General features: G+C 33.4%; 1 protein-coding gene across 1 annotated transcript; it reads left to right on the forward strand.

The window, feature by feature from the left end:
- Nucleotides 1-5,452: 5,452 nt before the first annotated feature.
- LOC128553896 (nephrin-like) lies at nucleotides 5,453-51,180 on the forward strand. Its single transcript, XM_053535097.1, has 6 exons — nucleotides 5,453-5,690; nucleotides 10,195-10,326; nucleotides 10,863-11,120; nucleotides 49,974-50,243; nucleotides 50,436-50,741; nucleotides 51,137-51,180. The coding sequence occupies exons 1-6, from the start codon at nucleotides 5,453-5,455 to the stop codon at nucleotides 51,178-51,180; spliced, it is 1,248 nt and encodes a 415-aa protein (XP_053391072.1).
- The last annotated feature ends 14,826 nt before the right edge of the window (nucleotides 51,181-66,006 follow it).

Below are 66,006 nucleotides of genomic sequence, written 5' to 3' on the forward strand. Positions count from 1 at the left end.
GATCTTTTACCTTTTCCTTGTAAAGCTTAGTACGCTCCTCATCCAACTTAGCTGCTTCGTCTTCATTTTTGCCGTCTTCAATAAACTGATTATAAAACTTGTTGAATATGTCCTTTGATTCTGTTTGAGCAACATGCAAAATATGAAGAAATCCATTATTTTCATTTGTATCTTCTTCCATCTTGCCATAGCTATTTTCTACATTTTGTTTTTTTTTACGCTTTGGGGTTCGCTTTTTTCTGGACACCATAAGCGCTTAACGTTTCTTTGCACATCATTGGTTGAATCAAATAGTAAACCATAAGCGTCACAAGCTTGTCCGTTTTCATCCATCGTGTCTCCTAATTCTTTACTTTCGTCGATGTGAACAGTTTAAACTTCAAGCTTGCAATGATTCATTTCAAATGCAATGACGTCTTTAATAGGAGTTTGGTAGGCTTTATATGCGGGATTGGTTGACTGTTTCGTGTTCTAACATCTGATTGGTCGTCTTAGTTTGGTTTTCAGTTTGAGTGTGTCAATCCATGTCAAATCAAACTTTAATCTGTTTTCTAAAGTGAACGGTTTCAAATCAACGAGAAGGTATCCATATGATGTTTTTGTGGCTTTCTCAAACATTCTCATAAAACGTTCGTTGTTCTAAGGATACATTTGTCGGGCAATTGTCATCACCAATTCCGGTCAACCGGGTTTTGAACAGTACTAGATAATGATAAATTTTTCGTTTCTCAGTTTTCTGTTTGAGAGTTCTTAGCTAAATGTTCTTGCTGAATGTATTTGTATCCTTTCTCCATTTCTCAAACTCAAACTCCAATTTTTTCGTTTGTTTCCAAACATGTTCTGGTTGATGGAAATCATTGATAACGATCTGTGGTGGGACCCTTCGGTAAAGAAATTGGTAATACGTTTATCCTTTCCAGTACAGTAAACAAGTAATCTAGAATGAGCAAATTGTTGTGCCTTGTCATCATCTTCTAAATCGGACGGGATTCCTTGAACAAATTCCTGGTTGTACTGTCCTCTTAATTAAAAAATACAGTAGCTGACATCTCTTGTATAGCCGAACTGTCCTCTGTATCGGATCAAGTATTCAAGATCAGTGCTGTTGCAAAAGCTTTTCTACAAATGTTTTTTCCCACACGCTGAAATATACACGGGTTATGAGAGAACATATCCAATGAAATTATGTCATGTCAGTTTGAGTTTGAAATGCATGTCTATGCTTTAAAGGTAAAATCAGTGATAGTCACCTTTGGGACCTGTTATCATCATCGAAAAGGGATGCTGGAAAACCATCGGATTTACATTATGCCCCGTAGCATCTGTCGATGAAGTTAGAAATCATTTCACCTTTAGCGGTGGTGGTGGATACGCTTCACTGCCAGTGGTGGTGTTAGATACACCTTACTGCACGGTGGTGGTGGTGGTGGTTGATACTGATGAGTGACTTTTTGTCCATGTATCTGTCGTAAATGTCTCAACATTAGATCTCTCCACGAAACACGAAGATTCCTGCTTACAGTCTGGATTCTGTGTTGAAAATATGGTATTCCTTCGACGGCTGGCAAAAGAATGGAATTTACTACTTTATCCTTTGTGTTTTATGCCTTTTAAAAAGATCTTTCTCTCCAAACTCGTCTAAGCTAATTAGAATGCTTCTATAAAGGCCAGTCAAAACAACTCTGTAGTCTAGACAAAGACAAATAGACCAATGAAATCTATGCCAATTTGACCAATCAGGTATAAATTAATGTAACCAATAAGATTATTATTTTAATAACCTTTCACGCATGCATATAAAACCACTCCACAACGTAACCCTTTCTTTCTTCAACATGAAGTTTTGTTGCCTGGACTTTGGTCACAAATTAGACAAAAGGAGCGAACTACTAAAATATCAGCGCTCTGCCAATCAAGGAAGAATAATCTAGATAGGCATGTTAACAAACATCGAAACGAAAACATTTTTCATTGCTCCAAATGCGGATGTGCATTTAGTCGGGTCGACAATCTGTTCGGACATTTGCGAGACATACATCAAGTTGACGGAGGTCGTAAGCGGGCAAGCATACCAACTCCAGAAGAAACGATAATGAAAAAAATGTTTAGGACAAAATCATCGACATACAAGGACGCATTCAATAATATGGAACATGTGGATTTACAAGACATTTTAACTACGTTAAAGACATTGTTTTCTTCCATATTTAATAAGGTCACAAAAGGGAGCAAGTCAAATGATCTCGTTCGAAATGGATTACCCTATAGTTATTCCATTTGGACCTGTAACAACCTTAACTGCTGATGGTTTTCTTCAGGAAGTGGAACGTTTTTTTTACATATAATGAGGATTCAAGTGGCGGTGCTCAAAAACGGTGCGTGAACAATGACAGATTTTGCTTGAAATGAAATATATCATTCGGATTAAAAACTCTGACAGTATATGCTGTGCAAGAGCCATAGTAACATCAAAGGCCAGAATTGATAAACATAAAAGGTGGGAGAGCATTAGAAAAGGTTACGAATCGCATGGTGACATAGCTTTTCATAAAGCTGCCAGTGTGAAGGAAGGCCATTGTGGAACAGAAAATATAAAAAACAATTTCAAACAGTACTAGAGGGAGACCAACTACACATCCTCTCTAAAGAAAATTTAGATGCGATGATTTACAATGGACCAGAAGCGGAAAACAAAACATATTTATATTATCAAAATCCGATGAGAAAGCTAACCATGGGTGAACTCTATCAGAGGACACTTGATAAGAAGAAATACTTAGTGGAAAATGGCTATACGTATGTAATAATATGGGAGTCAGAATTGGACCAGCAGTTAATCGGAGATACTGTAAAGACGGAATTTATTAAAAACTGTCATATTACAACACCTTTTCAGCCGAGACAGGCGTTCTTCGGAGGACATACAGAAACATTTACACTATACAAAAATGCTTCATCGGTAGAGAATCCAGTACTACGATGTCACGTGTCTTTATCCTTTCATTAACAAAACCGGAGAAGTACCATTGGGTCATCCTACACTCATCACAAAAAACAAAAAAAAAAGCCTTGAAAACTACGAAGGCCTGTTAATTACAAAGTCATCACACCATGTCAGCTGTTTCACCCTGTTCTACTATGCAGAGTCAACGGCAAGTTGTTATTTCTTCTGTGTAATTCGTGCGCGGACGTTAAGATTGAAGATACGTGTACTCATACAGTGAAAAACGATCTTTTGTGGGCACTTGGGGGACATATGAACTAAAGAAAACCATCGAAAAAGGTTATCAAATCGCGAACATCTATGTAGTCTGGCACTTTGCTATGAAAGGAGAAGTCGTTACTGAGTATGTAAATACCTTCTTGAAACTGAAGCAGGAAGCTAGCGGTTTGTCATCGTGGTGTACAACAAAAGAACTAAACTACAAGTATATTACATAATATAACGAAAAGGAGGGTATCTGACTTGATTATGAAAACATACGAAAAAATCCCGGCCTGAGGGCCTGAGCAAAGCTGATGCTGAATTCGTTTAAGGGCAAGTTTGGAAAACGTCAACGTTCAAACGTCGATGATCCTGACGTATATTTCGATAAATTGATCAGTGAAAAAGATGAAGTCATCTGGATTAAATATGTATCAGACGACTTAGTTGAAATGAGATGAAAATATAAAGACGATTTTGTGGACACTAGCGCAAAAACAGTTGTCATTATAGCTGCATACACGACTGCCCACATCCGTCTAAAACTGTACGGACACAGATTCAGTTATATTTGCCATAAAGGAGGGTGAATGGGTTACTCTCTTAGGTGATTATCTCGGCGATCTTACTGATGTGGCGTCAGGAAACGCGATAATAACGTTCAATACTGGAGGTCTGCAACAATATGCATTTCGCTTGAAAGAGCCGGATGAATCTGGAAAACAAACACATTGTAAAATCAGAGGAATCACACTCAGTTACAGAAAGGTATAAACTATCAATTTTGATGTAATGAAGACAATGGTACTTGGTAGTTCCAAAGAATCAATTACAGTTAAGGATCCTTTCAAAATTAGTAGAAACAGAGATAGTACGAAACTTGTAACTACATCACGAAACAAAGATTACAGACAAGTGTTTGACAAGCGAGTCTTCCGTGAAAACTATATATCTTATCCATATGGATTTTAACTGATATAAAGACAATATTGCTTGTACTGAACATTTGCAAAATAGATTGTTTCCCTGATGAATGAACACTGTGTTTATTGATAGTTATCAAAGTCGAGCGGATTAAGAGTAATTGTAAAGGAAAGATTTAATGTTATGCAAGTAAACATTATGAAGTATATTGAACTTCTTTCTATGTAAATAGTTTTCATATATATTGTACATTAAAATGTTATGGCTGTGTATCGTAGTACTAATAAAAAGAATAGAAATTGTATGCTGTTCCTTATTGATCTGTTTCATAATTGATCAACTAACAGAACCCTTACAGTTAGCGTTATGTTTACATGGACCTTGCATCAACACGTAGCGTAGAATTGTTTTACGGTATTGATACCGTCACGCTCTGTATGTACTGAACGTTTCCTCCTCTGAAAATTCCCTCCTCCGAGACCAAGATGACGGCTTTATATAGGACATATAGGGAAAATGATGACGCCACAATCCCTGAAGATAGGCACATGACTACTGATTTACTTGTTTTTCGCTAAAATACAAACAATTATCTGTGAAAATTTGATGAACAAAATGTGCTCGTGAAAAGTGGGGTAGGGGAGTTAAGACAATACAGAGAAAACGAAGTCGGAAACCCCCGTATTTTTAGCTCATTTTCAGTAAAATAAATCTATATGATAATTTAGTTTTTAAAAACAATGTATTGAAAATGATTTAAACACTCCGCTCGAAAACAATAATTCTGGCATGAATTTTGCATAAAGTAAGAACTTCTTCGGCGAAAAGTAAAATTACATATTTGCATCACCGTGTAGGTTGTAATAGGCCTGTTATGTCAAATGAAAAAATAACTTTTTAAATTGAATGTACGCCCAGAAACTAAATTTTTCGCCGTAAAGAAGGCAACGTAAAAACTATTTCGGGCTAGGCTAAAACGTGTTTTTTCGACGCCATTTGCGTAGAAAGTATTAATTTGACCTTTTCAATAATTGTAAATCGCGTGAAGATCAGCTTTTGCTATTATCTAAATACGTTATCAAGGATGCAACTTGTTTTTAAAACTCATACATATTACACCTTCTTTACCTTAAGCACAATTAATTTGACCGACTTTCTTAAGTACCGTATAATAGACTTTTTTATTAACTATAACAAAAGCAGACTTTTTAAAAATGAATGAGATAAATAGAGCTACAAACTGGTCTTTTGTAAGTTCAAATTCCATCAAGAAGGAGAATGTATCTCATCCATGTATGTGGCAATAAGACCAAATACTAAATCATGGTACGATTCTGTAATACGCCGTGTATTCAGGCAAAAAGATTGCAAAGACGTATTAAATCAGACAATAGTACGTTTTATGACACGTTATTGTCTAATGTGTATTTATTGCAATCTATTGGTCAGATTTTTATATTCGGAGACTTTAATAGTCGAATAGGCAACTTGGACGATCATATATCTGGTATTCATGTTATTCCAGATAGGGATATCATAGATTTTGATATAAATGCTTATGGTGAGATTTTTATTGATTTTTTAATAAATGCTAGTATGTGTGTCCTAAATGGACGAAATATTGTCAACAATGATTTTACATCTGTGTCCACAAAGGATACCACACGATAGCATTGATAATTTTGTAGATTTTTCTGTATCATTGACCTCAGATGTTATTAATAGATGTGATAATATTGCAGGACTTGCTACGATATCTATATCTGATTATTCGCTAATGTCTTTGAATTTGTTATGTTATAGTTCAAACCATACATCTACCAACTTAAGAACTACTGATTCAGATTCTTTTGTCAAATTTGATAAAGATTGTTTTAACAGTTTTTTTTTTTTTGAACAGCAATGAATTTTTATTTGATGTAAATAGAACAATAAATACTTTAGAACAAGGTTTTAGAACCAAACAGGATATTGATCAAGCATATGCTAGTTTGTGTGATATTTTGAAATCAGCTATGTATACTAATATACCACACAAAACTATATTAATTGGAGCTGAGTTTTGTTCAAGAAAACGTAGACCAGGTAAACCATGGTGGAATGAACAGTTGACAACATTGTTGGATAACTTATCACAAACTGAAAAGCGTTGGCTTCATTGTAACAGTAGAAGTTATAAAGTGTGTTTTAAATTAGAGTTTGTTAAAAGTCGCAAACAATTTGATACTGAGGTACAAAAGGCAAAGCGTCGTCATTGGTATAACCTTCAAAAGGATTTGTTGGATGAATGCAATGTTGACCAATCTCGGTTTTGGAAGTCGATTGGAAAAAATGGTATTGGTCAAACTAATAAGAAGGATATTCCAAACGAGGTTATATGAGATGACGGATCTCTGTCCTCGGATGTTAATGATGTTTTATTTAAATGGAAATCGGAGTTTAGTTCTCTGTTTAACAATCCCAACTTAGATTGTAATAGAGATTATAGTTTTTTGGGAGTCGGTAGATATACTCCAAATGTTGCAGTCTCGGGTGAAATGGGATGAGTGCTTCCAGAAATCCGGCAATGGAAGTCCATTTCTTTGTATTGGGCACGACTATCAACCATGCATGATCATAGAATAAATAAACGTGTTGCACTATGGGCTAAATCTTTAGCATGTAGGTCGTGTAAAAACTGGTATTTTGTTGTCACAAACATGTTTAATACAAAAGGTTTACAGCAATATATTGATATCTAGTCTGCAATACCGAAACAAACTTTGTTAAATAAAATTGTCAATGTAATCTATGACAAATTTAAGGTAGATCGGTTTCAGTCTCTGAATAGTGTCACTGGTCCTTCTGGTCGAGGCAGGAATAAGTTGCGTACTTATCGCCTTTTTAAAGACGATTTTAGTACGGAATTTTATTGCCAACTTATTATGTCGCCGTATCATCGTGCTGCATTTAGTAAATTTCGATGTGGTGTCGCACCTTTCCGTATCGAAACCAGACGTTATGAAGTTCTGGAAGTACGTGACCGGAAATATCCCTTTTGTGACAATATTGAAGATGAGAGTCATGCCATGCTTGATTGTTATCTGTATGATGATTTAAGACAGTCATTATTTGATAAGGCTGTAAGTGTAAATTATGACTTTCTTTCTATGTCTAAAATAGATCAATTAGTATTTCTATTCACAACCCCATTGATGATTAGAAATTGTGCCAAAACCTGCTACAGTATTTTAAGACGACGTCTTTTATATATTTGTAAGTAATGCCTTTTCCTCTCTTTTAGCTATGTATTCATTTTATATATTCTAAGACGTTGTTGCTAATCAGTTCATCTACGATCTGATCGGGGTGATATTTGATTTTCTAAACAGTTTCTTAAATGCGCAGTAGTGCTTATTTTGAAATTCAGTGTTTTATCCAAATTGTTTTAACTTTGTTTTACTGATAGATTAGCAACTGCTCCTTAGGTTTAATCTGTAATATAAATTTGTAATATATCACATTATTATGAACGATGGTTTTACCTATGAGATATGTGAAATGAGAGAAATATAAAAGTCTCTAATATTTCTAAATCAGAATGGTTACATACGTATGCTTGACATGTACATATTTCTGTTTTGTTTATTATTGTATTGTATGTAATTGAGACTATAATAAAGAATAAATATATTATATAATACTGATTGACATTGAATGCTAATAACTCCATGTGTTGTAAAATGGTATTTAGTTTGTAAGTGTAATTTCCTATCAATTAATACCCTCTCGAAACTGGTAAAGTAATTGCTTATATTTGGACAAAAGCCCGATGTCTTAGCCGTTCGCCAACTGCTAAAAAGACAATTATAGGATTCAGTGTACGTTTTATTTCACTGGTACAACCAGTAAGTAAGTTCATACTCTAAAAATCACGTCAGAGAAATTTGGGAAGTTTTGACCGATTAAAACGTTTGCAGCATGAGATTATATTTTTTCTTTACACGGAAAAAGCGAATACGCCGATAATCCGGAGTTTGCTGATTATTATGTTATTGTCACAAAACTGTTCCAGTTCACGTAATGTAAACGGTGCACTTAAACTGCCTAGCTATAGCTATTGCTGTTATAGGAATGTGGTAGAGTGTTTATTTAGGTGTGAGAGGTCCTGGGTTCGAGTCCCGATTAAAGTATAGCTATTTACATTCTGCTGCATGTTTTTGCTGTTAAAGGAATTTTCCAGATGTTCTATATTTTTGGCACACAGTATCTTGGATCATCATTTTGAAATCCAGAAAATAGTTAAATGTTAAATCAAATGCACTGAATTAGAAAATATTCGCTGTATTATGTCCCTTTGATGTTTCTGCTCTCTGTGTTCAAGAAGAGTTACATTTCCTTGATCACAAATTTTTCTTTTACATGAAAATATTAAATACTCATAACTCTACGCTTCTGGTCAAAATATTGTCAATATATCTATTTTTGAGAAATATATGGACATTTGTCTTCATCTCAAAGCTTTTTAACTTCATACCTATGATTTGAAAAACTTAGGTACTATCTCTACATAAACCTAGAGTGTTTTGTGATATACACTTGTAAAGATTACACGCCCAAAACGGTAATCATTCATTCGAGGACAATAGGAATCAACCACAATCGATACGGTGTGAATAAATTGACAGCAGATAAAAAAATCGTGAGATAAAGATAACGGGTCATTATATTAAGCGAGGTTTATTATATCAAAGTTTATTTCTGCGTCAAAAATTCTGCTGATAATTTAAATGTGCGGAATTTATTTGTTCGTGACAGCCTCGACCAGTAGATTTAGCAGAAATAACACCTTGCAGAATTAAATCGCTATACGGTAATATAATTCTCCCACAGTTCAGCAATACATATATGTATTATCGGAAATATGAAATTTGTACAATTAAAGTACAATATAATACTTGGACTTAATCCGCTTTTTTAACATTCATTTCTAGTTCACTCGGCAGAATTAGCACAATTAATTACCTGTTACAACGGCAGATATTATGCCTGAAAATTGGTGATTCGTACGACGTATTATTTTTTCGTAACTCGGAAATCGGGAGTTCGCTATTATTATCGCACTCAAAGTGTCTGAATTTCCAACTTTTCGACCCACTGAAATATCTACTAATACAGACACACACGCATGCACACATGCAGGCATACACGAACGCACGCACGCACGCTCGCTCGTTCTGACGCACGCACGCATGCACGTGTGCACATTTTAGAGGCTAATTAGATTTACATTTGTCTGTAAATCCGCAGTCCTACCGTCAGAGTGTGCATATTTCAAACATTACTTGTCTCAGAGCCATTGAAATTAGTCCAGCATGTACATATAGGGCCTACGATGTCCAATGCATCTCAAAATGTATTTGATATTCAGCTAGGAAACATTATAGAATTGTAAAGCTGAGCATTGGATTTCCTAAGCCGACACATAGCTATGGTCCTTGACTTAGTAAAGCTCTGCATAAATGGTTTAAAAAATTGCATTGCATATATATATATCTCTCAAAAGTATGTGACCTAGAGCCATGAAACCATATAGGAATATTATTCAGCATATGAAGTGTTGTACACCTGTGGTTTTGTTTTGTATTGCACTCTGGACATTCACATAGTGAAAAATATGCGTTTAGAATCTGCCATTTTGAGTCACATGTATCTCAAAAAGTACTTGATATATAGGTGTAGTGTGACGGAAAGAAGGAGCATCAGTATCCTACAGATTCATATCGAGTTTTGTATTTTTGACAAGTCTAGAAACTCAACACTCCTGAAAACATCAGTAAGTTTAATCTACATTAGAGACACTGCAGAATATAATAATTAGAATCATTGTCCCTATTTCCCTATGTTTCTCTTTCAGCTTCATTTATCTTGTTATATAACTGTATAACGACAGAAAATGGGAGGAATATTGTGTCCTATGGGTACATGTCTGCTTTTTGGTAAACCCTAATTACCAAACCTTACCACATACATCACTTATATGTTTATGTAGAAGCTAATACAGTGTACGCATTTTTCTCTTTCAGTAAAGCCCAGTGACCCAGTCATTCAAACATTACCTGTATCTGTTGGAGGCACTGTAGAGGTCAGCTGTACAACAACTGGTTGTAGACCTGCTGCAAATATTTCCTGGTTATACCAGGGATCAACAGCTACAGGTGAAACAACTTCCACACTTGATGCTACTACAGAAACATAATCAGTGGTGTCATTATTCCGAAAACAGATGACTGCTGCAGATAATGGACATATTGTAAATTGTATAGTTACACACCCAACCTTGATCAGTCCGTCAGAGAAAACTGCATCAGATAATCTTAATGTTTACTGTAAGTTGATTTTTGTTTTGTGTTATTTGAAAAAAAAAGTTGATCAAACCTGTTTCTGTTAATAATATACCTGATAAAAGTAGATAAAATTTTATCTTTATTATTCGAAAATTCGTGTACTCGTGTTTAATTATGTTGCTGTTTTATCATGTATAGCCACCTATCTAAACTGCCTTTGTATGACTATTTAGTTCATTCAAAGTGATTTTAAAGCTTTAATTATCGGAATATATACACAGGATAAATGTAACAGAAAGGACAAATTTAAGAATAAAGTTTATAAGTATAACGTTTACTAGTTTAAACAGTTTCAGTTAGACCCTCAACTACACGTATTACTGGCAACAAAGAAATAATTGCTACAGGACAAACAGCATTAACATTGACGTGTACAACAGGATCCTCTAACCCTGCCTCTGATATTAGATGGAAAAATGGTTCTGTAACATTATCTAGTAATCGTCCATACATGGAAACTACTGGAAACAGTAATGGATTGGTGAGATCACAGCAACTGATACTGCACCCAACACGGTATATGGACGGTGATGGCATTTCGTGCGAAGTGTCAAATGCAGAGTCACAGTCTGATGTTGTGGATACTATTACACTCAGTTTGAAATGTAAGTTCTTCTAACTATATCAGTGACTTAATATTATTTATGAATTTCGTGTTTAAGACACACGGCCAAATTAAACAAGCATTTATGAAAACAGGGATTTTCAACTGGAAATGTTCACAAGTACGAGACTGGCCACAATTCTTAAAAAGTTCATAAGATGGCTATGTTAATATTAATAATATTATTGTTAATATTTCTTTTTTCATATTCAGTCTTGTACTTACAAAAGGGTCATAATCTTTCATTAACAGACAATCTTCCATACCTTCCGGTGTCAATACATAACACTTGGATATGTTACTGGGATAATATAGTTTTACAGTAATTTCCGGCTCATATTCTGCTTTAAACAATATAAAAGTAAGTAATTTATTGTCGCCTCGTTTACTAACTCCAGTAAGGCAGTTCACAACAATTTTTGACACTTGCAGTGTAACGTCAAATATATCTTCTATTGACCTTAAATAGTAAATAACTCTAATAACCAATGCCTAATCTCACTCTGACCGTAATAATACAGAAATATTTATGATTTATTCTCTCTCTAGGCATCTTACACAATCTATACCAGTAACTGGATATTACATCCATTTGTCTCATGCCCCTTGCCGGCGGGGGGATAGAAAATGCCGGCTGTGTCTCCATGCAGAGGGGTACGACTCCCCCGAAAATGAAGCCACCTGTTTGCCGTGGGTGGCGACCCGTAAGTCGGAAAGGAGGGTCCTGGATGTTGAGGTGCCCCATAGCATCCCGGGGAGATGATGCGTGCTTGTTTGCATGTGTGCATCCTCTTTCCGGGATGTGGATGCCAATACACATCTTTGGCCTCTAATTCGGTGTAGACGTTTCGGTGGTCGTATTGGCCCGATACTATCAATCGGCTAATCATGCCAAGCCCTAGGAAATCTAACTTTATTTACGGTTACATCTTAATGTTTTTCACGTTAAACTGCATCTTTATGTTTTCTTTTCTACATTGCACAATTTCTGTTGTTTTCATGTCAAATTGACGTTACACTTCATCGAATGTTCTTTCCTTCTTATGTCATATTCTACGGAGTTCAGCAAACTTCATAGTATGTTCAAACAAATTTATTGAACACCTTATTGCAATATACAGTATAATTTCTATTTCCTAGATGACGGTGGCTTAGGGTCAATTGGTTGGGTAAAGTAGCAATCCCTCTAACCCCCTTATTGCATTTATGCCGTACTGCTGGTGATAATAACAAGATTGCAAAAGACCTGGCTGAGTTTATCACAGTGAGTACAGTATCCCTAACATGTATGAGCTGGATATCCGCTTTTTTTACATGTTCCCTTGTTGGACTCCGCGGCCGGTGGGGCTGCGAGTGATGAATCTGAATCATTTAAATATAGAAAATATAAATAGAAATAAACGACCGCTTGCGGAAACAGACTCTGAAGGCAAGGAAAGTGAGAATATTTCTAACCGACCATTTGGCACAAACATTGTTTTCCCTAGATTTCTACTGATTCAGTTCAACGACGAAACATTCAAAATGACAAGTATATCTTCTTTTGGATTTGCGAAAACACTCCAGAGTGTCGCTAGTGGTCCAAAGTCAGTAAAGAAGCTGTGTACAGGGGACCTGCCCGTGGAGGCTGAAAAAAACAGCACACGCACAGAATCTACTTGGCATGTCACTGCTTCTAGACGTATCAAAATAACAAAATTAGGCAAAGAAATCCATAAAAAACATTATCATTCTAACATTTGCCATTCCATTTCTCCCTTCTGTCATTAACATCGGCTATCTGCGTACCAAAGCTACAACTTACATTCCCTATTCTCTTCAATGTTATGATAGTTTTAAGTTTTGCCACAATGAAAACACTTGTTAAACTGATCACATTTGCCCAAAGTGCTGCTAAAATGGCTATTCTCATAAACATGACATCCGCAGTTATCCATTGTGTTGTGTGAGTTGCAGCTAGCAGCATTCAGCAAAGTTTCGAGACAGCAAGACATGGACGATCGAAAAGGAAGTTCTCCATGTCAAATTCACACAGGGCATTAGATTTCCTGAAGCTAGACAAATTGCCAGAGCTAAATTCATCACTAACATCGACAAATTCTTCAATAACAAAATCTAACTTAAACAAATCAACACAATGTATTGATGCCTCTACGCAAACAGATTCTGTGCTTGTCCCAGATGTTCAAAACGAAAAGCCTAAAGTTGCAGCAAAACCTGGTCAGATTCCACAAGATCAAAAGACAGCTGCTAAACCAACGCCGTCGTCACAATAAAACGTTTTATCAAACTCCAATCAACTTGGGGTGAGTCAAACACCAAGACAAAAAAAATTGACTTGAAAACTAATGGGATTTGAAAGGGATCAGATAATCCCATACAAACCCATAAGCAGTTCCCTCTTGATTTGAACCGGTTGACGGGAGAAGATGATGACGATCTGCCATTGTCTGCTTTGTCCAGTTTAACAAGCACAAGGGAGGTGAAGATCAAAAGGTTTCCACATCTTGAGTCAAGGCAGCACAAATATATCGTTTAAATTTCCAGTCGACCAATTTTTGTTTACCATTTGAAACAAATATTACAATGTAAATGGCAAGTAAAATTATACAGTGGAATTGCCGTGGACTTAAAGCAAATTATAATGAAATTCTCCTTCTCTTATCAAAATATAATCCTTCACTTATGTGCCTTAGTGAAACATTTTTAAAGGAAACGGACAAAATAGCTTTCAAAAATTATTTAGTGTATAACTTCATTAATGCTAACACTGACAGAGCTTCTGGTGGTACATCCATTATTATTATTAATGCATGTCCGCAAAGACAAATTGTTCTAAATAAAAATTATTCAATCAGCTGCAATTTAAACTCAATCTTGAAGATCTTGACAATCTTATGAAACAATTACCACAACCATTTTTTGCTTACGGGGGATTTGATTTTAATGGTCATCATAAATTTTATGGCTGTTCTGACAGCAACACTAGAGGTCAAAAAATTGAAACATTCATTGAAAGAAATGCCCTCTGTTTATTAAATGATACATCAATAACGTATCTTCATCCTGCAACAGGTAACTTTTCTACACTTGATTTGACAATTTGTCAACCGAATATTTTTCTTGATTTTGAATGGAACGTACTAGATGACTTGCATGGCAGTGACCATTTTCCAATTATTATTTCAAATACGTCTAATCTGCCTTCAGGCCACCCTTTATATTTTTAATTTAATAAAGCTGATTGGAAGCAACTTCAAACATTATGTAAAATGATTTGACTTTGGAGAATTGTCAAGAAATGATAAACATAAAAGTAAGCCATGGTAAAACAATGATTGTAAGATCGCTGTTCGAAAACGTAGGACTGTCATTAAACAATTCAATATACGCCCACAAAAAACAATTTACAATCAGTTAAGATTCAGAGAGCAAAAGCTCGCAGGAATATAAAGCAAGGAAATTAAATATCGTGGCATTCATACGTTTCAAAACTTAATTGTAGGTCATCGGTTAAAAAGTCTGGGAAATGATTCGTAAAATAAGTGGAAAAAGAACAACTTTAATTGTTTTCAATCTAACAAAATCAGACCAGTCTATTGCATCTACCAAGGAGGACATTGCCAATACACTTGGTGAAAATACACTTGGTGAAAGCCCGCCCGCTTAGCTCAGTAGGTAGAGCGTTGGTCTACGGATCGCGAGGTCGCGAGTTCGATAGTCGGGCGAGTTTGTACTGGTACAGAATCCGGGAACATTGATTAGGTTAACCGCCCGCCGTTATTTGACTGAAGTACTGTTGAAAAACGGCGTAAAACCCAAATCAAACAAGCAAAACAAAAAACACTTGGTCAAACTTTTTCGAACAACTCTTCATCAAACAATTATGATAAAATGTTTCAAAACATTAAATCGACTAAAGAAAGTAAACCTTTGAGTTTTGATTCAAATAATGATGAAGATTATAATTAACCTTTTTCGCTCACAGAATTACTTGATTCTTTAGACAAGTGTCATGATACTGCAGCTGGTCAAGACCAAATTCATTATCAACTTTTAAAACATTTACCACAAGAATCATTAGACCTCCTCCGTGGAATTTACAATATCACATGGAAAACTGGCAATTTTTTTCAGATTCCTGGAGAAAAACTATAGTTATCCTAATACAAAAACCCGGGAAAGATAGCACGAACCCCAGTAATTATAGACCAATTGTCCTTACTAGATGTTTATGTAAAACTCTAGAACGTATGATCAATTCTAGGCTAGTTTGTTATCTTGAATCTCAAGGCCTAATTATTTACTTTCAAAGCGGTTTCTCCAAACAGCGCAGCACAACTGATCATCTTGTTCGACTTGGAAAATATATTCGTGATGCATTTGTTAAAAAAGAGCATCTAGTGTCTGTCGTTTTCGATTTAGATTTAGAAAAAGCTTATGACACTATCTGGAAATATGGTATTATCTTAACGACTTAGGTTTAAAAGGTCGTCTTTAAACATTTATATCACATTTTTTATCTGATCGCAGTTTTAAAGTACGCGTTGGTGTTACCCTTTCTGACTCTTTAAAGCAAGAACAGGGAGTTCCACAATTCTATTTCTAGTTCTATTTTATCTGTTACACTTTTTGAACATCAAAATTAATAATATTGTGAAATGTTTGTTACCAGGTACATATTGTTCATTATAATTATTAATACGTTGATTATTTTCTGATATGTTATCGTTCAAAAATATGCGTGTGAACGCCAACTACAACAGTGTTTGAATAAAGTTCAAACTAGGGCCATTGCAAATGGTTTTAAATTTTCCGAAACAAAAACTCAGTGTGTCCATTTTGTCAATTACAGAAACATTATTGTTACCCTGAGCTTTTTCTAAATGGTATAAGGTATAAAAAAAACCCGTTGTTGACGAAGCAAATTTCTTGGTGTTATTTTTGATAAAAACTTTCTTTTTTACTAGATATAAAATACCTGAATCCCAAATGTTTGAAATCATTGAGTCTTTTAAAGGTAATTTCAAATACTGATTGGGGAGCAAATCGCAAGGCTTCAAACAGATTTTATTAGATCCAAGCTAGATTATATTTGTGTTGTTTATGGTTCAGTCAGGAAATCGTATTTACAACTGTTGGATACTATCTATATTCAAGGTCTTCGTATTGATCTTGGTGCATTTAGAACATCGCCTGTTGAATGTTCGTATGTTGACGCAAACGAGACGTGAAACGAATGTCGTTGCAATATGCTCTGAGGGTAGCTGCAAACAAATCCAATCCTGCTCATAAAATTATATTTAAACCCAAGTACCATGATCCGTATGACAGAAAACCAAAGCAAATTAAACCTTTTGGATTTCGCATCAACATTTCTACGAAGGAAACTGAATTCGATGATATAAAAGAAAATTTAGTTCTAAATACATCACCATGGACACTTAATTCTCCAACAGTTCTAAAAACCGCCTTGAAAAAAATCTGAAACAAACCCTGAAATATTTAAGTCCAAATATAACGAAATTTAGTCGACTTACAAAAATCAATTTCCAATTTATACAGCTGGTTCAAAAGATGATTCAAAGGTTGGATGTGCCACCATTAGCCACCTACATCAAATTACGTTTGCCAAATAACGCTACAATTTTTTCAGCCGAGGCAAAAGCTATTGATTTGACCCTTAATTTTATTCCAGAATATAATGAAGAAAAGTTTATCATTTTTTCCGACTAATTTTCAGTATTACAATCAGTTCACAACCGAAATACGGAAAATCCTCTCATTCAAAGTATTCTTCTCAGGGTTCATGAACTATCTTTTAAGAAGTCCATCGAATTCTTATTAGATTCATCACATCATATAACATTGGATTCCTTGTCATGTTTGTCTTTATGGAAATGAGGATACCGCAGCAAAGAAATCACTTTCATTACAACAATCTAAATTGAAATTACCATATACTGATTTTAGGCCAGATATCAACAAATACATTTTAACTAAATGGCAGTCTTCATGGAACAATGTTTCGTTCAATAAACATCGTGAAAATAAACCTACTTAAGTTGAATGGCGCAAAGGAAACAGATCTGTTTCCAGGGAGGAAGTTGTTCTTTCTCGTTATCGAATAGGTCATACTCAGTTGACCCATTCGTATCTTCTGAACAATGAATATCAACCTGAATGAGTACCATGTCAAACACACATAAAAATATTTTAATCGTCTGTGTAGATTTCGATCCCTAGCGCAATTCATACTAAAATGTTGAATCGTTAAACGAGTTGTTTGAAGAAAATTCCTGTCGACAAAATTTTACAAATTTTGAAACAGAATAAGCATATATCATAAAATCTGAGCCTTATTTGATTTTTATTCACAACTTTTACACTTTTTTATATTTGCAACTGATATGTAACTATATGTATATACTTTTAGCTTTAATAGTTTTATATATGCTTTACGATTAACATAATCCATTTAACTTTTTCTCGGCGATATATGATCTTTTTGTGTCGACTCGCCGTAATACCCAACTCATTCATTCATTCATTCATTCCATTTGTCTCACTGATGTGGGCTTACATCCCATTTATTTCCGCGGACTCTTTAGCAGATTGCGCGCAAACTTTGATACTCAAAGAAAGAGACACATAGCTCTCTGTTAAACAGATTCCATACATGAGAATGAATGGATGCCCAGATTGCCGTATTCAAGGGAACAAAACTCTCCAATTACCATAGTTTGCAAGCATGTCAGCTTGATTGAATACTCATCGCTTCTAAACTCAACGATTGTATAATTTACGCTCCACCTTCTTCAGGGGCTACCTTTCTGGCATTCGTATATAACTTTCTAGTTTGGTTAAATCATATTTTATTTGCTCTTTACATATTTACAATAACAGAACATATACACAACATAAAAAAGTAGAGCAAAAAGGGTTGGGCAACAAGTTCTTACAACATTAATGAATGCCCTCCCATAACAAAAAGCATATAAAGGTCGATCGGCTGACAAATAGCCGTAAAGGAGCAAAATACAATGTAACTGAGCAATATTTAAGTTTTGGTTGTTTAAAGACCTTATAAGAAAGAAGGAAATAGCTCGAACAGATTGAAAAAGTTGATACTAGCTTCCACAAGGATTAAGAACAAGTTTTAGAGTCACGAGGGATGTAATTAAGGACAATTAATGATACACACACAAATCACTATTCAAAACAACTAGTATGTTTTATATAATTTTGAACTTCGCTAAATAGTTCTTCATTTGCTACTGGTAACAGCACATGTTTCCCTAATAACAAACAGTCCAAGTTCAAAGGATAAAATTGTCGTGTCAACCCAAATAAATGTGTGCGTTGTTCGTTAAATGTTGGAAATTGGAAAAAGTATTGCTCAGCATCTTCGCATACGGCTCCAAAGTGTCATGTTGAATTATCACGAAGATGGTTTAGGAAAAGGTCATTTTTTAAGTTAATGCAACTGTTTCTTATTCTTGCATTATATATTGAATAACGTCTTTCACCAACAAGATAACAGAGAGTTTGAGATTTCAAACTTCGCCTTCCCCTTCAACGTCTCTTGCGAAGTTAACGTATAAAGCTGAGTTCGATTAAAATTCCTTGACATCTCAAACTTCTTTACTTCTTTTAATACGCACATTCAATTTATCCGTAATTATGGTCGTTTTTTTGTTTTTGTTTTTTTTTCGTGCATTTTGATATCAATTGTCCGAAAGGGTAGGACTTTTACAAGAGGTTTTAAAAATGAAAATTAAATAAAAACATTTCAATTAATATAATCATCGCATGGATATTAGTGCGATTACGTTAAAAAAATAACCAAAAAAAAAAGCGAAACAATGTGAACAATGTAAATCCGAACATTTAGGTTTTATATGAAACGATGTCAGTATACAATGCACGATTGTAAATCATACATGAGAGGAAATAAATGTGATAATCATATCAACGTATTCTATCGTTGATGGTGTTCTTGAAAGATAATACAGTTAATATTTTTTTTAACAAAAGCAAGAGACACCAACTATTGCAAATGCATTTCTCGACATACTTTGAACACAAAAGGCATGACCATAAAATATAAAGGACAGATTCATCCGTCATGCTGTTGACTAGTATTTCATAGTTTTTCTTAAAGGTTAATTTTACTTTGAATTGGTACTTTTTACTTTGAATGCCTTAAAAGACGCTTTGATTACATGAGCCAATTTACACAAATTATGAATACATTTAACAAGCGATTTGAAACAAATGTAAGATACTTTCGTGATATCATACATTTTGGCATCATGACACACTGTACGACTCTGTATAATGTCAAACTCTCAGACAGCACACTATAATCGTCCGAAGTCACCAATTGTCTAGCAAAACAGTCAAGAAATGTTAGGTGGCGACAAAAATTGTCGCACAAAATAACATGTGGGCATATACACGTATTTGTTTGAATACACTATTTTATAAGTAAAGCATGTACAGATCAAGGAATTGATCATGTCATGTCATGTGCCTCCATCCAGATTTTAGTCTTTGATGCAGAGTATGTGGACAGAGTAGATGCAAAAAGACTGAAGTTTTGACTTTCGTGATATCACATCTCCGGACGTTCAAAACTTCCCTTTGTCAGGATACTGGTTATATGACCAAGGGAAGTACCTACGCCTTTAGTATCTTGCACAATGAAATGGGTCCTAACTCAATGTGACTATGTCTTAGACTAGCTGACAAACGAAATAGAATGTCCTTTGTTGAAACGTAGAGCTGGTTAGACCAGATATCTCATATATAGAATTTTCCTCTGGCTACCTTGCCTAAATGATTCGTGTTCCAATGATTCGTAAATGATTTCTGTTATGAGCTAGACAATTTCAGGGATCAGGCAAATCACTAAATGTTTCAAACTAGCAATCTTCAATTAAAACTGATTAGCTCAAACTCCTATAGGCTGGAGACTCTATACTTGACTGGGCTTTGTGTTGCAGTTCCCGTCAGACAATGTCTTTAATCAACAACATACGAGTCTTACCGCATAGATGCTCGGCCTCTGTCCTCTCAACTCTATATGAATACCTTTACTCCTGGATGCTCAGCGCCTATATGCTATCATATGTAGCATTCAACTACCATATAGGTATATCCTCGATGCCTTGGCTGTACTTCGCCGGTAATGCTGAACCGTCTATAAGCTGGAACTCTCTTACTATCTCAGTAGATTACCAAACTCTGGGTCTCTGTCTCAGCTTCCCGATGCTCAGCCTATATATGCTATCGTATATAGTATTCAACTACCCTTAAGGTAAAACTCCTGGCTCTATAGCTCGAAACCTGGTTGAAATTCTGCAACTCATCTTTAGTCTACGAACTTCCAAAGTCTTCTTTTTAATAATTTATCCGCCCCGACAGGGTAACTGCAATAGTCTCCTTATCAAGGTACTGGGATAAATTATTAGTTGAATCCTCGATGTTTCTTCTTCAACCGCTGGATAGCGAATGAGCTCTCTGTCATCCATCTACCTATTTAAACCCTAGCAGACGTGCTATTTTTGTGCCCCCCATGAGTGGTGGGGGCATATAGATTTGGTCTTGTCCGTCCGTCCGAAGTTCGTGACGCGCCTAGCTCGAAAAGTATTCGATATAAATTGATGAAACCTTGCATGAGTCTTTATCATGATATGAACATGCACACCTCCTATTTTTCATTTGGCTCCGCCCCCTATTTTCAGAGTTATGGCCCCTGAAATAGTCAAAAATGCACATTTTCACGTTGTGACATGCCTAGCTCAAAAAGTATTTGGTGTAGATTCATGAAATCTTGCATGAGTCTTAATCATGATATGATCTTGCGCACCTCTTATTTTTCATTTGGCTTGTCACCTATTTTTAAAGTTATGGCCCCTGAAATAGTCAAAAATGCACATTTGCACCTTGTGACACGTCTAGCTCAAAAAGTATTTGTTACAGAGTCATGAAACCTTGCAAGAGTCTTAATCATGATATGAACTTGCGCACCTTCTATTTTTCAGCTGGCTCGGCCCCATGTTTTCAGAGATATGGCCCCTGAAATAGTCAAAAATGCACATTTTCACCTTGTGACATGCCTAGCTCAAAAAGTATTTGATGTAGATTCATGAAATCTTGCATGAGTCTTAATCATGATATGAACATGCGCACCTCCTATTTTTCATCTGGCTCCGCCCCTTATTTTCAGAGTTATGGCCCCTGAAATAGTCCAAAATGCACATTTTCACCTTGTGACACGTCTAGCTCAAAAAGTATTTGATATAGATTCATGAAACCTTGCATGAGTCTTAATCATGATATGAACTTGCGCACCTCCAATTTTTTATAGAAGGCCCCTGAAATAATCAAAAATGCACATTTTCACCTTGTGACACGTCTAGCTCAAAAAGTATTTGATATAGATTGATAAAACCTTGCATGAATCTCAATCATGATATGAATTTGCGTACCTCCTATTTTTCATTTGGTCCGCCCCCTATTGTTAGAGTTATGGCCCTTGAAATAGTGAAAAATGTACAATTTCACCTTGTGACGCACCTAGCTCAAAAAGTATTTAACATAAATTGTTGAAAACTTGCATAAGTCTTTATCATGATATAAACTTGCACACCTCTAATTTTTTGGCTGGCTCCATCCCCTTTTTTAAAGTTATGGCCCCTGAAATAGTACGAAAATGCACTTTTTCACCTAATTATGTGCCTAGCTCAAGAAGTATTAGATGTAAATTCAGGAAACCTTGCTGGAGTCTGTATCGTGATGTGACCTTGCACACTTGGAATTCTTCTTGAGAATCCTAGCTCTTAGTACAGAGTTATGGCCCTTGAAATAGCCAAAATAGTGTATTTTTTGTTTGTGATGCTCATAGCTCTAAAAGTATAGGGCCTAGAATAATGAATCCTTTGCATAAAATGTTTGTTGAGGCTATACCCCATTAAGACTGCAAACATTTAAATTATTGCCCCTTATTTGTGACAAATGTTCCAGTGTGGGACACACCCTGTGTCCTAGAAACATTCTAGTTAGAACTTGTTTCTGATTGGTCCAAATTTAAACATAACGTTTTGCAACGAATACTTGCTCTATCAAATATCTGGTTCCCTTTAACTTTTGTATATGACATAATGTGCGAAGCTGGGACCCAGCAGGGACCCAGCTATCCATATAATGAACCCAAATCAGCCACAAATGACCCAAATTCTATTAACTACAGCAATTCAACAAAAAATATAGCAATGACAACATGAAAAGGGAGTCAAACACTATCTGTGCTTATGTGTTACGTTATCAATATATTAAATATTCAAATTATTTTGACACCCTTCTTACGACAAAAAGGCCCATCTTGTATAATCGATACCGCCTGGGGACACAAATATGCCGTAGAAGTTAAAGTTTGAACAAAATCCCAAATCATTAGCCATACAAAACTTCATTATTCCCATACTTGTTGATAGTGTTTCGCATTAAATTTAGTTAAATATACATATGAATAATCGAAAAACTTAATAAGCAGAAATCCTGAAATTAAGCTTTTTGTTTCACATAGTAATAGAGAGAAGTCTTAGGCTTACTTGATATTACATGGAAAACTTTAGTAGCAACGTCTGATATGAATAAAATGCACGCATATCGGTGACGTTTTACCCCAAATATATATGAGAGACGTTCGAAGGCGAAGGTTGAAATCTCAAACTCTCTAATAAGAAGGAACCGACGATAGTTGATTTTTTTTCTTTAATCTACTTTTGAAAATGCTTAGCGATGATGAATTCCGAATTTCAAGTTCTAAATGTTCCATAAGGAAATTGAAGCTGGGTTTTCTAAGCAATAATAATATAATCTTCACTATAACGTAGATTGTACGGTACATTTTCTGTAACAATTTTTGGAAAAATTCTATTTAAGCAATCTGGTAATAGGACATTGTGTCCTTTAAAAAATGTGGTTAGGTTTTGAAAGCGACACCCATCCTATTTCAAGACGAAGTTCATTAAGGGAAACTAATTTGGTTAAACCAGTGACTAATCTAGCAGCTTCATATTGAAGTCTTTCTAGTGAAAGTTTTTCATATTCAGTGCAGCCATCCCAAACGACAGATCAGGTGTATGTTCTAAAATAGGTTTCATATAAGACAATTAAATTTGGTTTAATGAAACTCTTTTTTAACTTAAATTTAAGTGCCCTCAATAAACCAAGTACCTTAGAAGCTGATGCAGAAATATTAGTTATGTGTCTATGCCATTTGCAATCCTGACTTAAAGTTAATCAAATGTGTTGATGATGCTGGACGTAATCTAATTTTATGTCATTAAAACGTAATTCTGGTTTTCTAAAGGACACTAAGGAAAAGAACATGACTTCAGATTTTTGGGGGATTTTACTGAACTAACCACTGTTTCGCCCACTCATTTATCTGCCTCAGGTCGTTATTTAACGTACTTTCAATATATTTGATGTTGCTTGAAGTAACAGCAAGGGAGCTATCGTAAGCAAAAAGTCGCGTAACACTTAAAAGATTTTCCGCGATATCATTAACATAGATTAAGAAAAGTGAAGGGCAGAACTGAGCCTTGCGGAACCCCAGCTTTTATAAACTTTGAATGTGAGGAACTAGAAATGATAAAACTGTTTGATTTCTTATTGTTAAAAAATCAGATAACCAGGACCATAATTTTCCTTAAATACAATATTGTTTAATTTTAAAAAGACGTATGTGACACACTCTATCAAACGTTTTTGATATATCACAGAAGATCGTGCAAGTTAGGATTTTGTTATCTTGTCCGTATGGTACTTGGTTGTACATGTCTATAAGTTGATATACCGTCGTTGATCTGTGTATAATTATATATATTCAACACGTTCCATCACTTTACCCACGCAACTTATCAGGAAAATAGGTCTGTCATTTTAAAAAGTGGCATTACATTATAAGATTTCCATATGTCTCGATAAATACCTTCATTTAAGGATCTGCTGAATAACTAACATACAGGTTTACATACTGTTTTGCTGTTTCCTTTAATATTTAATAGATACAGATGACTTATTTCATCTGGACCGTTGGCTTTATTTGTGTTAAAGAGACTGTAGAATATCCGACATTTCTACTTCGGTTATAATAATATTTTCTATATAGATATATTTTTCCTTACATTAAGAGGAAGGGTCCATCCTGAATCATCATTATTTGATATTGAAACTAAACAATCATTTAAACAATTTGTTATTTCTAAATCTGAAAAAAAAACAACATAATTATCATTTTCACATTTTAACGGCGGTTTGCTTTCACATTTATCACTATTATTTGTATCAACATTTTTACCATTATCCAACATTGCCTCGGTTTATATTGAGATCACAAATATTTGATTCTAAATTGTTGCAAAATAATTCATTTGCATGTTTCTGAAGGTTATTTACTTTGTTGGGAAGTTTTTGAAAAATGTTTCAATCAGATGCACGTTTAGTACGAATATATTTTGAGTTTTGGAGGTTATTTCGCAAATAACGACGTATCTCACTCTCATACCAGGGCCGATCTTTTGGTCGAATTGTAACAAAATATGTAGGCATACATTTAGCAGGATTTAAAAAAGTCGAAGTAAACGTTGAACTGGCATTATGTAAAGAACCTAGTAATAGAAAAGACTATTCAGTATTAGTTATACGTTCGTTTTAAATATGCAAGCTTATAGTTCCAAACCCTACGTTTATATGGTGCTGAACATTTTAGTAAAAGTTCAATATGGACGTATGTTCCAAAATTATCACTTATATCATTAACATTTGGATATACGCCTGAATTGAAACTTAAGATTTCATCCCAGAGTGTTTTTGGATCAATAACAGTAGGCGAAGAGTTTGAGACGCGAGTAGGTATTTTTATGATGTTGTACATCATTATTAGTCATCAATACATGCTTAAGTTTATTATTACTATAGTTTAATTGATCTTCATTGATGTCTCCTAATAGTATGTTTTTTCGTCGATCTTTCAAATGCCTTTTCTAAAAATTATTCTTATTTGTTCCCAAATTCTGCAGGACTATTTGGAGGACGATAAACTGTCCCTACTAAGTATTGACTACTCCTGTCCTTAAAAGCTATCCATAGTGACTCGGGTAGATAACTTTCAAGTAAATTCAACCCAACAGATATTAATTTTGATGAAACATAAGCAATATACCCACCAGAATGTGCAGCATTATCTTTTCTGTACATTTCGTATCCTTGAATAGTAAACGATTCAACTGTAATAATATTACTAAAATGAGTCTCAGTGAAACATAAGTGTGACAAGGATGGACGTACCGGCGACAATATTAAACTATCAGAAAAAATCAACACCCTTTATAATATTTACAAATTTATTTACATAAAATGATTATTAACAATGAATAAATGATAAATAGAAAAAAACTGATAAGAAAGAAAAACAAAGAAGTCAGAACCTCGGGTATTGTACGTCCGGGTTATGACATCACCAGGTAAATTCGTCTGGCGGAAGAAGCTAAAATATATAACATATGGTAAGCGCCATAGCAAAACAAATAAGTCAGGGCATAAAACTGCTCCTTTGGGTACACCTTACCTCCGTAGGCTTCCATAAATAATACGTGCTACTTATACAAAATATATGTACTACTAAGTTCATACGTCACGTGATTAAAATACGTCACTTATTACTTTCATTATTTCTAAAATTACTTACTTAAAAGTCTAAAGTTAAAGTATGAAAAAGATATGAAAAGTTTATGATAAAAAAATATAGATACGGAAATGATAAACTGCAGCTATTATTTACAACTACAAAATAACAAAATGCAATGCAATTCACACGTTATACCAAATGTTTTTACAATATGATGTCTAAGGGCCATACAAAAAAAGGGACAAAATATGAAATTTTCTATAGATTTGGGGCACCCCTTTTCTTATTAAATTTAATAAACTTACATACATGTAAAAACCCTTGCCATATAGATTTATCCCTTAACAGTCCCAATCCCGTAGGGGCGTTTCATAACAAAAAAATTTTTACAAAATTTTTTTTAAAAAAGGAGTCCCTTACAATTACCCATGTTACACAAATTTCGTACAAACCCTTCCCGCTTATAAAAACAAACATTTTAGACTCCTAAATCAAAAATTTTCCCAAAAGTTAAAAATTTTAAAAAACCCTCCTAAAAAAACCGGGAAACTGCCAAAATCACAACCGAAAAAAAGTGTTAAAAAATTTCTTTAAAAATAAACAAAAATTTACCAAAAAAAAAATCGTTTTTCAAAAATCATAAAAAAAACAAAATAAATTTCTTACCTCGATCGACCCAAAAATTTCTAGTAAAAAAAAACATTTTGACAAAAGAACCCCGTCTAATGTCAAAATTGGGTGTGGGGCTAGCATTTTCAAGCCCGGGTCTTTTTTGTGGGGAAATTTGCCCCGCCAAAAAAAAAAATTTTAAAGGGGACTCACGACTAACGTGTGCTATGAATATTTTTTTTTTTTCACGGGGTTCACGATATAGCCGGAAAATCTGCCTACTTTGGCGGGGTTTTAAAATTGACAATTTGAGGCCCGTTATAGGGGGTATTGGGGTTTAAACCCTAAATTTACAAAAAGTTTATAAAAAATCAACTTTTTTTATTACTGAACCAATTTTTAAAAATTTAACATAGAAATTTAAGTTATAAAATTTTCAGAAAAACCCCGGAGGTTTTTTAATACGAAAAATCGGACATTTACCTCAATAACTAAAAAATTTACAAAAAGTTTATAAAATCCCTTTGAAATTGCACTACGTTTACAAAAAGGGCCCCGTATGTCATTTTGTGACACACGCCCCCCCTTTTTAAAAAAAAAAATTTAAATAATTTTCTTACAAAAAAAACAAAATGACAACTAAAAAATACAAAAAAAAAAAAAAAAAAAAAAATACACTTTTCCTTTACGTACACCCTATAATATATCACCCTTCCCAAACACCTACCAATAATCTGTCCCCTAAATTTTTCCTAACCAGAATTGTTCTAAATACTGACCTTTTAGGGCGGGTAATGCCAATGCCCATCGCATAAAAACCCGAAATTGCAAAAGTTTCCCCTTTGTTTAAATAATGGGGCGGCTGATGAACTGTTTCTAAACAAAGTTTTTAAACCGAACAAATACCGGTGAAACTTAGCTCCCTGCCCATACAATCGCTAAACGCCCCCTTTCTCTATCCTGAGAAATTTTTGGGTTTTCCCTGGAAAGAAATTTTCCCCTACTAGCATACCTACAGGAAAATTTCTCCCCATCATTTTCCCTGAAGCAATACTGACCCCAAAACCCCAACATCGAAGCCTACCTCAAAAAAAGTTTTGATCTAAACCCTGGCAATTTAAAAAAAGGGCGGCCCCTTTAAAACTACCCTTTCAAAGCCCTGAAAACCCTTTTTCCTTGCCCTTTAACCCCCAACTCTACAATTTTTGGGCTGCCCCTTTTTTTCGTAAAATCTGTGAGTGGAACTGAAATGACGGCAAAATTGGGAAAAAACTTTCGGAAAAAATCCACAACACCTAAAAAAGAACCCCTTTCTCGGCATTCTGTATGGCCTGTATCTTTTTTTGGAACGGGTTAAAGGGGGTCGGGACCACTCCAAATCATGTCCCTTAAAAAACATTTTTTAACTTCGAAAACCTAAAAAACACTTTGGGTTTTGGGCGGGTTAACTTAGCCTTCTTATTTGGGTTAACAACCAGAAAGTGCTACTAACATTTTTCTGGCCATGGGGATTGTATACACCAGGTTTATATCTATGAAGCTATCTGAGTGCCCAAACCCCTTTCAAACCTTCCCCCTTCAGTCGGCAAAACGCTGCAGGGGGCCGTTAACAACCCAAGGGCAACTTATGGGGGAATTTGGAAAAAAACCCTTTTTTCCGGGGGTTTTTCAAACCCAACCCAGGTTTTTTGCCCTTTCAAAAAAGGGGAACCTCCCCAGAAACCTTTGCTCAAGTCTATTTTAGAAAAATATCTGTACATAAAATAATTTTGAAAACATCTCCTCCAGGGTTTGGCATAGGTTCAGCATCAAAAACCGCAGTTTGTTGACAAAACCCCTAATACGGGTTTATTTTTATTCCTTATGAGGACAATAGGGGGGGAAAAGGGATTTTTGATGGTTGGGTAACTCCCAACTCCAACATTTTATCTACTTCCTCTTTCACTACTGGCTGTAATAAAAAGGAAAAGGATAACCCTTTACCCCTTTCCCGGAAATCGGGTAGTTGCAACGGAATTTCATGTTAAAACTAAGTTATATTCCCAAAAATATTTTGTCATAAAAATCTGAGAAATTTTCTAAAAAATCTACATTTTCCTTTTTTACATTCTACTTTTAAAAACTCTGGTTTACCCCTACATTTTGTACTTTTTCTGAAACCTTTGCTTTATGGACAAAAAATTTTAAATCCTTTTCTACTCTATTTCAAAACTCAACACTATTTTTCCTTCGGATCTAATCTTTTCAAAAATCTTTTTGGTCCTCCTCTACAATAGTTTTGTCCAAACCTTATTTAAATATCCCCTTTAAACTGGTAAGACTTACTATCGCCCTTTTTCCTTTTCCCACAGTACTTTTTTTAAAGCATTTTTTGCTTAAAAAGTTTTCAACTTTCCGTCTACATGTATCCTTTTAACCCTAGCCTTTATACGAAAGGACCATTCCAATGTAAAACAACTTTTTATTTTTCGCAGGTAAAATACAAGTACCTACTACCTCCTTAAACCTCCTATCCCCTACCTTCCTATTTAATACTTCGGATCTAGCAAAAATTTTTTTTTGTTTCCCTTTTTTGCTGACTTTTTACAACTATCCCCCCAACTTTTTTTTGGCAAATCCAAAAACATACTGGTAAGTTTTTTTTAAACCTCATCATTCCCCTTACCAGCCCAAACCCCTTTTTACACATTTATTTTTTTCCCCACGAATTTTTTCGCCGAAAATAACCCAAAGGGAAAAAAACCCCAAAAATTTTTTTGGGGAACTTTCACGGTAAGCAAACAACAAACATTCAAATCCCAACCCAATCTCTAGGTCCCCACTACACATACGCTTAAAAATTTTGTTTTAAAACTCCCTTTAAATTTTCACTCCCAAACCGTTTACAAAAAGGGGGTGTAATGGTGGAATTTAACTGGCTTAATACAATAATCTCCCCTAATTTCTGCCATAAGGTTTTTGACGTAAACTGCAAATTCCAAATCGGTAAGCTTTTTCCTCTGGACCCAAATCTCCTATACATATCAAATAATGTCTCTGCAACCCCTCATTTCAATACAAGTAGTGCAGGGGTTTCCGGAATCAGAAACATAATCTCATATTCAAAAATACCCTTTTTTTTTTCCAAACAGCCCATAGGTTCGATGGGACCAACAATGTCGCCAGCAACCTCTTTTAAAAGGGGAGAAATCAATAAAAGGGGCATTTTTTCCAAGGGAACTTTGCTTACTAAAAAAAAAAACCCTTAATATAAACGTTTGACAAAAACAACATAAGGGCCCATTACCCTCCAAACCTCCCATTATTCCTGGCCAAAAAAATTCGCCTAATACCCAATCACTATTTTCTTTACCCCAAAAAATGGCCCTAAACAGAAAACAATCATTTGAAAACTTTTTCGCCACATTTTCTTTTAAGACTTTGGTACAATCAACTGCAGGGTTTTGCTAAACTGGGGGCCCATAATACTTCAAAATATAAAAATTTAAATTCCTAATTTCAAACCTAACTGAACCCTTACCTCTACCTGCTTAATCGTTTTTCCCTCACCTTTTTCTACAAAAATTTCTAAAGTGCTATCTTTCGTTTTTTTCTAAAAAATTTCCTCTCTAATATTTTTAAAATCTGAACGGAACTTTAACTTTTTTTTACTTTTTAACTTGGGGCATGCGCCCTAATTTTTTCCCAAACTGCTGACGCTAAGTTTACTAAACTGGGTTCAAACCAGCTCCTCTACATTCCCAAATTAAAAACATCTTTTGGTAGGATTATCACAACCAACCCTCTACTGTCCCCGTGAAATAGGGAAAATCAAATTTTTTCTAGCTACATCCTTCCTATGTTCACTCCCATCAAATGTACTTACACCCTACGGGTTTTCTCTACAAACTGACTTGCTTCTACTAAGTCCCTTTAAACTATCACACATTACAAACCTGTATCTCGCATGGGCGTTTTCCCCCTTCCCTTTAAAGTCCCCTTTTTTTTTGTAGGACATAGTTTTTTACACTAACATTACCCAAACCCCCCCACCATCACTGGGGTTTTTATAATATTTTTTTTCCCTCCCCTGATCATTTGACTTACTCCTATCTCTATCTCTTTTTCCCTTCCCTCTACATCTACTCCAAACCCGGTCACGGGGCCTCTACCCTTTTTCCCTTTTTTCCCTTTTTACTATTTCTTTTCCCCCATTTTACATTTTCCCTCCTGCACTACCTCTACCTCCTCGGCATTTTAAGCACTTTTTACCGTACTTTCCCTCCTACAAAATATGAGCTAGGGCCCTAAACGACCCACAATTAGAACACTTCATACCCCAAAGGGTGTTTTTTTGGGCCCCTAAACCTTTTCCAAGGCGTGCCCCACGTTTTCCCTTTTTTTGTTTTTTTTTTGTCCTTGTGTATTGTTTTTGTGTGCGCGTGTGTGTGTATCTTTTTGTTCGTCTTGCCCCTTATTTACTGCCCTCTGAGGAAATTTCATATGGGTTATGGCTTTTGGTCCTTATTGGTTCAATTCACGCCCTACTTGGGACCCCACGAGTCCCTTTTTCAAACAAACCGCATCTTCTGGGTACAAACCCAGCTTTTTAAAAAACCTCTTCTTTCTCTAAAATTTTATACAGTTTTTCTTTTACATACATCAAAAAATTATCCCTAATATAAAATCTAAAAATCAAAAAAAACCTTTGTATTTTTTCCCACCTTACTCTTTTAACCAAAACCCTCTAAATATCTACTTATTCCCGGCTAAAAAAAATCACAAAGGATCATTATCCAAAGAAAGGGCCTTTTCAGTTTTAAAAAATTTTTTTTTAAAAAGCCATCATCAGGGGTTCGAACTGACGAAACAAAGCTCTTTCATTTAAATAGTACCAATTTCCCCTTTAAACCAAATCCCGCAACAGCGTACGGTTTTTCGTACCCCATTCAATACGCAAACCATGGAATCAATTTTTCTCCCCAAAGGGGGACCTCTTAACCTTTAACCTTTTTTTCTTAAATCAACATTTCTAAGTCTCTCTTAAACTTATCCTGTTTCCCAATTTCCTACTTTTTGCTTCCTCCTTTCTCCCTTTTTTAAAATTCCTAGCTAACATTTAAATTCTTTCCTTTTCCATTTCCCAACTTATACTGTTCTAACTTTCGTTCCCAACCCCTAACTTTTTTTTCTGCAACCTAAACCCAATTCTATCTTTCTCTGCTTCTAAACCCAAACCTTTCTCGCTTCTACTCGTAATTTTTTTTCTGCTTCCCAATCTTTCTTTCTCCCCCTTCTTAAACCACTATGTCTTTCCCACGTTCCCTAGCCCCCTTCCTTTAAAAAAGTTACGGGAACTCCCTCCTTCATAACCTAACTTTCCCGTCCTAAACCCTTCCCTTTTTCTCCCACTACACAATCATGTTTAAAATTATTACATTTATGTTTTAAAACCCATACAAAACACATACAAAAACTACAAAAACAACCTGAACACAAAATTAAAAAAATTGGGAGGGAATTTCTAGACTAACATATTTAAAACAAAAGGGTCTACAGTTACCACTGGGGCCAACACAAAAACTATACCTACGTATAACCCACACAAAACTCCCCCAAATAAAAAAATGGGTACCCAAGTTGCGCAAAAAAGTAAATATGGGGTCAATCAAAGGTTTCATAGGGCAACGATCACAAAGAAAAGTGACAGCAGGGTGCAACATTTCCCAAACCTTTTCAAAAAAAAAAATTTGCAGTAAAATAGTGTTAACACTTCAGTGGGAACAAAAAAACAAAAATAAACCCAAATTCTTTAAACCTAAATTTTAAAAATAAAAGGTAAAAAACAACTGTGTATCACAAAAACATTAAAAAAGGTAAAAGTAAAGCCAAATAAAACAAGCTTTCTCCACACACTAAATAAAAAAAATACGTACCCTTTTAAGTATACCTACACTAAAATTTCATAATAGATCACTGGGGGAAGGGAGGGCGAAAGCAAAGTAAGGTGAGTAGGATAACTCTCCTTGTCAAGGGCGGGGCACTCTCACACAATTTTAGGGGGCTTAATCATAAGTCACACAAAATAAACCAAAAAGAAAAAAAAAAAGGAAAAGAAATCACTCCAGAAACCCCAAATGTCCGGAAAGCAAATTCCTTTTCAGTCTGTGACCACTAAAGCCCGGTTTCCTTTAAGCTATGGATCTGTCTTTTCTTGGGCTGAGGTTTAAAACGTCATCTGAAAAAAGAAAAAAAACCCATTATATGGTTTTTCAATAGAACAAAAAAAAAGGAATTTTACAAATTAATTTCTGCATTTAATTAGTGTTTAAAAATGTTCGAATAGCTACCCCGGTCTTTGGGCGACCAATCCCACTTCTGACACCATTTGTGCAAGGGGTGGACGTACCCCGGGGACCCAAAAACTTAAAAAAGAAAAAAAATCAACAAACCCTTTTTCAAAATTTAAAATTTATTTTTCATAAAATTAAAAAACAATGACAATGCCTTAATGATAAAAAAGATAAAAAAAAAATGAAAAAAAGAAAAACAAAGAAACAGAGTTCAGTATCCAAAATACAAAATTCACTGACAATCCCTTGTAATGGGGACGTGGCACAGATGTTTCCCAGTTAATTTAAAATTTTTAAGGGAGCTTAAAAAAAAATAGCAAATCTTTACGTAAAGGCCCTTTAAAAAAAACCCTTAAACGTTGACTCCGTTTTGGCCCCCCTATGAAGGTTTAAGGGATTTCAACCCGAGCGCCCTTCCCAAAGGATTCCCCCAAATCAAACCGGGCCCTTTTCGGTTTACCCCACAACCAAGGGACGAAAAACCGCGCTGGGGAAAATTTCCCCCCCCGGGGGTGAAACAAAAGTGAACCTCGGGGATTTTTACTTTCCGGGGTTTTGACTTTTAAACCCGGGGAAAAACGTCTGGCGGGGAAAACTAAAACAAAAACATTGGTTTAACACCAACCAAAAAAACAAATAATCAGGCCATAAAAAAAAGCCCTTTTGGGGACCCCTTTTCCTCCTTTGGGTCCCCAAAAAAAATACGTGCTACCCTTTTACAAAAAAATTTTTGTCTACTAATTCCCTAAAGTCACGTGATTAAAAAAACTCACCATTACTTTTATTATTTTTAAAAAATTTCCTTTCTTAAAAGGGCTAAAGTTAAAGTAAGAAAAAAAAAGAAAAGTTTATGATGAAAAAAATAAGAACGAAATGAAAACCCGCAGCAAATTTTTAACCCAAATACAAAAAATTTAACCCCAAAAATTTAATGGGAAATTTACACTTTAAAAACCCAAATTTTGGAAACAAAAAATGTCTAATGCCATACAACAAAACGGGCAAAAATATGGGAAAATTTCAAAAGACTGGCACACAATTTCATTTCAATAATATAAATTAAAAATTTCATGGGTTTTCCCGACTTGGGCCAAAATAGATTTATACTTTAAAAAGTGGGAAAGCAGTAAACGGCGTTCCTAACAAAGAAAAGTTTGACCTATGGGGTTTTTTTAAAAAGAGTACTTTTTCAATTATTATGTTACAAAAAAATTTCAGTAAAATTTTAGACTCCCTCATTCCCAAAAAATTTACAAAAGTTCCCCGAAAAATTTAATAAATCATCCAAACATACCGGGAAAATAGCCCAAAACACAAGCCGGGAAAAATAAATGTTCCCAAAAAAAAGTCGAATTTAAAAAAAAAAATTTACCAAATTTAAAAAACGTAAATCAAAAATCCTACAAAAATCTAATAAAAAACTTTCTTACCTCGATCAAGCATAAATTTTTAGTAAGAAAAATCAGTTTGACATAGATTCGTCTAATGTCGAAATGTGGTGTGCGCTAGGCATATCTAGTCAATTTGAGGCCCGTTATAGTGGTTTTAGGGATAAAAACATGAATTACTGAAGTTTATAAAATATCAACTTTCTTTTGTTTTTATATATATCATTTTATTATTCAGCCACACTTACAATATACAAACAAGCTTTCTAGCCTTTTATCAACGGGACAAGTCCCTTAACATTTTTCTTTTTAATTAATGAATACCTGTAAATGTACAAAAGTGAGAACAATATATATTCCACTGTATATACTTGTGAGCAAGAACTTTCGATCGTACTATTCAATATAAAAAGGTTGGAATAAACAAAACCTTTTCTGCGACTTTGACAAAAACAGTAAATAAATGAACGAGCTAAGAATAATTACGAGAATATCTTGCATTTATATCCATTTTACAAATCCATTTGCACACTTCTATCCGATACTTCTCTGAATATAGATATAGGATAGTCTTAAGAATTTTAATCTTAATTTCAGGATAAATAAATAATTGTGTGCCTTGCACGAAATTCGAAACGGCAAGACTCCCAATTTGGAAAGATGAAAATGAGACACAAGATCACATCATACAAACAAGGGAATTAACTTAAAAGGCATTTTCAATACTGTATTTATAGGGTTTCTCTCCCTTGCACTGATACTCTAATTTGCATACTTCTATCATAAGAAAACAAAACTAATATATTCAGGCTCCTTCCAATGTTCTAAGTACATTGTAAATGTGTTGTTTTTTTTGGCAAGTATAGTAATATGTCACTATTATCTAAAATGTATGTTAAATTATAATATATATAGAGGTACAAAGGTAGTCTTTGGTTAGTGTTTCAAAGACCAACATTACAAAAGGGGAAATGGTGTAAAATAATAGGATTTGTTTTTACAACAGTGTTATTAATAATATGCCTATTTTTGTTAGTTGTCTTCTCCAAATAATACTACATGACCGCCCCATATTTTATTCAATTTATTCATTGACATTGATTGCTTTGCTTGAAACTTTTCCATATTAAAAAGCAGTGTAATCTGTTTTATAAAAACCTGAATATTTGGGTCAGAAAAATTCATTTCACTTTGATAAATATGATATGTAGCTGTCATTATTATTTTATTTAAGGCAGTTTGGATTATTCTATTTCCTAACATGACATTTGTTTTTGACCAGTCTGATTCTATAATGTTATATTTTCTTCTTATCCAATTTTTGACACTTTGCCAAAACAATTGTGTTGTGTTACAGTCCCAAAATAAATGAACTATAGTTTCTGGCTGTTGTTTACAGAACGAACATAAGTCATCTGGTTTAAGTTCCATTTGTTTTAATAAATAGTTTGTCCCCAGAATTCTATGGTTGATTCTGAATTGAAACCACTGGAGTTTTGAATCCTTGGTTATTTTAAATGGCAGTTTATAAGTATTTTTCCAGTCAAAATTATTATTCAAGTTCAGATCTGCAATCCATTTACTTTTGGAAGTTGATGCTGTTTCATTTCTTAATATTGTGTCATATATTTTACGACAACCCTTTTCGCTACTATTTATTAGCCTTAATAATAATTGCTGGATGGGGTTAGTATCTTTAACTGCTAAGTGTGTAAAATGCAATCTGGCCAGCTCGGCACTCAATGAATGTAGTATATTCTGATATTGAAGGAAATTGGTTTGAATATCATACATGTCTAACAAATTCTCATATGTGTAAAAGTTACCATTCCTATTCATAAAGTCATTTACAAATAATATTCCTACATTAAAATAAAGTCTGTAACAGAAACTGGTCCCCCCTATTTTAAATCTATTGTTGTACCATATTGGCATGGAGAGAAATTCTTCCCATTATTCAGGATCCTTTTTATTTGAAAGGAAAATAAAACCACTAAACACATCTTTCCAAAAACGATTGTCTATTGTGGTTAGCCTCTGTTTTATATAATCACTACCATATATTGTAAAAAAAGATATCATTGGACACATCTCTTTAACCAATGTAAAATATTTTGTGTTGTTCTTTTGATATCTTCTTAACCATGTTATTTTCAATGAATTCATAAACTTTTCCACATCAATCATTCTTAAACCACCTTTACTATAATCTTGTGTTATAATATTTCTTTTAATTTTGTCTGGAGCACCATTCCATAAAAAACTTGTAAAAAGGGTTTTGTATTTGTTTAATGGTGTTTAAGTTAGGATTTGGTAGACTTACAGCTAAGTGATTGATCTTAGATAATGCAAGAGTTTTTATCACTACTATTTTTCCAATCGGTGTAATAATTCTTTTTGTCCATTGCGTCAATAGGTTTTTAATTTCTTCAATTTTGGGGGCATAGTTTATTTCTACAATTTCATTTAAATTTGTTGTAAAGGTCACACCTAAGAGTTTAAAATTATTACTTTCCCACTTGATACCTAAATCTGGACATAAAGTAGTATTACTATTTTTCATAGATCCAATCCAAACTGCCTTTGTTTTATCAATGTTACATTTAGCCCAGAAATATTTGCATAAAATCTAAAACTTTCATTGTATTTCTTAATGCTTTTTTTTCTGAACCATCTAGTAACAATGTTGTATCATCTGCATACTGAGAAACTAAAAATTCTGTATCATTAATTTAATACCACCTATTTTCTTGTTCTGTTTGATAAGTATCGACAGTATTTCTGCGCATATTATAAAGATATAAGGAGACAAAGGGTCTCCTTGACGACAACCTCGATGTATGTTAAACCAGTCAGAAAGGTGACCATTAACAATAACACATGATTTAATATCTTTATAAAATAACTTTATCCATTTGATGAAGTTTTCCCCGAAGTTAAAGTATTTAAAAACTTTATACATGAATGACCATGACAAAGAATCGAAAGCTGTGGCAAAATCTATTAGCAAAAGCATTCCCGGAAGCTGATGTTTTTCAGCATAGAACATTATGTCATAAATAAGCCTAATATTATCCCCTATAAACCGGCCTGGTAGAAAACCGCTTTGGTCGTCACTGATCAAATTGGGTAACACTGTTTTAAGACGAGAAGCTATGGATGCCGAAGCTATTTTATAAGAAACATTTAAAAGTGATATTGGGCGCCAATTTTTAAGAAACAATTTGTCTTTGTCACCTTTCGGTATGCAAGTTATCACCCCTTCCTTTTGTGTAACAGACAATTCTCCTGCATTAAATGCTTGATTAACAGAACGTACTAGAAAATATCCAATATCTATCCAAAAGAACTTGTAGAATATCAACTTTCTTATTACTAAACCGAATTTAATAAAATTTACATAGAAATTTAAGTTATGAAATACAGAAAAACACTAGAGGTATTTTATACGTAAAATCTGACATTTACCTCAATAACTCAAAAATTTACTAAAAGATGATACAATACCTGCATTTACACTACAGATACAATAAGGCCCGTATGTCAGTTTGTGACAATAAGACATCAAAATCTAGTAAACAGTCTTTATCATAGTCTAATTTATGCCTACTACTTCTTATATTTTTATGGAAAATAGATAGACATTGATTGTTGTTGTTATCAGGCCCTGGGTTTAGTTCAAAATATCCTGAAAGTAGAAGGAGATAGATTACAATCGATAGATATATTTGGTTAACAAAGATAGCTTTGGAATTAAATACATGATAAAAATATAGATATAATCAATATTGTTTTTTGTTCTGACATATCTAAATTTGGGAAGAAGCTGCAATTAGTTCTGAGGCTATAAGAAAAAGCAAGAATTATTCTAATAAATCGAAAGTCAAGTTAATAAACACTATCAATACTTTAATAAATGTATGTATTGGTAGACTCATAAACAGACGTTAATGCTTTTGTTCCCTCTTAATACAGTTATAAAAGGACCCTATTATTGCTCTGTATTCATTTACATCATTACCCATGTAAATATACATGGACAATAATGCAAATACATCACAGCAACAGCAGAACAACTAGACTTGTTCCGTCCAGTTGTCAACTGACATCATAATAGACAGAATCTAAAAGAAAACAGAAAAAGGAAATAATAGGTCTAAGTCTAATACTGCTAACATGCTGGGCTTTAACAGCAACTGTTGGAAAATAATCAACATGTTACACCTGAATTTTCATATCACAATCTACGATCTGTACATCTTTAGAGAAAAATACAAGAAAAAAGAACAAACGAAAACACAATAAGCACCACTTTTAAACAGTTTAAGCAAATCAAAACGAGAGATTGATCATTCAATAACTATACTTGGCCAGCATATGTAGATATTAATTACACATTTTCTGTAACTATTGTGTTGGTGCAAGGGGGGAACAGTACTTTTAAACAGAAATATAAATACAGGGTGTTCCCTAATGTAAACTAACCAATACCTTTTATATTGATTTTAAATATTTTGATAGTCACATATTTTTACATTAAGTTTGTAACTCAAATAATATACAAATGTTTTCAAAGAGTGTAAATAGGTATGTTATGAATACATGTATATTAATGAGAGAAGCAAATACTGTGAAACCATTATTATTCGTTGAGTTCAATTTTTATTGAATTTGACTTATCCTGGTCGTTTTATGCAGTAGATTCGCAAATGTGTGCAGTAAAATACTTGCAACACACCGGGCAATCTACTGCATGCCCTCCTCGCGTACGCACGCCACTAGCGATGAGGAAGTTAGTTATTTGTTTTCCAGTTATTTTTATTAGTTTTTTTTATTTCGTTTGTATTTTTGAACAGATGATTGTTCCATGTTGCGGACTAGGCCTAAACACCACAACAAAGATGCAATATGTGCACAGCAGTTAATTTTATCCTGACTATAGTCTATGCAGCAGAAATAACGCTTGGTATTTATATGCCTGTGATGCATAGGTCAAGAATAGTAGCTCCTTAGCAGGTCACATCAGCGACGGTTTCACTTTCAGTAGTTTGATGCCATAAAAGTGATGTGTCAAGTCGCTTTCCATGCAGATGACAATTACAAATACGGCTAGACTCGAAAACGAATTAAAAGGACCAGCCGAGCTTCATGTGGAATTTTTAGGCAGCTGCCTGCTTCTGCATTAGCCTTTATATGCGTGTTGCTTACAGTCTCAGCCCTGATTTGCACAACATTGTCTTTAGTGGGGTTGCAGTCAGACTCACCCTGCGTTAATGTTTTCCGATACGGCTTCCTGGGAAGTTGGTAGTTACTTGTGGATAAAAGGTTTGTACTGGTACAGAATCCAGGAACACTGGATAGGTTAATTGCCCGCCATTACATAATTGAAATACTGTTGTAAAAACAAACAAACAAACAAACTTATCTGCCATCACTTATAACAGAGCTATACAAAAATGTACTTGTACTTGAATAACCAAGTGCCCATTGTCATAATACTGACCGGTCGTTTATTCATGTATATCTGTAGCATTCCTATTCACACATGTAATGCACATGTTATATCAAGTATAGGTTGTTTGCAAAAATATCGTTCTCTCTTTCATTTATTTATAGGATTTTAATCTTAAAATGTTATTGTTTCCTTTAATAAACACTTTTTTCAATTTGAATTCATATATTTGTAACATCCGTAAAGTGATGAAATCATATTTTTACGGAAATTAAACATTTTATTTTTTTTTTTCAAAAAAATATGCACTGGGGCCGTATTCATAAAGCATCTTAAGTATAAGTTTTGACTTAAGTTGAAGATTTTTACTTAAGTTTGTGGTGATTTCAGCTTAAGTCTAAGTAAAAAACTTAAGTCCTATTCATAAAAAAGCTTAAACTTAAGATACGTAAGAAATGACTTAAGTCTGAAAACAAAATAGCGTCGTGAGTACGATTAACGTCTTGTTTTTCAGATAAAAGCACTTTAAACATAATTGTGCATGTTGTATCTGTCTGAAATTAATGTTGTTTTTGAAATGTTTTCGTCCACAATAAAAGCCAAGAATTACTTATTAAGTTGTTTTATGAAAAACAAATTTACTTAAGTAAAATACATTTCTTACTTAAGTAATACTTACTTAAATAATCAATTTCTTATACTTATACTTAAGATGCTTTATGAATACGGCCCCAGGCCTAGATTGAGTAAAAATAAACATCTTGATAAGAACTTCTGTTGCAATAATGTTAACTAAGACATTGGTTTAATTGTGACTCGAAACGATTTGGATATTGTTTAAATACGTAATGAGAATTTGCATTCAAAATGTAGGCTAGAAGCATATGATAGTATCCGAAGTCCTTTACATACAGTTTTAAAAAGTAAAAGTTGTATCAATATAAATTATTTATCTTTCAATAGGTTTAGTGTAAGGATACTAAATAATCAAAATAGGGATCTTAACTAACGTCACAACAAAAGGAAAGAATAAATAGAACAGTGATACATTAAAATAATGAACTATATCATATACAATCATTAGCTATGAGATACACTATATTTACATTTTAGTACATGTAATACCGACACGTACACGTTAAGAAATATAAATATCACTCTAGCTAAGTTTCTTATGGTTGCATACATTCAACTGTATTTATGACTAGTAACATTTGGACACTAGCATACAAAGCTAATTAATGCTAAATTGAATCATGTAATAGGTAATCCAATAAAATGAAATTTAAATATGAAACACTATTCATGTATATATACTTAATGAAATCGAATTTAACCGTAACACAATATTCATGTATATTTATACAACTATATTTAAATAAGAGTAAAAATTTCTGTGCATATATATTCACATATCTGTGTGTGAGTATTTTATTATGTATATTAGTTTCAAGTCTGGCACAGTGACTATTTACAAGTACGTATATTTTTAATAAATAAATATATATATATATGTATATATATATATATATATATATATATATATATATATATATATATATATATATATATATATATATATATATATATATATATATATGTATATATATTGAACCGAATTACGTAATGACTTATTTGAATCTTCAAAAGAAACGGCTTTAGTTTTGTTTATTTTAAATTCAGTGAAAGGTAAGCATGGTAAGGAATACTTGTTACATCTGAAAAATAAGGAAACTATTTTTGTTGACTTTCAAACCGTCAAAGTGAACGCAGTTAGTAAAATGGAATTACATGGAAACAATAATACATTGATACACCAAAATGCAGGTATGTTTCTCTGGTGGGAACTTCTGCGTGTTCTGTATGCTGTATGTGTTTGAATGCATATTGAAAAAGTGTTAAATTAAATCAAATTAAAATATTTGTGTGAAAGTACGTGGTTGAGCGCGTACATATGTGCATGTGTGAGCGCTCACACGTGTTTACTAGTACTTGCGTGTGTAAGCGTGTGTTCGTGCACATATGCCTGAGTGCCCATTTGTTTACGCATGTACGAATGAGTACATGTGTCCAAATAAATGAAATAAATACAAAAATCTAAAAAAATAACTGGAATTTATCTTTTCATATTCTTTGACAGTGATTTAATGGCTAGTAGTAGTATTATCATTCGTTAAACAGTGACACCCTATATCACAAAGCATTGTCTGATCTCCTGATACATAGTTTTATATACCATTACTTTCTGGTAACCAAGGAGTCTTGCTAATTTCAACAATCGGGTCTTGCATCAGATGATCTGGTTCTTCAATGGATCGTTTTAAGCTGACAGAACAATTCTCAGACACTTTATTAAAAATCCTGCCATCCGTGGACCAGTAGGAATTTACTTTTTTCATTTCTCAGCTCACCCAGTCTTTAAACAATGTGGTGCCTTTTCCTGGTCTTCAGTGATGAAGACAGAAAAAGTATAAGACTTGCACTTTTTGAGATTTGTTTTGATTCTATACACAAGTTCTTTTTACTTCCATCTTTTAAATATACATATTATTTAGAAGTCGCCTTTATCGTTTTCCTTGTCAATATTATAGCTTCTCTGTATATCAGCTTCAGAAATGTCATGATTTACATTCATTTGATTACAAATGTCAATTATTAGGTAGGTGTTGAGCCATTAGGTTTAGAGAATATTGGCACATTTATATAATTTAATGGTATATCTTCTTCCATAATGCTCTAGATCATCATTTTTTGCGTACAGATCTTCTACATCATCTTTCACAGAGTTCAAATTCTGCCTGAGCTTTCTATTTTCATTTTCTAGAGACTTTATTTTGGATTTTTGTTATTCAATTGTTTCACTTTGGTTATTATTTGCTAACTGAAGGGCATTCGAAAATTCAGCGAATCTGTGACTGGTTGAATCATCCTTTCAAATATACTTGAAAGAGCAGACACCATGGCTACAGTAAGGGCCTTTGTTACTGATTAACTGGCAAATATAATGTTTCTATATCAGCCGTTAAATGTAATGTTTATATTCGATCGTATAATAATTTTATTTGTTTATTTGCTTTAAAACAAAGGGTGTTTTTTTTCAACTGGTTGTTGTTGGTTTTTTGTGTTTTTTTTGTTGTTTTGTTTTGTTTTTTGCGGGGAGGGGTGCTTTTTTGCCGCCATTATATCAGAAGTATATAATTATTAAGATGTGTGAGTATGAGTACAAAAAATATGGATAATTCAGTCAATTAAATGACATTGATACAAAATTATACATACAATAATTAAGAAAAGACTTGTAAGTTACTTAAGCTGCTTAACAGAGTAAACATTACAGTTTGCAAATGCTGCCATCGATCATTCTATTTTTTAAAATATATTTTTTTTTATTTGGCACAATTAACAAGTGGGAGATACATTGTTAGGCCTTATTTTTACCACTTTTATCCTTCCTCCATACAAGATCAGAGTGAGTAAAAATAACCAAGACAACACATTCCTTTCTAGTTTCGACTTTAGTCAGGGCTGTTATACTTCGATCTTCTATATTTGTTCAGCATGACTTTTATATTGTGTTATTGGTACTGTATACTTTATCAGGGTGAACATTTTGGCCTGGGTGGTTCCAATACTCTCGCTTTCATAGCTTTTGGTATTGTGTAAACACCCCTTGGATATGGTGTCAGCTTTTCAATTTTGTCTTTTGGCAGTTCCTGTGATATGCAGGCTCCATAACCTCAGATCTCCTTTCTAAATTCCATTTTGTTTAGTTCTGGCTATGTTTTTCTCGTTTAAGGCAAACCCATTGTTGTACCTGGGGACCATACGTTTTTAATGGATTTGTACTTATAGCATATTTAAATGGTGAGTTCTGCTCAAGCCGGGGCTAGAGGGCGTGGACGGTAGCCTACATTTCCACTACCGTCCATGAGCAGGCTCAATCAAACCGAGCCTGTCTCCGTCAGAAACAACAACGTACAATACAAACGACATCACGTCCCTTTGTATGCCAACGTCAATGTGACATAATACGCACATATATGTACATATAGATCGGGATCATAATGATACGACAGGTATTTTAATACGAAATAGCGGGAAAATAAAACCCCACATATCTACATGACAAACTTGAAGATATACATGAGGATGATATACGAGAATGAATGATAACAATATTCATGGTAATAATTTAAATGACTGATTTAAGGAATCAAGAGACAAAAAATGTTATCAAAACATCTTTCCATATCACTGCTTATAGCATTTAAACAAGTAGGCCTAAACAAAACTTTAATTAAGATGTATCGACCTCTTTCAGAAGAGGTCGATGTATTAATGTACCAAGACAAAACAGAATATGTAAAATGTGCAATTCCAACTCGGTAGAAGATGAGTATCATTTTCTGTTAAAATGTGAATTTTATTCCGAACTACGTAAGCTACATATACCAAAAATATATATATCACCGCCAACAATAAATAAATATAATGTTCTAATGACTGTCAAAAATGGAGAAACAATTAAGTCAGTAGCAGTATATATGTTCTACGCTTTTAAGAAAAGAAAAAAATGGATTACAAGAGATGCAAAGAATTACATAAGTAGGAAGAAGCCATTCATTATCATTATATTAAATTGACATAATATTGTAGCTGAATATTATATATTATATGTTTGTCAGCATGATCTACAATGCACATGCTATGCAATTTGAAAATATTTGTTGTATATGTTTTGCATGGGCCGGTGACCTTAGAGCAAATAAAATTTGTCATTGTCATTGTCAAATTAAGATGTACCATTTTGTTAAGCAGAAATAACCCCATTTTCAGTTTACCCAACAATTTAGTGAAGGTGAAAAAAAAAACGAGCATATATTGAAAATTAAATACAAAAAGGTAACACAGTTGATTTTTTGAGAAAAAAAATATTGGAGTAGCACATTGTCATAGATATTGTAACAAGCGTGCTTTACTACTTATTTCAGAATATTTTCACACCATGTATCAGGACGCACACTCCTAACTATGGTCATTTAGTTTTTAAGTCTGGTGAATTGTTTTAGGTATCATCATGTTTCTTTCTTTCGCGGCAGCAACAGCGAGGGCCGTCCACCTATAGTTGGCAGTGAACATCGGACTAGTTCTCGATTTTATATTCACAGATTATATATATATATATATATATATATATATATATATATATATATATATATATATATATATATATATATATATATATATATATATATATATATATATATACAGGCACATCCTTCATATATTAATTAAAAACTTACAGAAATTAAGGTGGTGGTAGCTTTGTACCACAAAAAAATGATAAACTTGGACAATATGAACATACCATATATCATAATGCATTCAGTATCTAACCTAGTGTTGTAGCATGTAGTTAAGAATATACTTAAATTTAAGGAACTGTCGAGGGGCACGAATCCGTACCTCTAGAATTTGATTCTAGAGGTACGGATCCGTACCTTTAGCCAAGCCTGTTAGGAGTTTTCTAGGGGTACGGACCTCCGTTTTCTAGATGATTAAGAGTCATTAACGTTTTAATTTTTGTTGAAAACAAATAAGAAATAAGACTTCATCAGAACTAACCTTAAACTTGGATCTAAATGGTTTACAGATAACAACTTTCATCCGATGTGTTTCTTTCGGAAGGTAAATAACCGAGGAACACCAAATAAATCACAAAGATTCGAACTGGCAGAAAGAATGATATAAAGATTAAACAAAATGATGTTAATTAAGAAATAACACTTCATCAGAACTAGCCTTAAACTTGGATCTAAATGGTTTAAAGATAACAACGTTCATCCGATTTGTTACATGTATTTCTTTCGGAACGTAAATAACCGAGGAACACCAAATAAATCACGAAGATTCGAACTGGCAGAAATAAAAGATATAAATATTAAACAAAATAATGTTAAATATGTTGGGAAAAACTATTTTAATTGATAAATAACCCTTAGTGTAGTTATGTTTTTCACACATATGGTAGCCATTACGAAATACAAGCGACATTTTCACAAACAGTTTCTTTTACTTATTGTCGCTTCGTTGATTATCAAACAATCAGTTCCATACCAATTATCATTATACCTTGTTAAATAACACAAAAAATAGATGCGTATTATTATGCCTAATTTATTTAATTATGCCGAATTTCAAATAGAATCCATTTTAAGGATAGATTCATTCATTAATCAAGCTGTTTATTTTACAACAAATTAATGGGCACGGAACAGTGTATTCATTTGGAGTTCCTCGGTGATTTTGGTTTCGAAAGAGAAGGTAAACAATCGGGTGAACGCTGGTATCTGTAAACCAATTAGATCCAAGTTTAAAGTGAAGACTGATTAAGTCTTATTTCTTATTTCATTTTCAACAAAAAATAACATATAAATAACTGTAAATCTCTAGAAAAAAGAGGTCCGTACCCCTAGAAAACCCCTTACAGGCTTGTTTAGAGGTACGGATCCGTAAATCGTATATTGAAAGTAATGTCAGTTTGAATGTCAAAACCCTCCTGTATCAAAAATAGCTGAATGCTACAGCTCTAATCAATAACTAGATAATCAATAACTAGAGAATGCTTGGGACATCAAATGGCCCATACTATTTTAAGTCTTTATGTCGAAAGTCAAAACTCAAAATTCATATCACTTTCAATTGTCAGGTTATTAGAAGTTTACATACAAAGTCCTTGGCAAGCTCCTTACAGTAGACTACCACGCAGGGTATTTCAAAAGCATATCTTTATATATTGACTCTTTTTTTTTTATCTATTTACGTCTTTGAACAGTAAAACAAATATAGGTAATCTCTTTGGCACAACTTTAAACGCTAAGACTGATTTATAGATTACTTGAGCGAAGTACTCAAGGGTGAACTATTATGGTCAGTGATTGTCCGGCGTCCGTCGTCGTCCGTCATACTTCGTCCGACAACATTTTCCTTAAAAAGTTATCTCCTGCTAAACCATCAAGCCAATTTTGATGACACTTCACAGGGATGTTCCTTGGATGGGCTTCTGTATTAACATTTTAAAGAATTAAGTACCGTATAGAACTATGGAACCTTGGCAATCGTTATCAAACACTTTTAAAACGTTCTTGTCCAAAACAACATATCTTCAGGCTTTTATATTTGGTATGTAGCATCATCTACTTGTTATCTACAAACATTGATCAAATTATACCCCTAGTGTCAAATATGGCTCCGCCCCGTGGGTCACATGGTTTATATAGAATTATATGAGCCCAACCATGAGAAAACCAAAGTAGTGCTTTTGCCACCAGCATGGATCCAGACCTGCCTGCGCATCCGCGCAATCTGGTCAGGTTTCATGTTGTTCTCTAACGGTTTTCCTAATTGCAACAGGCTTTGGAAGCTAAGAGTATGAATACTGACCAGACTGCGCGGACTTGGTTTTTCTCATGGCACTGGTCATGTAGGGGAAACTTTGAAAGTATCCTTGTGCAAAACCACATGGCCAAGGGCTTTGATATTAAGTATGTAGCATGGAATAGTTGTCCTTTACCAAGATTGTTCAAATTAAGTCCCTGGGGTTAAATATGGCCCTGCTCTAAGGGTCATATGGTTTAAATAGACATCTATAGGGAAATCTAGGAAAATCTTGTCCGAAACCACAGGGCCTAGGGCTTTGATTTTTGGTATGTTGCATTTATAGTAGTCCACTATCAAGACTGTTCAAATTATTCCCCTCAATTTTAAAATGGCCCGTCCATAGGGCAAATGGTTTTAATAGACTTGTAAAGTGAACACATTTAAACACATTCTGTCTTAAACCACAAGCCCCCAAAATAAGATATTTAATATGTGGCATGCTGTAGTTGTTCATGACCAAGATTGTTCAAACTGTGACCATTGGATCTATATATACTGCACGCGGGGTCCATTGTTTTATACTGACTTATATACGAAACATCTTGAACCAGCCATATCCAACAATGGGTTCCAAAGTTACAGCCCATGAAAGGGCAAGAACTGGCTATATTAGTCTCAGTGTTGTTATAGTTGCTGGGCCTTTTGGATTGTTAGTGGGCATTAGAGGTGTTGCACACTTCATTTCCTCTCATAAACAATCTCAATCAAACCGAGTCTGCTTTTATTTTGTTTGGTTGGTTGCATTCTATGCTTCCAAAGAATCGTTTAACATATTTAATTATTATCTGCTCGGTATTGGTTTCATTTATCATTTAATTTTAACCAAACATGCACACAAATTGTATCACCATCTCTGTTCTTTTCTTGAACCAGCCATATTCCACTACGGGTTAGAAATACGGCCCCTGAGAGAGCCAGAAACTGGCCATTTTGCTCTTGTCTGCACTGAATATTTTAGCATCAGCTTTTATATTTGGACCATGCTCGCAGACTTCCATACTTATGCTTTATTTCATCTTCTAACATATTTTCTTGTTATTTTGTTATTGATGACATGTATGCAATATTACTCAGGTGAGCAATCCAGGGTCATCTTGACCCTCTTGTTTTATCTTAAATTCATTTTTAACAAAATAGGGAAATAGGAAATGTATATATCATCTGTTCGGAATAACTTTTATTTACACTGTCCTGTAACTTTGGAACATGGTAGGGGTAAGAATGAAGTTAGGAGCACAATAAACCGGTTTAAGCTCCCAAGTGGTGGTTTTGCCGCTGACCTTTCCATGGCAGTGCCCTACTGCGTTCCTTTATTTGTTTGTTTTGTCCTTGTGTGTTTACTTTTGTGTGTTGGTCGTGTAAGCGTCCGCGTGCTGGGTTTACGTTTGAGAGAGGCTGCGTGACTTTCCCTTTGAATATTCATCCTTATGTTTTGTTCTTGGTGGAAAATTCGGCCCAAAATATGGAACAAAAACATGAAACAAGGCCCTGAATATATCTATTTTGTTTTCTGCCTTATAACAATATTTACCTTAAATCATTAATGTCAATGCAAACTTGTATTTCCAAAATTATGGTTGCTGATTTCTCCCATTTCTTGTTTTCGTGTTAGTGGGGCGAAAACAAGACAACACGAAAACACGATAAAAAATTCACACGAAAACGCGGCTTTTAGAGGGCGACGACACGACACTTATTTGTCTAGTTTTCAAGTTGGCGGGTATGAATATGTCGTATTTGTGTCCGTTCTTTGTCGGGCTGTCGTGTTTTTGTGTTTTCGCCTCGCCGACACCAAAACACAAAATACGGCAAATTAGGTATTTGTTGAGTTTTCGTGTTTTTGTGTTCTCGCCCCACGCCGGCACGGAAACACAAAACCTCGAAAACACAACAAACATCTTCTTTGTCAAGTTTTCGTGTTTACGCTTTGGAATCTTCGTTAGACATGCGCACAACAATTACTGAACTGAACACCACATGACTGCACGCTAGAAACTATAAATTTAAGAATAAAGATTGGTTTTTGTTATATGTATATTTCGACCGTTTACCATTTTATCACATAAAAAATACCGAAAGACGAAGGTAAAATATCAAAATATTTTCTCACAATTAAGACCAAACGAATTGACCAGAGGCCACCGTTGCGTTCCTTAACAAATATGTCCGTGGGAATACCGTCTGTGGCCCCTTAAATAGGAGGGCATGACCCCCTCACCTACCTCAATTTTGGACACAAAATACAGAAGGGACTACCATTTCATATCTATATTTCAAAAATTACAAGGAAAATACCCTGTGATTCCACTGTCAGGAGAGGGTTAACCACCCTACCTAAAACTTTGGACTCAAAAAAGATGAAGAAGGGGTCACTATTTCATTCATATATTTCAAACAATTTCAGGCGGACACGCCCTGACCTACATAGCCTGAGGGGTAACCCCCTTCCTTACATAACCCAACTCGGCTCGCCGATGCCGCCTTCATTCTTTAACTGTTGGCGCTCAACGCACCCAAATGAAATATTTCGGAAGTCGGGTTATATATACACTTTGTATTCTTCAAACCGTAACAGAAATCTGACATATCATTGTATTGTTTTATAGTCTCACATCTCTTAATGGAGTTCTAGTGAATATAAATAAATTCCGAGCTTCTAAAACCCTATACCACTGGTTTCAGAATAACTCTACGTTTTATAAGAGATGTCTGGAAAGTATTTGTCGTGTTTTCGTTTGTTGTTGTGGCTGCGGGGCGAAAACACGACAACACGAAAACATGAAAACTCAACAAATATATAATCGCCCCGCCTACTAGCTAACACGAAATGGCAGAAATGAGTCACCATACAATATTCTCTTGCATGTTGCTACACATGTTTGAGTCCAATTTCTGTGTATTCTATCAAATTGTTTAAATTCCGCATTAGATTCACCACTCGTTACTATCCAAGAACAACAACAGAACACACTAAGAGAAGGCGAAAGTAAACAACTACCATGTGAAGTAAACAGCAAACCATCAGCAACTATAAAATGGTACCATGGCAACAGCTTGATAATTCAAGGAACACCAGTCAGCAATGTACTCAATTACAGTTTAACACCAGTCAAAAGAACACACTATGGAACTTATATTTGTAGGGCAGACAATGGAATAGGCTCGGAAAATCAGGAGAAAATCTCTATTACTGTTAGATGTACGTATTTATCTACATGTTTTATAATTTTATATCTGTTTCCTGTCTGTGAAAGCATTTATTTTCTTTGGTAAGATAACCAGCTATTATGTTCAAATAACACTTAAAATAAAAGTTGTTTGACTGAAAAATACTATTGAATGTATACTTATTATTATCTTTTCTTTATTAAACAATAGCATGTTGTTGCAGTTAAACCTCTTACAACAACAATAACAGGAAACAGCAATGTCATTGCTAATGGGAAAAATACATTACCACTGGTGTGTACATCTGGAAGTTCAAACCCGATATCTGACATCACATGGAGAATAAACAGTGTTATCACACCAAGTAACGGAAGTCTGTCTGATCAGAGTGGGGAGTATGGCGGCATGAAACGTCGGCGGAGGCTTACATTGACCCCAACACGTGACAATGATGGTGACAGAATTTCATGTGAAGCTAACAATAGTATAGGGACATCTGGAAAAAAAACAGTGGAACTGAATCTAAGATGTATGTTTTCCGATACATTTTACTACCTTCCTTATTTTTCTAATACAATTTACTATATTGTATCTGCTTCACTATGTGGTAAGTACACCAGTAGCCGTATGTTTAGATTTGTCCAATATGGCCTTTCTCAAGTAAAAAAGACAAAAACATCGCGTATGTTTTACTGATTTCTACTATTCCTCAAACAATCTTTTAAATTAATAGTTTTAGTATTTTATATAATAATATACAGTTTCTTCTCATAATTCTAAGCTCCATACTACGGGTTATAAACTTATCAAAGCATTCCAGTTTAAATACTTGAGTAAAGAAAAAACGTGCAGATTCTGGCAATCAAGAAGCGAAAACGAAACTTTTAAATGATGTTATCAAACTTTTTGCAATTGTATCATTAGTAAAATTTGTTGAGAAAAAAGAAAAAGCATTTCTAGATGTGTAGTTGTTGGCCTCTCAACTAAAAATTTAGTATTTTTGCGACAAAATACAACCTGAATTTATCCCCATTATCAAGAAAATAACGGTTCGAATACAAACAAAAAACAGTTAACGGTTTGAATTTCGTACATTTTACGGTACGGTTTGGATAGCAATTCAATTCACATGATCGGTATCAAGGTTGATAAAAAGCCGATACAACTACAGTTGTGTCCTTCGCTAAATGCTGGGATATCAGAGTGGCCTTGTATATGGATGGCAAAAGTCTAGTGACTTGGATTTTACAGCGACTAGACACAAAAATGTCATATATCATCAAGAATAACATCTAGGTAAAGAAACAAACTGAAAGTTATAAAACTTAATATATAGGCTAAAAGGAAAAACTATAAACGATTCTAGAATTAACATTGTAACAAATTATTTTGTCACTGATGTGTGAGAAATTGTTACGTATAATAAAGGATTTGTTTCCGGGATCATTTATGAAATGAACCATTATATGTCCTGATAGGTCAAAACGACTTTTAGATTAAGGGAAGTAAGTATAAGTTATTGCCTAAATGGTTAAGATTATCCAGTTCATTCGTTTTTGAAACCATGTGTTCGGTCACAAGCCAGTCACCGTCTCAGGGATGATTTGATTTAAAACCAGTTCTTTTAAAGTTTATTTGTCTACCTCATCTGTCAGTTGCGCTTGAGGAATGAATAGAAACTAGGGCCCTATAAAAACGATTGTTTGTCGTCTTCACTACAAATTTAAAAGCACACGGTCTGTACAAATTAGTTTTTCGCAATTCCAAAAGGACTTTGAAAAATGCGCAGCGCCATTGCACACATCCGTTCGTCAGCCTCGGCATCTGTTTTGATAACAATTTGTATAGAATCGAAACAATATTTAACGCACATGTTCGATAACTCTAGTTGGTTTTCACAAAGTTATGCCTCTTTTTGAATTTGACAATTTCCGTAACGTTCTGTATGTATCTCAGTATCGACAATGTGGAATGATTTTAAACTTTACACCTAACATGCAATGAACCGGCTTCATAGCTCTAATTTTGCCATAGTCACAAGGTTATGCCGTCTCTTTTGTTAAGCTTTAGTATGTATGTATGTATGTTTGTTTCGCTGACCACTTTAAAGAATGTGCATAGGTTCCATACTTCTGCTTTGCCTTTTAGCTCACCTGCGCACACAGTGCTCAGGGTGAGATTTTGAGATCGCTCACCGCCCGGCGTCCGTCTGTCGTCCGGCGTCTGTCCACAACTTACCTTAAAACAACATCTCCTCCTGTTGTTCCTTGAATAGTCTTCTTTAAAAACTGTTCAAAGGATTGAATTCCGTAAAGGAAAATCTTTAAAAATCTTCTTCTCTAAAACCACAATGCCTAGGGCTTTGATATTTGGTATGTAGCATCTACCAAGACTGTTCAAATGATCTCCCTAGGGTCAAATGGCCCGCCCAGGGGATTACATGGTTTATATAGACTTGTATAGGAAAACACTTCAAAGATCTTCTTGTCTGAAACCACAAGATATAGGCCTTTGATATTTGGTATGTAGCATTGCCTTGTGGTCCTCTATCAAGCTTTTTTCAAATTATTACCCTTGGGTGAAAAGAAGCCCTGCCCTGGGGGTCCCTAGTTTCACATAGACTTAAATAGGCAAAAACATTTAAAAAAATTCTTCTCTGAAACTGCAAGGCCTAGGCTTTTGATATTTTGGTATGCTAGAGTCCTCCACCAAGATTATTCAAATTATGCCCCCAAGTTGAAAAGAGGCCCCACCCAGGGGTTTCCAAGTTTAACATAGACTTATATAGGAAAAAACTTTAAAAATCGTCTTTTCTGAAACTGCAAGGCCTAGGCCTTTGATATTTTGTATGTATCATTGCCTAGTTGATCTCTAACAAGATTGTTCGAATTTATGTTCCTGGGGTTAAAAGAGGTCCCGCATCAGGAGTCACTTAACGTATGAGTTATATAGGAAAAAATAGTTAAAAAATATCAGATCATATCTCGTAGACTGTTAAATTATAATTACCTGATGACCCCAAGTGATAAATGGCCACTCGACTGTGACCTTGACCTACTGATCTACTTTCTTGCCTTTTTAAGATACAGCCTTGAAATTTGGATGACATGTACAGTTTAGCTTACCAATGTAAAAATTGACTTTCGATGACCATAAATGTGACCTACTGACCTACTTTCTTGTTTTTTAAGATACAGCTTTGAAATTTGGATGCCATTGCACTCCGATCTTAAAACTAACTTTCGGTAACTTTAAAATGTTACGACCCAATTTTGACTTAGCAGTTCTTGGTTCAGTTTTATTATGATAGCAGGTATCCTATTCAGCATTTTAAGAGGGAAATGTTCAAACTCTTAAATATAAGTTAATGCAAAATTGTTTATGTCTCTAATAAACTCCACTAGCTTTCTTTAGCTTTAAGACGCTTGACTGTATTCACGGAAATATTACGTTTGATGTGTTCGTCAATGTGTATAAAACTAAATCTGGTCACTTGAAACTTTTGCACCAAACGTTTCAATTTCCATCCCATTGTGGACTTGCAAACAAAATAGAGGCAGACTACCTGGGAGGTTAGGAGCTCTGTCAGAACAACCAACAAAACCTGTGAGCTACAAGTAGAAAGTCATCATCACCAAGTATAGAGGAAGATGTTTTTGTATCTCCTTGATCGGTCTGAACAAGTGATGCTGGCCAGGCTTCGCTCAGGGGACAACAAGCTCAATGCTCACATGTACAAGAAATACAGACTGGCACTACCACTAACCTGTTCATGTGGTGAGGAAGATCAGACTACGGAGCATATACTCCAGAAATGTAAAAGGCATGACCAGGAGCGAGCTGCGACTTGGCCGATAGATACCTCAATCCACCAGAAACTGTATTGAGGCATTTAGGATCTGCTTCAAACCACAAGTTTCATCGAGGCTACCGGTCTGACAGTGTAGGGCGAACGAAGAAGAAGAAGACGATTTTAATATTAAAACATTTCTTCCTGTCATCTTGTATCCCTTTTAAACAATCTGAAAAGACTGTCCGAGTTGTGTCATACACATCTCAAACATACTTGATCAAGAGTCATCAAACCTCAATGGACTGTTATTCAACATGTGAAATTGTATGCCTAGTGTTTTAATTGGGAACGCACACAACCAGACTAGAGTTATGGCCCTTGATTTAGTCAAAATTTGCATAAAAAAGGCCCTTAAAGATTGTGTCGCGTGTGTTTCAAAAAGTATTTGACATAGAATTATAGAACATTGCAAAAATATTATTCAGCATGTGAAGTTGTGCACCTTGTGTTTTGCTAAAATTCATACAGCCACACCAGAGTGAGTGTCTTTGTGTGACACGTATCTTAAAAGTTATGTTACCTACAAATATGAAACAAAATAAGAATATAATTCAGAATGTGAGGTTGTGCACTAGGGGTTTTGCTCGGAGTTTTTATCTCTTTTTCAGACTAGAGTTACGGCTCTTGATTTAGTCGAAAATATGCATTAATGGCATACAAGTTTGTTTCAAATATATCTCAATAAGGTTTTTACTTAGAGTATTGTTATATAGAGTATGAAGTTTGACACCTGATGTTCTGTTTAAGATTTTACTCAGCCAGACCAGTGTTATGGTCCTTAACCTACTTAAAAATATATATAAATTGCTTAAAAGTTTGTGTTCCATATATCTTAAAACCATTTCACCTAGGGTCATGAAACCATGTAGGAATATTATTCAGCACGTGAATTTGTGTAAGGTGATTTCAATACCATAGATACAGCCATTGAGGTAGATTTTTTGAGTCGGTTTTATTGCATGTTGATTTAGCTGACTGATTGCTGTGTATTTACTGATGTAGAAACCAATATATTACACCTTGACAAGATCCTAGATGAAAGTTTTATAATTTGAAGATATATCATTCAATAACACGAATGACCATACATACTATGCCATTGGGCATTTGACGGTTTATTAATTTACTACCTGCATGATTATTAAACACGAAGAGCAAATTACATATATTTAATGGGTACATTTGTTATTTGAGCAGCGCGTAAGGTAAATCACGCATGCAAGAAATAACAAATATTTCCAGTGCAACGATTTGAAAATCGGAGCGCAGATAACCAATGGACAAAGATCTGTTATATGCGCAGCGTGTTTTGCAAACCGCTCAGATTGGTTATTTGCGCTTAACATACTAACATCATTGACATATATCGGATTAAACTGCAGTTGAGAAACTTCGTCACCTTCAAGTAGGGGACTTTGTGTTCCATGACATGACTTCATTCACTTTTTTTTAAATGCCTACATGGTGGTGTCAAACGTTCAAACATGTAACCAAAGATCGTAGCCAGACCTGGATGGTCCGCCTGATCCATGCGCACACATGAAATTGATCAGGCTTATAAGTTTCATAAAGAAACACCACATTGAATCAGTAATAACAAGTAAATGAATACATGTTGCAAGAATGGAATAATTGTTAAAATATGGAATGAGGCGTTTATAAAGGCAGCGGGATGATTAACATCGTTTCACTATACATTTAACTAACATCTTCTGTAGACACACTTTACCTTAGTTTCTAAATGCATGTTTTGAAAATATTTCATATCGTCCATTGATCGAGCCCATGTCAGAGATTATTGCTGTAGAAGGAAACGACAGTGTACTTACATGTGTTGCTTCTAGTAAACCTGCATCTACATTCAAATGGTACCGAGCAGGATATATTGGTATTCTCAGTGAGGGAACTGGAACACTTGGCAGTAACAAGTTTTCGTACACAATAAATAACATTAGACGAAATGATGCTGCAATATACAGATGTAAAGCAAACAATGGAATTGAAACGGCTGATAATGAAAATGTTCTTCTTTCAGTATATTGTAAGTAATAAAAAGAACACTACAGTAGTTTAGAAACTACCGATTTTAAGCCAATTTGACCCCACTTGACCCCTTGCCCGATTCTATAAGTGCACTTTGGCCTTACCCTAAACTTTAGTAGAAACTAAGTTCTGTCTTAAAATACTAACTCGGTACACTTGTACCCTGAAAATCTTTGGTTAAACCAAATGAAAACCTCCGGTTTAACCAAATGAAAACATCTGATTTGATAGACGTAAGGCTGAAAGGACCAAAGTTAACTTACACAATTAAAAAAACCCGGAAGAAATATTCATACACTGAAAAACATTTATGATAGTTTTGTCCTTATTGATTAATGACGCATGGTGTTATATTACGCTTTACTACTTTATTCATAAGTGGATTGCACAAGTGCAGTGTTAAACATATAAGGAAAATTTTCAATACGTTTAAGTAGGTTGCGACTGTTACATGCTACGTTCAGGAAGGTTTAGTATGACTCCTGCTTTGTCTGTTTAATGGTAGCTTGATTGATTCAGAGGTTCGGTATTGAGTCTGTTCCACCCGCTTGATGCCAGCAGCTGTGACTATTACAAATTGAAGGTTGTGCGCACAATAGATATCTTCCTATAATCTGTAATAGCCACCGGGCATGTCTTACCTCGTTCTTGTCTCTAATTTCGAAGGTTTCGAGAGACAACAAACAATGGGGTTAAAGACGATCCTGCTGCGAGCCAACAGGTGGGACGGCTTAAGAGGAACCAATGCTTCACTTCAGGTGAACCAACAGGTGAGGTGGCTTAAGAACGGCTGAATGTTCACCCCGGCATCGGGCGCGCACATAATTGATATTACCCGATGTCGGGGTTAAAAGTAATGTGTAGCAGACGGGGCTTTTGCACTTTTTTTTATAATTTTCTACTTTAAAATACATTGATTTTAAGAATGAAATATATTGTCCAAAAGCGATTCAACGTGTATTATTATCAGTCAGATATAATTAAAACAAACCAACGTCTTAAATTTTTAATATGTTATAAAAAGAAAAGAATATAAAAAAATATATTTACCCGTTCATATACTGACTATAACCTATAACTCCATTTTGTCGTAAGCATATACACACTAGACTGTTTAGCAGACGAAATTATAATTATTGGGAAAATGTTATCAATGTAATAAACCATTTTAAGGTATTAGACAACCCATATTAAAGAGTATTCAATTACTATTATTCTGTGTTAATCACAATTTTAGGAGGGCGTAGGTTCGAGTCCCACCGGAACCATTTTTTTTTTTGGTAAAAGTATTAAATGAAAATATTTTAGCGACACCGGTGTCATTTTATTGGTATTTACTTTCATTCATATAACCGATATGTTTACTTTGTAGTACAATCCCGTTAAACTTCCCTCTGATCACTTTATGTTTTACAGCTGATTTAATATAAGTGTTCTATTAAATCTTTACGTTTTACAGCTGATTTAAAATAAGTGTTCTATTAAATTTAAATACATATAATATAATGAGTTTACAGAATAAAATATATTGTTTGAAAGAAGGAAGATTTACTGATAATATAAACCCTCATTATGCTACAACAAAAAACGGGAGAAAAATGATAATGGCTACCTGTTCGTCTTGTGGAAGAATGAAATCAAAGTTTGTTAAAAGTACAGGAGTCGCAATTGATATTCACAAAGCAATGTTACCTTTATTACCTAAAAAGGGGTTAACAATTCCAGAATATAACTATTGTGGGCCTGGAAACGCTTTAGATAATGGACAACCCATAAATGAATTGGATACAGTATGTAGGGACCATGATTATTGTTATAGTTCAGGAATAAGTAAAAACAAGTGCGATAAGCAAATGCTTTCCGACTTAAATAACACTAAATCCAAAACATTTGGGGAAAAGATTGCAAAACATTTACTTGTGAAACCTATAATTAAAACGAAATACAAGTTTGGGTTAGGACGAAATTCAAAAAACGGGAAAAGGGGGTAGAGTATACCCCCGAAATCACATGGAGCGATGAATTAGCAGAAAAATTACACAAACCAATTAAAAGAAAATTTAGGAAACGAAGAGTGGTTGTCCATGACATTGATGATACTTGGTCTGCTGATTTAGTTGACAAGCAAGCTTCTTCAAAATATAATAAAGGTGTAAAGTACTTGTTAACCGTTATTGATATATTCAGTAAATATGTTTGGGTTATTCCATTAAAGAATAAAACTGGAGAATCTGTTACTGAAGCATTTGAAAAAATAATTTCTGAAGACAGAACACCAACAAATTTATGGGTAGATGAAGGAAAAGAATTTTATAATAAAAAGTTTGAATCATTTTTGAATAAAAATAAGATTAACATGTACCATACATTTAATGAAGGAAAAGCTGTAGTTATTGAAAGATTTAATAGAAGTTTAAAAAGAATAATGTGGAAATATTTTACAACAAATAATACTTATACTTATTTAGATAATTTACAGGAAATGGTTGATAAATATAACAAAACAAAACATTCTAGTATAAAAATGACACCAACCGAAGCCAGTAAAAACTTAAATAAAGGTACTGTTTACTTTAATTTATACGGTAATTTAAAGATACCAAAGAGTAAACCAAAATTTAAAATTGATGATCGAGTTCGCTTAAGCGAACTGAAAAGACATTTTGAAAAAGGATATACACCAACCTGGACAGAGGAAATATTTATAATTTATAAAATTAATATTACAAATCCCAGAACATACACTATAAAAGATTTAAATGATGAAATAATTCAGGGTTCATTTTATGAACAAGAACTTTAACCTACTGCACAAGAAGTTTTTAGAATAGAAAAAGTTATCAGACGAGAATATAAGAAAAAAACAAGCTTTAGTAAAATGGAAAGGTTACAATGAAAAATTTAATAGTTGGGTACCATTTAGTGAATTGGAAGAAATTTAAATTGAAAATATATTATATAAATGAGTAATAAAAATCTAATTTCTAATAATAGAATAGAAACAATAGATCAATTAATTATTCACTTAACTAAACTAGCTGCTGCTTACAGAAAAAAGTTATAAGTTTTGTGGAAGAGTAAATACAGGATTACAGATTACAGCAGGTATCTTTGGTTGCTCAGCTGCATTAGCACCTGTTCCAGCTATTCCTATATCTGTAGCAGTTGCTGGCGCTGTTCCATCAATAATTACTATATTTATTAATAGACTAAAAGTTGAAGACAAAAAAAAGCTATTTTAAAATTGCATCACCAGAAAATAAATAACTAATAACAAAAGCACATATCGGAAAAGTAAATAAAGAAGAAGAGAAAAAAGTTATTCAAGATATATTTTCAATACTGTTAGAAATGCAGAAAGAAAAAAACTATTCAATGCCTTTTGAAACGTATATGAAGGAATTTAAACTTAACGGATATAAAAGTAAAAAAGAAGAAGAGTAGTATTAAATTTTACGTGTGTTTTTTAGAGATTTTTTTCTATAAGTATATTATATATAGATGGTTAATAGAAAGGTAGATAGAATGATTATGCCAAAATTATCTAGCATTTTAGGAGAAATAATGAATCCAGACAATAATTCATATAAAAAATTACTCAAAAGAAGAAACGTTATTAAATCAAAACTTGATCAAATAGTTAGCGATGAATATAAAAATCATGTCATTGATAAATTACAAAATGTTATAGATCCTTATCTATTAGAAAGGGATTTTTTTGAATGGGACTGTGGTCGTTTAATGTTAGAAGAGGAAAGTAATGTAAGATTATGTGATTGTCCTAGACCAAATAATATTCGAAACAATCCTAAAAAAGTTATTGCAACCGATTGTGATACTAATGAAGAAAAAACATATAAAAGCACTTATGCAGCATCCAAAGACCTCGATATTAATTCTGGGTTAATAACAATGTGCTGCAAAGGAAAAAACCAAGTTAAAAGTGGAATATCAAAAACCAGCGGAAAAAGATATAAATTTAGATATTTTATTTCTTCTTAAACTTTATTTATTTTATTTTTTTTTTAATCCTTTTTTTCCTTAGTGATTTTTTTCTAAATATAATATATAGATGGAAATTGAGAGATCTATAAAGCAATATTATAAGAAATTTGAAATTAATATTACATATAGACAAGATCCAAAAAATCAATTCTATTTAACTATAAACGACTCATTTGATATACTTAAATCTGAACTTAAAGCTTTAAAAGGTATAAAAATAAATATTGTACTAAAAATAACTTTTGTAAAAATGGATAAAACTGATACAATATATAAATCAGCTTATTTTCAATCAAAGGCTTTAGAAATTATTAACACAAACGAAATAAAAAACACCTTACGTCAAGCCTTTGATGAAATAATGAATAGAATTGGCAACTGTATTTCAGAAGGAAGTGGCTGGAGAATAGAGTCAGTTGATGCTCATTATATAAATAGATATAAATATACATCACTGGCTGCTTCAAGTTATTTAGAATTACCAAAACCATTACAACATCCAATGAAAGGATTAACAAATATAAAGAATGATGATAATGAATGTTTTAGATGGTGTCATTTAGCTTACAAATTTCCTGTAACAAAACATTCTGAAAGAGTTTCAAATTATAAAAAAAACATATAGATAAACTTAATTATAAAGGAATAAAGTTTCCTGTTACATTAAATCAAATACCTAAAATAGAAGTTTTAAATGATATTTCATTTAATATATCCGGTTATGAAGAAAATAGTGTTTATCTATTGTAGATATCAAAATATCAATATTCCGAAAGGTGTGACATGTTATTAATTAATAATAACGAAATAACACAGCAACAACATTATGTTAGGATTAAAGACTTTAATAGATTAATGTGTAACAAAACCAAAGATCAACATCAAAAAACATTTTTGTAAATGTTGCCTGCAACATTTTACTCAAGAAAGAATATTAAATGAACACATACCAAATTGTTTAGCTATTAATTGTGTTCAAGCTGTAAAAATGTCAAAAGAGGGAAGTAAAGTACAATTTAAAAATTATCATAAAGGTTTAGCAGTACCTTTTGTAATTTATGCTGATTTTGAATCAATAACTAAGAAAGTTTTAACTGCTTTACCATCATCTGAATCTTCATTTACTGAACCATATCAAAATAATATAGATAGTGGTTACGGCTATAAAGTTGTTTGTTGTTATGATAACAGTTATACTAAACCAACCCAGATTAACAGAGGTCTTAATGCAGTTTAAAAGTTTATTAAAAAAATGCTTGAGGAAGAGGAATATTGTAAAGAAATATTTAAAGAGCACTTTAACAAAGAATTAAGAATGTCTAAAAAAGACGAAATTGAATTTAAAAAACAAAAGTTTTGTCATATCTGTGAAAAAGAATATATAGAAGATTCAATCAAAGTACGTGACCACTGTCATATAACAGGAAACTTCAGAGGAAGTGCTCACTCAGAAAGTAATATTAATTTTAGACTAACACACAAAATTCCTGTTATTTTTCATAATTTAAGAGGTTATGACGGTCATTTTATTATGCAACAAATAGAGAAATTAAAAAAAGATATTAATGTTATTCCTAACAATATGGAAAGATATATGGCATTTATGATAAGTGATTTAATTTTTATTGATTCATTTGCACTTAATTTATTAAAAACAAAAGTTATTTATCCATATGATTACATGGATTCATTTAAAAATTCAAAGAAACAGAATTACCTCCTAAAAAAGAGTTTTATTCAATTTTAAATGAAACACACATATCTAATGAAGAATATGAACATGCTAAAAATGTTTGGAATAAATTTAAAATTAAAACAATGGGAGAATATCATGATCTATATTTAAAAACTGACGTATTACTTTTAGCTGATGTATTCGAAAATTTTAGAAAACTATGTTTGGAATATTATAAACTTGACCCTTGCCATTATTTTAGTAGTCCTGGTTTAGCTTGGGATGCAATGTTAAAAATGACTGGAATAAGTCTGGATTTAATAACTGATACTGATATGTACCTTTTTATTGAAAAGGGACTGAGATGAGGAATAAGTTATATTTCAAACAGATACAGTAAAGCAAACAATAAATATATGAAAGATTATGATCCTAAACTAGAATCTAAATACATTATGTAACTCGACGCCAATAATCTTTACGGTTGGGCCATGTGTCGAGCTTTACCCTCTGGAAACTTTAAATTTATATCCGAAAAACAATTCAAGAAATTAATTGTAAAAGGTAAAACTAACTTTATAGTTGAATGCGATCTTGAATATCCAAAAGAATTACATACTGTACATAACGATTATCCTTTGGCTCCTGAAAAAATTAAAATACCAGACAAATGGCTTTCAAATAATAGTACAAATATTAAAACAGAATTTGAAATAGGAAAAAGTAATGTAACAAAATTAGTTGCAACTTAAATGAAAAAACAAAATTATGTTGTTCATTTTAAAAATCTTGAACTATATACACAATTAGGGTTAAAAGTAACAAAAATACATAGAATATTAACTTTTGACGAAAGTCCTTGGTAAAAAAAAATATATTGATTTTAATACTCAAAAAAGATCTAAAACAAACAATTCATTTGAACAGGACTTTCTTAAGTTAATGAAAAACTTTGTATTCGGTAAGACGATGGAGAATTTACGCAAGAGGGTTAATATTAAATTAACTCATAATGAAAACTTTTTATTAAAATATATTGCAAAACCTTCATTTGTTAGTTCAACAATGTTTAACAAGAATTTGTTTGGTATTCATAGAATGAAAGAAAGCTTGTTATTAAACAGACCTTGTTTTGTTGGAATGTGCATTCTAGATTTATCAAAATATTTAATGTATGATTTTCATTATAATTACATTAAGGAAAAGTATAAAAACTAAGCAAAACTTTTATTCACTGACACTGATTCATTATGTTATGAAATAAATACTGAAGATGCATATAAGGATTTTTATAAGGATAAAGATTTATTTGATAATAGTGATTACGATAGTAATTCAAAATTTTATTTCGACAATAATAAAAAAGTTATTGGAAAATTCAAAGATGAAGCTGTGGCATTCCCATTGTTGAATTTGTTGGATTAAGAAGTAAAATATATTCATATTTATTAGAAAACGAAAATGATATTAAAAAATGTAAAGGAATTAAAAAACATGTTGTTAAGAAAACAATAGTTCATAAAAATTACAAAGATACTTTGTTTATTCAACCCAAAGTAATCACACCTTTAAAGTTATTCGTTCTGATAAGCATAATCTTTCCAGTTATGTTATAAATAAAACATCTTTATCATGTTATGACGATAAAAGATATATTCTTGATAATAGTATTGATACATTAGCTTATTCTTAAATTATAGAACCATAAATTGTTAATTGAATATTCTTAACGTTTAAAGAATTAATATAAATTACATCATTTGTTTGAAATTGATTTGCATAATTAATAGAAATAGATTCATTTTTTTCTGTTATTTTTTACATTGTAGCTTTGAAGAATAATATTTTCTTTATTTTTTAGTTGTAATTTAGCTTCTCCTTTATCTAATTTAATTGCATCAACAAAAATAATTAAAATGCAATTAAAATTAATTGTTACATTATTACCATTTTGAACTAAACCAGGACTAGCATTTACAACTTTCCATTGAAATAGTCCACTATCGGTATCTTGGGTATAACATGTTAAAAACAATGGAGGTTTTCTTATTATTTGTTTTTCTATTTTATTTACTTTTTCATTTATATTATTGAATATTCCCATTATATTAATTATTCCAGTTAAATAAAAACACAGTAATTAATTAAAACTTTAAATAATGTTTTAATTCAAAAGTTTACTTTCTTTATAATTTATATATTCCTCCAATATGTAGAATTTGACATAACTACCTGACAAAAGATAAAATCCTGTATCGAAGGATGCTGGATCGTCGTTATAAGGATTAATGTCAAATATTGTCTTTTCTGTTAGATAAATTTTTATTTTTTTCTCATACACAGATACTGACGTGTTATTGAACATATATAACGCATCACCGTCACTGAGGTCACTGATGTTACTGACGTCACTAACCACGGGTGTTATATTTACACTCCCGGAGGGAAATTCACCGATAAAACCCTCTCGCCACCACCTAAAACCTAAATGTGATATTGGGCATGTTGCCCCCCCCCCCTCCCCTTTCATTTGGCCTTAAATAAAACCTAGTATATATTATATAAATTCCGGCTTTTTTGACTGAAAACACATTTTTTAAAGGTACATCCGGTACAGCTAGTTTATATTCTTGGTTTATGTTTATAAAATCTTTATAATCTACGATATTTCCAGATTCCAAATTAAATAAATCAAAATAGCCCACATTAACCAGGCCTTTCCCTTCAATATAATCCAAATCCAACAAAGTATATAACGATAATATCCAGACACCATGGCTATCATAATACTTTCTCATTAATATTGATATGCGAGAATATCTCTTAAGACCGTCGCGTGATATTTTATAATCATCTTTACTTTTGTATTCAAAAAGAAACACTTCGCGTCTTACTTTTTCTAGTTCAGATTTATATTCTGCAAATTTATTTTCATGTTCGAGAATTACTTCAGCTAAATCATCAACTCGTTTTGTTGTAGCAACTTCAGAAGCAGACAAATTGTCAACAACACCCTTTGTTCTGGCTAATTGTGTTTCTTGTTTTAGAAAAACATTTTTTACTTTTGTAATTTCTTCAGCATTAGTGGTAATTTCTTCGGCATTAGTAGAAATTACTTGGATATTAGCAGTAATTGTTTAGCTGATATTTCAACTACAGGGTCCAGATCATTTATTATTTTTTTAATTTTATCATTTAATTCGTTGATATCTTTTTGTAACAGATTTTTAAGTTTACTTAAGTCTGCGTACTTTAAATTGTGACGTGTGTCAACAGTACTAATCAAGATCCGAAGTTGTTTCTTAAAATTTTCTAGCTGATCATTAATTGTGTTAATTGCTTTAGCATTAGCGGTAATTGATTCTCCTTGTTTAACTGATTTTTCAACTACAAAGTCCAGTTCATTTTTATTTTTTTCAACTTTAGCATTAAGCTGCGTCATATCTTCTTGTAATATTTTTGTAAGTTTACTTAAGTCTGCATACTTTAAATTGTGACGTGTGTCAACAGTACTAATCCAAATTCGAAGTTGTTTCTTAAAGTTTTCTATTTTAGAATTAAGCTCTTTTTTAAGGTTATCTAATGCTGTGTCATGGTCATAACCTCTTTGTGAAGATGCCTTTTCCAGTTCAGATTTATATTCTGCAAATTTATTTGAAAATGTATCGAGTAAATCTTGGTGGTTTTTTGTAAAGTCAGTATTTAGTTTATTTATTTCTGTTCTGATTTCTAACTTATACATATTTTGTAACTTTTTCTCAGCTTCAATAGTCTTGTCTTTTAGTTCTTCGTGTTTAATCATACTATCTTTTAATTCTTGAATTTGAGTGAATAAAATGTTTAAATTGACCCGAAATACTTCTTTTATGTTTTCATCTGTCAAATCACATTTCTCTTCAAGTTCTTTAATAGAATCAACCATAGCTTTCATTTCTCCTTCAATTTTATCTTGTAATTCAACTATTAATAATGAATTCTTTTTTAAATCTTTTGTTAAATCTTCAATATTCTTTACTTCTGCTTCTAGTGTCTGTTTTATACTTTTAATATCTTCAAGATTATAGTCATCTATTACACTTTGAACTTTTTTATACATAAACCGTCTTGAAACTGCATCGTTGGGTTTATCTCGATCTCCTAGGTTTATAAGGTTATTACCTCCCATATCTAATGCTCTGTTCATTGTGTTATCAAGTTCCTTATTTCTGTTAAGATACG

This window comes from Mercenaria mercenaria, unplaced genomic scaffold (assembly GCF_021730395.1).
Source record: "Mercenaria mercenaria strain notata unplaced genomic scaffold, MADL_Memer_1 contig_4456, whole genome shotgun sequence".
NCBI lineage: Eukaryota > Metazoa > Mollusca > Bivalvia > Venerida > Veneridae > Mercenaria > Mercenaria mercenaria.

Bases quoted from the DNA above. Each gene is read 5' to 3' on its own strand.
- LOC128553896 (XM_053535097.1), top strand. From the start codon at position 5,453: ATGGTACGATTCTGTAATACGCCGTGTATTCAGGCAAAAAGATTGCAA. The intron at 11,121-49,973 runs GTAAGTTCTTCT...ATTCCGCATTAG, and splicing joins TATTACACTCAGTTTGAAAT to ATTCACCACTCGTTACTATC. The intron at 50,742-51,136 runs GTATGTTTTCCG...TTGTATCATTAG, and splicing joins AGTGGAACTGAATCTAAGAT to TAAAATTTGTTGAGAAAAAA.